A 55,896-nucleotide genomic window follows, 5' to 3' on the forward strand; every position below is an offset into this window, starting at 1 on the left:
CTGAGGTGGTGAACTCCTCTTCAGAAGTGCTGAGTGTACTAATCTTCCATGCACTTCTGTGGGATTGAGGGCACTCTTCACCTTGCAGGGTCAAGCCATTAATTGCTCATTTGCAAAATTCAATCAGTTTTTCATAATAGGTAACCCTGTCATTACTTAAAATTGTTGAGGTTACATAATGTTTATATGTGCATAAATATATTCACACACAAGTAGAATCTTGCTGATCTGCACTATTTTATACAGTTAAGCTGACACACTGTCTCCAAGATATCTGTTTTCTATTTCCAATACTAAGCAACTGGGATTTGGCAGGCAGTCTCTTTTTCCACACAAAGCTTTAACACAGTTTGAATATAATAAATAAACAAACCAGAATATATTATCTGAAACCTGTTATGGGCTGCTGCTGATTGTCTATAAAAAAGAAACATATATGTGAAACTAAACAGTGAGCCAAGAGGAACATAAAATGGAGATTGGGGTAGGCAAAAATGCTCAGCTAAGACTATTAAATTAAGAAGCATACAATGAATTAGGAAAATGCCAGCACCACCATCTGTTCATACATGTGTGACTGTTTCACACATGTGTATATGTGTAGATGCTGTAGGTCCTTTTTTCCTTTTTGGTTTGGGTGTGTGACAGCCTGGTGAAAGCTGGCAGCTCAACTGACCGTTAGAAATAGTTGAGTGTGCAGGCAGCCCTCCACCCTGATCTTGTCATGCAAAATGTATTCCTCCTTCATCCAAGGCAAGGGGGACACACATTTCACAGGAAGAATAAACTGCAAGGAGGAAATTAGAATCTGAAGGGGAAGAAGATTAAAGGCTGCTTTTCCTCATCCCCCTCTGTCCAGGAGTTCTTTGTCATATTTATAAAATTGATTCGATAAGTGTGGATTTGTGACTATGGATTGGAGAAAGGCTGCTGCTGTCATCAGTTTGGTGGATGGGCTATGAATGAAAGCTGAATATCAATGCATTGAGTAAAGGAAGGGTAGAGCCTTTACCATTTACGTACATGTTTATCAGGGTCAGGGATTAGTTCTATAGGGTGTTTCTCATTCTCTCCGAATGGTTGCAGCAAGCTGGAGGGTTCGGATGACACTGATGAAGGAACTGATCATTTACTGCCTATACTTTGGATTTTCTTTCCCCTCGGTGGTTCTGGTTATTATGTAAAATAATTTGGGAGAGGATTTCTCCCTATTGCAGAGAGACAGAGGCAGCAGGAAGGAGCTCAGTTTTGCAGTCTTAGGTGGTGTTCGCAGCAACAGCCTGATTTATTTTTCGGAAGGGTTGGGGAGCAGAGAGGGAGAAGATGAAGAACTCCGATGGGTTTTTTGGACGTGCGAGCAAGGCTCGGTGGATTTAAAGTGGCTCTCTCGCAGAAGAGCTTTCCTGGCAACGATCGATGGGCGGGAGGCTTTTTTTACTGTGCCTGCCCTTGCTTCCTCTCGATCGTGCCGTTTTGTGCAGAAAGGGGAGGAAACTGTGCCCATCATGTCTTAATGTTCCGCGGGGCGGGGCGCGCCTCTTCTCCCAGCCCTGTACTGTGGCAGGCGGCAGCAGCGGCAGCCTGCTTCCTTATTTTTAAAGTTGGTGTTTTCTGCCTCTCAGAGGTGGGGGGCACAGCTAGCCTGATACCTTCCCGCTGTGCCAGCAGCCGCGTTAAGTGCTGGGCAAGTCGGCCCCACCCGCGCGTTATTATCAAGGCAAGGGCGCGTTTTCCCCGGCGCCAGTACCGGCTTTTGCCCCAGCCCTTGGCGCGGCGCTGGCGCTGCAGCAGGGAGCGCGTTGCTGCTCTCGGGGCGGGCGCGTGTCCCCAGCGGCTCGCCGTGCAGCAGGGGGCGGGCCGGGGGCAGGCTGCCATGGGAGAGAGCATGTCCAAGCGACTCAAGCTGCAGCTGGGGGGCGAGGCGGAGATGGAGGAGCGGGCGTTCAGCAACCCCTACCCGGACTACCAGCTCCACGGAGCCGCCGCCGCCGCCGCCTCGAGCCCGAGCGAGGCCGCGGAGACCCAGCGGGGCCCCGCGCCCCCCCCAGTCGGGGAAGAGCCTGAGTCCCTCCCCTTCGGCCCGGACGGGAAGGTGAGCGAGGGAGCGCGCCCGCGCGCTGGGCCCCGGGAGGCGCCTGCTTCCCTCCCTCCCAGCATTCGAGAACGCCCCGGCTGCCTTCCAGTGTTCTAGAACCCCGCCGGGCTCTGGAACGTTCAGCTGCCGCCCGCGCCTGGTGGCCCGGCGGGGGGCGCTGCTCGTCGCCCCTGGTGGCCGGGCTGAGGGAGGGTGGGACGGGGCAGCGCCCGGAGGGGGCCGCGCTGGCCGGGAGGGAAGGCGCGTGGCCACGTGGGGAGGAGGGGGGGGGTTATTGACAAAGGTTCGTGTGGCTCCCCCCACGCCCACCAGCCACAGCGCTGGGCTTTCATCCCCCTGCCTTGCCAGGGCCTCCTCCCGCAGCGCTAGGGGCTCCCCTCCCTTTGGCTCCATTGCATGCCACTCCTGTGCCCCTCTGTACCCTGCACAACCCCACAGCCACCTGCCACCGTCCTCCAGCCCCGCGCTTACCTCCTCTACCCCATCATGCCTCCCTCCCGCCCTGCCACACTCACAGGGCACCGACTCCTCTCTCCGCCCCCACGCAGCACATTGCACCCGTCTGCTCCCTGCCCACTGGCATTGAGCTGTATTTCACAGCAGTGCCCGCAGCCCCCCATAGGCCCTCGCCCTTATACCCCCACCTTACCTGCATTAGCCATTTCCTACTAGGGTCGCCATTCACACATCCCCAGAATACCGGACGTTCCAATATTTCCAGAAATGGTGTGAGCCCATCCCGCTGGTGTGACCCCGCGCATATGTGCATGTGAGATCACACCGCACAGAGGATGCCATTTTTAAGAGAACGTTGCTCCGCTGCCCCCACCCCCACTGACAGACCTTGCGTGCGGCTCAGACTGGGGGTGGCGGGTGCATTTTTCAAAATGGTACCCTCTCCCTGTCCAGTGCTGGATAAAACCAATGAAAATGAAAAGACATTCGCTTTTGTCTCAGTACCAGCCGGCGCACAAACCACCCAAAAGGAAGACTTTCGGGTTTCAAACTGGATGAATGACCTGCTTGTTTCTGACCACATGCCTTACACAGCGCTTCGCCCGCCCTCCCAGCCCATTCAGGCTATGTCAGTGCTTATAGTGGCATGTAGTATGCATGCACTGCACCCCATCTAGCATAGCTATACATAGCAGTGTAGACAGTGAAGCACTGCTTAGGAGAGTAAAGATACATCAGAGCCTTAGGGTATATCCTACACTGCCCTCTACACAGCCAAGCAGTGTCTGCCCCATCTACACTGCTATTTTCAGCAGTGTAGTATCCTGCTGCCTCCCGCACTGCTGGATGCTTTCCGTGCCACAGGGAGCTGCCAGTTCTTTTCTCCACCGCACTGCCAGAGCCTTTCCCCATTTCCTCCACCATGCCGGAGCCTTTCCATGCCGTGTGTAGCTACACACCACAGTGTGGATGCAGTCTGCTTTTCACTGGCATTTCATGTACCCTATATCCCACCGCTAGTGTGGACAAAGCCTTGGATTCTAGTTTAAACCCACAAAAATAAGAATACTCAGTTCTTGTCTTCACTGAAGAAAAAAAGGTGTACTCTTAACTCAAGGTAGGAACATACTTTTATTTGCAGTGAAGGCAAGGCCTCAGAGTAAGACTGAAAACACTAGCCTTATCTGCAACGCTCAATGTATGTACAGTAGAAGCTGTTTTATCTAGCACTTCACCATCTGGAAAGCTTTATAAACCGGCATTTATGATCTTCATTGAAATTCCAGTTTATAGTCCAGTTGGTGTGGGGCCACTGGGGGGTTAGAGCGCAGGAGGGGGTGCGGAGCGCGGGCTCTGGGAACGAGTTTGGGTGCAGGAGGGGACTTGGGGTAGAGGTTGGGGTGTGGGAGGTGATGCAGGGTGCAAGATATGGCGAGCGCTCACCTCGGGCAGCTCCCCGCAAGCAGCGACCTGTCCTGGCTTCTCCGAGGTGGAGGTGCAGCAGGCAGCTCTGTGCGCTGTCCCCGCCCCGAGCGCTAGCTCCACAGCTCCCATTGGCTGGGAAACGCAGCCAATGGGAGCTGTGGGGGCAGCACGTGCGGGTGGAGGCTGCCGTGACTCTGTCTAGGAGTAACCAGGACAGGTCTCCGAGTGCGAGGAGCCGCCCGAGGTGAACACCCCGCAGATTGAGCACCCGGCATCCCCTCCCATGCCCCAATCCACTGCCCTGAGCCCCCTCCCTGAGCCCAAGCCCCGCACCCTTCCTGCACTCAAACTACTTCTCTTGGTTAACCAGCATTTTTCACTTACCAGCACCCCCATTTCCCCAACATGCTGGATAAAACAGCTTTTACTGTATATGTTACAGCTCAGAAATTATCAAAATTTCATTAATAAAGTTATGCAGAGAATGGAAGAGAGAGAGAGCCTCTGTTGGGTCACTTCCCTTTCAAATGCCCAGTTTTCCCCACAGTATATTCTCAGGGCTTGTTTACATAGTGACTTACTATGCGGCAAGCCACAGTATGACTCTACAGCTCGCTCGCTTGCCGTGCAGTAATGTCCTCTATGAGCATTGCTATGGTGCAGTGGGACTTTCACTGTGCTGTGGCAGTGTCCCTGGTTTGCCGCACATTGACAGTGTAGCCAAGCCTTTAGTCTATGCTATTTTTAGAAAAGATGGATTTCTCTGTCTTTGATGGAGTTCGCACTCTTTAGATATTGCTGAGCCATTCCTTCCCCCTTTTAATCTATGGCTATTTCCATGTACACATGAAGGACAATTTCTTTTTGTAATTTTTAATTGGTTCTATGAGTCTCTTGCCTTGTGATTACATCAAATGATGCACATTTGCCAAAATATTTAATCAGGAGAAGATCTCTAGATACTGATATGGCCACCGTCACATTAGTATCTGAGCACCTCACAGTCTACTATGTATAAATCCCTCCAGCACCCCAGTGAGATAGGGAAGTACTAGTCTCCTTTTTACAGAAGAAACAGAAAAGCTGAATGACTGTCCAGGATCACACAGGAAGTCTGTAGTGGGCAAAGAATTGAGCTTTTGAGGGAGTCCCAGGCACCCACTCTAATCACTGAATACTTTCTTCTCAATACCACTGGACGGTTCTACCTCTGCTCTTACTGCGAATTACTGAATTTTAAAACTGGTAACAGCTCATGTAGGATGTAAGAGTAACAGCTTGCCGTTTTGAGAATCATGCAAGACCTGCGTGGGTGAGTAAAGGATAACATGGTGACTTACTCTGAATTTCTGTGATATTCAATAATCATCTTGACACTTTAATGTAGCTTTATTTTAAATATAGGATAGTGGTAGTGCTCCTATGGCTAGGATTCCTTCTTTAACCAAAAAAGAAACCTTTGGCATCAGAACACCTGCCAAAACAATCAAATGCTAATTGGCATCTGTGTTGGGCATCTTGTCAGCAATGAGAATGGACTCACAGATTGGAGTACTCTCTTGTCTATAGTAATAGTGCCTTCAGGTCGGGATTAAGACACAATGAAGACCTACTGAGAGGAAGTTTGCACTGTGGCTGCACATGCAGAATTTGTAGATAAATAGAACTCTCGATTCTTTAGTGTGTCATCTTTTTTTCAGTCACTAGCACCAAAGTCAATTAGGTCCCGATTCTGCAAATTGCTCCTATATCACTGCATCCACAGTACCACTGTAGGGCTATGTGCATAGAGTGATTTGCAGGATCAGTGCCTTAACTTTAATGGCCAAATTCTGATCCTTCTCTGAGTCTCTACTGTGAGTGGAATTTGTGTGTGTATATTCAAAGGCATAATTTCTTCTTTGAAAAGAGAAGGAAAATGTGTCTTGGGGATGTAATGTTATTGAGATTAGAATTAAAACTGGATGTCCCCAGAGACTTTTGTAAGTATAAATCAAAAATCTTCATAAAACCAAGGTTATAAATTCTAATTTATGAATTTTGCAAGTAGGACCACATACTAAATGTGTTCAATATGGGGGAGGAGGAATTGGTTTATCTAAATATCTTTATTGCATTAGGGAAAACTTTCCAAGTGTTTCTGTGTTAAGTAGATCATCTGCAGGACAGGAGATCCATCTTTTCACACCAGCCCTACTTTATATTCTACACGTTCTGTCCAGGTTTTAGAGAAAATGTGCATTCATACCTGCTTATTCAGTTGAACAAGCTGAGAGCATCACAAAAGTGAGAACGTGACTTGGAAAATGTGATGAAGGAAGATTTTTGCTTCTGTTTTGTTTTAAAATAATTACATTTATAAAAAGAAAAGGAGTACTTCTGGCACCTTAGAGACTAACAAATTTATTTAAGCGTAAGCTACAGCTCACTTCATCAGATCACTAAATTTGTTAGTCTCTAAGGTGCCACAAGTACTCCTTTTCTTTTTGCGAATACAGACTAACATGGCTGCTACTCTGAAAGCTACATTTATAAAACGCATGTGGGAAGAAAATATTAACTGTATCATAGAACATTTTAAATTCTGATTCATTTGAGAATTTTATGAATCCTTAACTCAGTGAAATTCTCCCACTGCAGTTTCATGCTTCAGGAATTTCTAGCTCTAGATTTACACTAGGAATTTGTTTCATTTTGCCAGTCTCGCTATAATGGAGCATGCTAAATTGCAGTGCCTGTGTATTTTTATCTGTCACACATGGCATTCACTGTAAATTAGCGAGGCAGTTGGTAGCTAAGTGCGCAGCTTAATTTGTAAGTATTTTGAGTCACCTGTGTACCTTATTATTTACTACAAAGCAGGTGTTCCATTTTTAAAGAATTAAAAGTCGAAAACTGTCTTATTTTCCTCCTTTGGAAAAAGACGGAGTCAGATTTGTAGTCCCATTAAATGGATTTAAGCTGCTTTAAAGTCAATGGAGTTACTTTGCTCCCCCCCCAATCCCCCCGACTGTTTCTGTTTTTCATTCGTAAATTGGTCTTGTCAGAAGATTATGTGAGTATACTTTTCCTCATGAGATTTTGGGGAATTCTGTGTGTGTGTGTGTGTGTGTGTTTTAGATTTTGGGGATGGAGGAAATCAATCTCTGACTTTATTGGGCCCTCCTGGAATATCATTTGGCCTCAGCATTATATCTGGGATCTCATGTCATTATTTTTGAGCGTGGAGGTAGTGATATAGGAATCTAGCCTGTAACATAGACAGACCCCACTTTGAAGACTGTGGGTCTTTACAGAGGTTCAGGGGTGTGCTTATATAGAGTGACTTGCAGGATTATAGTAAATATCAAAAGCTTGTAAAAAAATAAAAAAAAACAAGGCTTGTAAAAATCAAAATATATGAAGAAAACCTCAGTGTTTTGCATGATCCCCATCTGTACAACACAAGTGGAATGGTGAGTAAGAACTATGTGACTCACATAATGACAGCTGCAAATATATGGGGTACTTCAGTTGCCATAGAAGGCACTGTATTATCAAGCAATCCATTTGACTTCATAAATTGTCAAGTTAGCCATATAAAACTCATCCACTTTAGAGAAGGGCCAGCTCTTCAAATGGTCATGTTAAATGTGAGACAGTTAGGGCTAACTTCTGCATAAAAACTTTGTTTTATAAATCTATACATTGGAATTCTGAATTTGGGATGTGAAAACAAAGCTATTTCAAATTATCTGGTTAACTTAATCACTTAAACAGCTAACCTTTTCAGATGTCATAGATTTATGCATCCGATGAAGTGAGCTGTAGCTCACGAAAGCTTATGCTCAAATAAATTTGTTAGTCTCTAAGGTGCCACAAGTACTCCTTTTCTTTTTATAGATTTATAGGTCAGTCATTTACATAGCTGAAGTGTTCTTTTTACATTGGAAGTGATTTGGATTTAAACTATATGTAAAAGTTTTAGAAAAGTGATGATAAACTTAATCTATGCTTGTATGGATTGTGGGGTGGGGAGTTAAGGTAGGGGTGTGTGTGTGAGATATATATAGTAGGGCTGTCGAGCGATTAATAAAATTAATTGCACTGTTAAACGAATAGAATACCATTTGATTAAAATGTTTTGGATATTGTGTACATTTTCAAGTATATTGATTTCAGTTACAACACAGAATACAAAGTGTACAGTGCTCACTTTATAGTTATTTTTATTACAAATATTTGCACTGTAAAAAACAAAAGAAATAGTATATTTCAATTCACCTAATACAAGTACTATAGTGCAATCTCTTTATAATGCAAGTTGAACTTATAAATGTAGATTTATGTACAAAAAATAACTGCATTCAAAAATAAAACAATGTAAAACTTTAGAACCTACAGGTCCACTCAGTCCTACTTCAGCCAATCGCTCAGACCAACAAGTTTGGTTTCAATTTGCAGGAGATAATGCTGCCTGTGTCTTGTTTACAGTGTCACCTGAAAGTGAGAACAGGCTTTTGCAGGGCACTGTTGTAGCCGGCATCGCAAGATATTTATATGCCAAATACGCTAAAGATTCATATGTCCCTTCATGCTTTAACCACCATTCCAGAAGACATGCGTCCATGCTGATGATGGGTTCTGCTCTATAACAGTCCAAAGCAGAGCGCATGTTCATTTTCATCATCTGAGTCAGATGCCACCAGCAGAAGGCTGATTTTCTTTTTTGGTGGTTCGGGTTCTGTAGTTTCTGCATCGGAGTGTTGCTCTTTTAAGACTTCTAAAAGCATTCTCCACACTTCGTCCCTCTCAGATTTTGGACGGCACTTCAGATTCTTAACCTTGGGTCGAGTGCTGTACCTATCCTTAGAAATCTCACATCGGTACCTACTTTGCATTTTGTCAAATCTGCTTTGAAAGTATTCTTAAAATATGCATGTGCTGGGTCATCATCCGAGACTGCCATAATATGAAATATATGGCAGAATGCAGGTAAAACAGAACAGGAGACATACAATTCTCCCCCAAGGAGTTCAGTCACAAATTTAATTAACACATTATTTTTTTTAACGAGAATCATCAGCATGGAAGCATGTCCTTTGGAATGTGGCTGAAGCATGAAGGGGCATATGAATGTTTAGCATATCTGGCATGTAAATACCTTGCAATGCTGGCTACAAAAGTGCCATGTGAACGCCTTTTCTCACTTTCAGGTGATGTTGTAAATAAGAAGCAGTCAGCAGTATCTCCCGTAAATGTAAACAAACTGAAAAGTGCCAGTCTAGACAGTGCTTTACGGCTCCCGGTGATAAAGCTACCACCCCTCATTCGGGGTGGTTATTTTTTATCACCGGGAGAGTTCTCCCCCAACAATGAAGCGTGACTAACTGCCCAGTCACAGCACTGCTTCGTTTGTTTAGTAAACCAGTTAGTTTTTAACTAACAGGTCGTCAAATCACTGCCATGTAATTATTGGAGACAAAATAATTATTGTTAATTAGAAACCTGTTAGTTTTAAATGCAAAACTTGTTTTGATAAATTGTTTTTCTTGTGTACCCAGCACATGTATTTTTGTAGTAGTTTTATTTAATTAATACAAAAAAAAATTAAATGCTGGGTTTTGTGCTTGTTTAATTGAATTTGAATTTCCATCCAAACAGAGCCTGGCCCAAACAAAAATAAAATTAATCTTCTAGTAAATAAGAAATACATTATTCACAATTTTCTAATAAAAATGTACTAAGAATTTTAAGGCAGATTAAGCCATGTAATTGCTTGAACAAATAGAGATAGATATAGTGTATATCCTCCTGGTTAGCAAATAAAAGTACCAAATTTAGTCTGTAATGACTATATTTGGTTGCAAACCAACATGCTTGAATGGCTACCAACAAATAAGAATCAACCTTTCTTTAACTAAAAGGTACATATGCAAAACTAGATTAAAACTGATTATTGTAAATCAAGATTTCCTATTTGCTGACTTAAATCCATCCACCCTGCATAGGACTGGCTTAACATTCAAAGGAATTTACAGCTATTATTTCAACTATCAAAAGATCCAAAAATATTGGAAGTGGAAACCTGTTGGAAGTTATAAGGGGCACAGGGGAAGTGAATCAAAGGGCTACAGAGTCCAAACAAAGGGTCTTCTCTAATTCATAGCAAAATGCATCTGCTACTCCTGCTGGAATTCTGTGCCACTGTGCAATGCACAATTTGCACAGAATCAATGTTCCCTGCAGAATTTTATTTTTTTCTTGCAGAATTTGTGACTTTCCCCCAGCACTCCTGCCTGCTGTCAGCCGTGGGCAGCTGGGTCTCACACTGACAGCAGGAGCCCTGGCCGCCAGGGCTATCAGGAGGAGTGTGACTATATTGTGGTGTTCTGACAAATAAAATATGCAGAATTTTGCAGAATTTTAAAATGTGCTCAGAATTCTTAATTTTTTGGTGCAGAATTCCCTCAGGAATAATCAGCCTGCAATATTTCAGAGACAAGGTGGGCAGGGTAATACATTTTATTGGACCAACTTCTTTTGGTGAGAGAGGAAAGCTTTCAGGCTTACACAGGGCTCTTCTTCAGTTCTGGGAAATGTCTAATAACCTGGGACCAACATGCAATATTCCATTCATTTAATTTTCATTCATTTCACTTAACTGTCTCTTTAGCAACAAAAGTGTTAGAAATTAAACTTGAAGGTTCCACATTTTTTTTTAGCTATACATGTATATATATATTTAGATTCACCTATTAACAGTTTTGTCTATATGTTAGTGATAGAAGAAGCACATTAAGACCTTGCCTCCATTTGCAGCAGTGTGTAGGGTAAACGTAGCTACATGCCACAGTGAAAGACTGGCAAAGAGAGGAAGTGGGGAAAGCATCTCCCCACTGCCTGAGTCTTTCCCCACTTCTGGAACCTTTCCCTGCTATCTCCCTTCTGACTGAGCCTTTCTCTGTGACAGGGAAAAGCTCTGGCAGCTCTCCCTCTCAAAGCCTTTCACTGCAGTGTGGAACAGCTGCCGCATTGGGGAGGTAGTGGGACGCTACACAGCAAAAAATAGCAGTGTAGACTTGGCAGGAAGGCACTGCATGGGTGTGTAGGGAGCCACGTAGGGCTCATACATTGAGATTCAGATGTGTAGGGCACTCTATTCTGCGTGTCTAAGATGTGCCTCACTCTCTCCACTGCTGTTTATACCCATACTAGCAGGGCATGCGCTGTCTGTACTCTGCATGCCACCAGACTTGTAGATCTACCCTATGGACAGGGTTCCAGTGCTCAGTGGTATCAATTCTTGTGCTCCGCTTCATCCTGCAATAAAATCTTTTTTTTAACTTCAGGTCATCACCATGTCTCTGTCCCCTCATGATTCCATGATGAAGTTTAAATAATATTGTGACAGTGCTGAACAAAAGTTATGACAAGTGACCAGTGAGCATATGCGGTAGCTGCTTTTTAAAATCCACTCAATAACTAAGAGTTGGTTTAGCTGATCTATGTCATTAGATTTAAAAATATCGTAATAAAATGTTGCATGTGTCCTCACAACCCATATACTAGACACTGTATTTAATTAGGATGATTTTTAAGTAGGACATTAATGATACTTAACTGCAAAGATTGCTGCTTAATGGGGATGCGACGTTTTAATGGGGACATCTTCATGTGATTTTTAGGGGCGTTTAGTTCCTTGGCTGTGTCTCTGTATAATGCTAGTTCTATTTGTTCCTTTAAATGGTTTTTCAATCCTTCCTTGACATGCAAAAAGTCTGTGAAGTGCATCACCATCATTGCCTGGCTGTTTACTCCTTCAGTGTCAGCTATGTTGGGCATCTCACAGCTGTGTCTTTTCGGGCAGCAGGCTCTGTCTTTTCCTAGGGCTCAATCCTACTCTCATTGAATTTAAATGGAATCTTACCACTGACTTCACTGGAGGCAGGCTCAGGCCTCTAGTGTACATGTGTGCGTCTTCCTAAATGTATGGGATGGTCCAGTGGTTTGATGGGATTGTAATAATATTGCTTAATCAGGACAAAAGGCCATTTCCTGGGCTGGCCTGGTTAAACATTTCTGTGATACTGCATTCAAGCCCAGTGCTGCTTAATATAGTCAAGCAGTGCAGAACATGTATTTGCTCCCTGTGGCTCTTCCAGATAATGTTAACTAAAAACAAAAAAATGTGACTAGAAAGCCCACTCAGGCTTAGAAAAACAACAGTTGTGTTCTTTTCTTCCTTGTCCATCATCACAAGTTAAGGCTTCCAACTCAGGAAAACATGTATGCATGTGTTTCCGTCTATCCTTATTCAGGAAAATACTTAAGCATATGGTTTGTCTCCTTTTTGGGACTTACACATGTGCTTAAAGACTGGCCCGTGTACCTGTCGTGGATGAAACCCTAAATTTTGATTTCAGAATGTTTACTGGTAGTAATGGTTAAAGACAGAGCATGGCTTGATTTCTACCTGCTCTTCATCAGATCCCAGTTTGAATTTAGAGCTGATAGAAAAATCTTGTTCTGACTGGTTGGTTAAACAAACTCAATTATGTGAATTATTGGTGGTGAAAATAAATGGACTTCCAAGATGCAAGATATTTTGGGCTGTAAGAGAACTTTTTGGCTGTATGCATACTGTATATATGTTTATGTTCACAGTGTTTGAGAAGAATTAGAGTGTAACCTCCAGTTATCTCCACCTCTGTTTTTAAAAACTTGGGGTTATGTCACCCAGAATCTAGTCATTACATTTATAATTCCCTCCATTATCTGTAAGCTTGAGTAATTGTATTTGGATAATCTCGGTTTTATTGTAATAATACATGCTAACGAAAATATACTATGAGGCAAGTGGCCGTTTTGGATACCCAAGTACCTTAGATTTATTCTTCATACTCCAGTACTTCCTTTAGAAGTTGTTGGTGTTTTATACAGTTCTGAAAATATTGGGAATTTAAGTGAATAGTGACTTCTTGGTGCCCAACTTAAGGTGCATTAGAGGCCTGATTTACAGAAATTGTTGAGCACCCACTCTCTGAAAATCAGGTCCTTTTAAGGCATCTTGAGTTAGACACCCAAAGTAACTAAAAAAACAACAAGGAGTCCGGTGGCAGCTTAAAGACTAACAGATTATTTGAGCAGCAGCTTTCTTGGGTAAAACCGCCACTTCTTCAGATGCATGGAGTGAAAATTACAGATGCAGACATAAATATACTGACACGTGAAGAGAAGGGAGTTACCTCACAAGTGGAGAACCAGTGTTGACGGGGCCCTTTTTTTCTCCCCAAAGATAAGATTTATGAATGTAAGAACTTGTTATAGCTTGTTATAGCTGTTGATGTTTACATAAGTTCTAACTATGCGGCTTGCATGAAAATGAATGTTAGATCAGTGAAAACAGGATAAGGTGTTCTGTAGTCAGTGTTTCAGAACGTTCAATAAGGACTGCTTTTGCAGAACTGGAGTTTGTTTCCATAGGGATTGGAGTGAACTGCAGCAGGGTTGTTAGATCTCCCTTAAACTTCATTTGCTGTATGATGACAATGCCAAATGTCAGTCTGTCCTTTTTTCTTCAGAAAAGCAGCTGTAGTCAAAGATGCAAAAATGAATAGTAAGTTAATAAAAAACAGAAAAAAAGGATTTTGCTAAATGATGAGTCACAGAGGTACCAGAACTCAGAAGAGATATATCACCTAGCTGGATTCTGCAGGTGCTGAGGCCTATTTGTGCTCTGAGGATGGCGCTCCCTGCCTTCCAAGGCAGCGATGTGGCATGTATAGCCCTGTCTAGAGGAGAAAAACGAGGTGTGTTTACCAAATGTGTTAGCTGGTGTAACCCTTCTTCTAGGTAGTGTTGGCAGCAACAAAGGCCAGGTTCAGTGTCTGGGGGGGTTACTTTTAGCATTACAAAACAAAATGGCTCCAGCCCCACCCAGAAACCTGGGAAAACTGAATACAGCATGGGGCACCTCCAGTAAGGCTGTATGCCCCCATTCGCAAGCACTGAGTTTGTGCATAACAAAAGGAGACTTTCGAGGGGAGAGGGAACTCCGCTTGATTTGGGGAAAAGGACAGCAACAGTGACTCAGAAGTATGGTAACAATAAGTAAAACACCCCACAATCTCTTGAGCAGTTTCTTTGCTGTAGTTTCCCAACGTGCAGTATGAAAATCCAAGGTCCATTTAACTCCCCCTGTCCCTCCACCACACCCCGCTTACAATTTCTTGTCTGAGGTCAGTCAATCCTGGGTGTCCAGAGGTTCGTTCATGTGGCTTACCTCCACTCACTGCGTGAGGGACAAATGATGCTGCCACCACCACCACCACTGCTCTGCTGTGTCCTTAGTCTGATCCTACAGCACCATGACCAAAGTAATCACAATTCTAGGATTTGCTAGGTAGGGGGGTGACTTCGCTGCTGTTGCATCTCTTATCACACAGCATTTAGCTGCAGTTCCATTTAGTGTTTTCAGCTCTTAGTGATTGCTGCAAAGAAACAAGGACTCTCAATTGAGTTTTAATTAGCTCTCTCTGTAAACACTGGAGAAGGAGGGTCAAATGGCAGTTAGGACCTTGAAACAAGGTCATCATCCCCAAATAGAAACACCTATCCTCCCACCCCACCCTCTGTCCATCACTTGAATTTTGCTTGCTGTCGCATGCTTAGGGAATGAGAGTTACATTCACATATAATATGCCCTGGATTAGGGCATATTAACTACAATTCTGCTGCCCTTTAATCATACAACAAGGATAACATTTCATTACGCCTGCATCCAAGGTTTAAGAGAATTTTAACCCAAAACTGGCAACGATTGCCTTGGCAAAGTAGGTCTGCTTCTGAGGCTTTTCCTCCAGTTAAAAACCTCTTGGCAACTATGATTGCGATCAACATTGCTAAGTGGTGTTATGCTAATTAGCACATGTTAGCAAACATCTCTCCCTTTCCTAGCCTAGACACTGCCTCATTCACAGCTCACCTCTTCTCCATGTCCAGAAGCAGAGTTCAAGGGCTTATCCAAACACAAAAATTTCAAGGTGCTCAAACTGTGCGTAGACAAGCGCTCACTCTGCTCCACAAGTGTAGTGTTAGACATGGAAAGATTAGATTTTTTTTTTTTGGGTAAGCATCAATTTCACTGTAGACATTCAAACCGATTTAAAAAAAATTTGCACCATTAATAATCAAAATTTACAGATTGACAAAGTAGGAAAAATGCTGTTTGAGAACTACAGTTTGCTAAGGATATTTACTTTATGTATTTTTAACATATGTAGTTGACAGTTTAACAGTAATAAAGCTTTAATTTTTTGAACCTCAATGTCTACTGTCATTAAATAAGCATTGCCCTAAATGCCAATAACTTCCTGCAACTGTGAACTTGTAAAGTGATTAAAAATTGGAGAAAATACTTAAAAATCAGCATCAATATTCTCGGTCAAAATTATATTTAAAAAATACAATGAATTTGAATGCTGCCACGCCTGTATATTGTCTTCATTTAGACTGCTCACAGGAATGGGGATCCGCCCAGACAGGGTAAACTAAGCAGACCTTTTATGGAGGAGTTTTTTCCAGTACACACTCTATCAGCAGCACAGTTTAGTGCACATACACACACACAAAGCCTGTGTCTCAGGGTCACTTCCGGTGCCTGTCTTAAAGGGACAGCATACCAGTTATCTAACTGTGCATGGATACAGTACAACAGGGATGCTGGGGGAGGCCGTGAGCGTAGGACTTCTGTGAATGAGTGACTTATAACATGACTGTTGCAGCATAGTCCATTGAGACTGAACTTGGCTGACATTTCAAAACTGAAACTAATCCACCCAGGTGAGACAAGGGCGCACTGGGGCAAAGATATCACCTTCCCTGCTGAGATTGCTGTGTTGGTATTGCGGGGAGCAGTGCTCCCCCTTAAGTCCTCCAGAACCCTTTGGGACCCTACTTCTGCTCCTGCAGGAGCTCCATGGAGGTGAGAAGAGGAGACTCCAAGAAGGCTGTATGGGGCTGAAAGAGGACCTGGGATCTCACTTGTTCAGATAACCATGGGGTCCTGAGCATAAAGTGTAAAATCCTGACCCCATAGAAGTTGGTGGCAAAACTCCCATTGACATCAGTGAGGCTAGAATTTCACCCAGAGTGTGTATGTTCTCTCTTCTTCCTTGCTAGCATTGCTCCCCTCCCATCCCCTCTCTTATTTTTCTACCCTTGCTTGCCTTTTGTCTCTAATCAGGTGCTTATTGGAAGTTCACTTTTCCAAAGTGGTCTGTTGCAGGATAGCCTGGCCCTAGCCATAGAAAGTATGTGTGTTTAAAAAGAAGTCATCAACTTAAAAATCATACTTCTGACTGAAATCTTTTGATGTAAAATGACTGAGTGAGATGAGAAGGAAGTACATGTTTCTGTTTGTTCACTTGACAGGACCTTGTGCATAGTCAGTTTCATTGTTTTCCCCTGTATCGTCAGTAAGTTTCTCCTTTTGTTTGTGAGGTTTTGCTTTTGTCACACATCATCAGGGGAGAGAAAAACGTAAAAGATGAAATGTGATTGTAAAACCACAAAACTTTGCAGAGAGCTTGAGGGGCTGATAATCCAAAGGAAAGGCGGTCCAGTGGTTAGAGAATTAGCTGGCAAATCTGGAGACCTGGGTTGAGTTCCCTGCTCTGCCTGTGTAACCTTGGGGAAGTCCATTTAGGGCCAAATATCTTTAGGTTAACAAAGATATTTAGGTGCCTAAACATGCAGATATACACCTAGTGGGGTTTTCAGAAGCACCTAGGCACTTGGTTTCTCAGTGGGAGTTAGGCGCCTAAAAATGCAGATAGATGCCTAATGGGTTTTTCAAAAGCACCTAAATACCTTGCCCCTAGTCTCTTTCTGCCTCCATTTGCCATCTGTAAAATATAAAAATAAATAAATAGTACTTCACTTCCACAGAGGGGCATTGTCAAGATAAATATACTAAAGATTGAGGTGTTCACATGCTGTGGTGATGGGGCCAAATGAGCACCTAAAATAGACAGTGTGGCACCTGAAGCTAACTTACTTGCTCCTTTAAATTTACTGGATTTTAAATTGACAGTATTCCTTCAAACCATCAGACTTTCCAGTGGCTGTATTTATGACCTATGACATTTCAAGGAAAGGAGAAGTTGACTATTGCGTGATCCAGTCGGGCGGCTGGCTTGACATAAAAATCACAAATGCAAAATCAGCTACGGTTGCAATATGAGGATAATTCAGCAAGTATTGATCTATGTTACTGTAACCTCAGATAGCATAGCTGGACATAGAATGCAGTGATGGATTAGCCCTCTTACTCTTATATTGTTATACTAGATAATTTGCAATGGTTTGGGGGTTTTTTAAAACATAAAAAAAGCTGAAATTAATATGCAGGATTTGGTCCTGTACCAAGGAGTAAACTAATGAGTTGCCAGTAATATTGTACATAAAGTACAGGATGGAGCCAGTCCTACCTGTCGTTCAAAGAGTTTCCTGCTGTTTAGTTTGAATTCCATGAAATAACATCAAGCTCTTTATTTCTTTTTCCTTTCTTTTATTTAAGCAAGAGGGAGACTTTCTTCCAAGCCATATGAAATTTTTAGACTCCAGCTCTACAAATATAAGAAAACTGAACAAATAATTGTATGACTGGTAACCTCCCATTCACTTTGTTTTTTAAACTGACCGTACCTTAGCTTTTTTTAATGAGATTTGTTGTTGAACTTGACCTTAGATTGACTTTGAAGTCTTTGGGCTAACAAAAGTAGGTGTGGAACATGTAGACATGAAAGGACATACAAGCTATGGTTCTCATATATGCCAAAATTCAGTTAAATTGTATGTTGTTTACTGTGTACGGACCTGAGACTCACATTGACTTCAGAGGGTTTGGGTTAGGTCCTGTGTGTATGCACACTATACATTATTTATAGATACATACACACGTGCGCACACAGGTCACCACCAGCAGTGGAAAACTGTTCAGGTTTATGAATCCATTATGCAGCATTTAATCTGCAGAATTATGTATTTATGTTTCCTGGCCTTCTATTGTTTCAGGTTGAAAAGAGCTTTTTCAGTTCCCACATAACTGACAGTAAAAATCACAGGTCATGGTGGATTTGAATTGTTTTTTCTATATATAAAGAACAGAGTAGCAGTTGGGAAGATAGCATGGGTTTATTTCACCAGCAGCAGAGGAGGTGTAAAACAGAAACTGTATTTCTGAAGAGAGCCGTTTCTGCTCTGATACTTTATCATCCCCTTATGCAGCACAGTTCGGGGGAAACCAGGAATAAAGTTAATACCTTGCTATTAGAAGTTAGATTTCCCACCCCCCACTTGTGCATTCTATTACCAGAAATAGGCATGGTAGGAAGCCAGCATGAAAGGATGAACACCAGCTGGAATAATAGTCATAAAAATGAATATGTTGTTTATGCTATGTACAAAATAGTACACGTTCTTCTCAGCTGTAAATCTACCATGAGAATCTTTGGGTTTTTTTCACATTTTCTAAATGAAATGTATATAAAATCCATATTTCCCCACACTTGCCCATCCCAGTATCTTTCATTAAGCGGATCAGTGCAAAAGTGAATGGGGTTAATGCGGCCACAGGGCTAGACCGCATGGCTCAGCTTGCAGGAGTGGAGCTTCTGAGTGTTTCTTCATGTTGGGTAGGTCTTTAAAGGCAGGCAAGTAAAACCGAGAATAGATTTTTTTTTTTTTTTTAAAGCAGGATTGTTTCTAAACAAATTTAAATTTGTCTGCAGAAAATCCACGCACTTTTAAGTTCAGTGACATGCACCAAAATAAATGATTGGGATTGAAGGAATGGAATTCTTAAACGAATGTGTTCCTAAAACTTGGGGTAAAATATTATCAAACAAATAATGTACCTGCTCAGTTGTTAAACCTTCAGAGCAACCAAAAAAAGAAAAATGTAGTAAGTATTTGGGCAGGGCTTTGAATAGTACTAGCAATTGGTACTCATTCTGTTCTCACTTAGGCTGGTGTAAATCTGGAGTAGCTCCACAGGGGTCAATGGTGTTACACTGGTGTAAACCCAGTTTAAGTGAAATCAGAGTAAAGCCCATAGTACCTTTCATCTTCGCTTCTCAAAGCATTTTATCAAGGTGTGTGGTAGGTATTATCCCCATTTTAAAGCCAGGGAAAATTTAAGCATAAAGAGGTTGAATTATTTACCCAGGTGAGAGGGTCCAGAATAGAACCCAGGTGTCCTTACTTCCTAGTCCCTCCCCTAAACAATTTGACCTCCATTGGAGGGACCTGCCATGCAAGACAGCATGATTTAGTAATATATGACTGGAATATTCTCATTTTTGTTGAAGTCATTGTGTTCCAGGGTATTAGAGAGACAAGGAGCTCTGTGTAGCTTGAAGGCTTGTCTCTTTCATCAACAGAAGTTGGACCAATAAATGATATTACCTCACCCACCTTGTCTTGGAATGTGCTCAGTAATTTAAAGACCATTTAAATTCTCTTATTTTTATTTATTGTCCATTTAGCATTCAGTATTTTAATAGCCTTTGAGACTGAAGTCCTCCATTTCACTCTGTTTATTCCACAGAAGAGGTATAGAGGATTGCATCAATACCACCTTTCCTCGCTCTTCCCCCAGTATGCCTTGGTCCTTGGAGTGGCCACCTCAAGGGGAGAGAGAACAGTTTAGTCTCCTTATATCGTGAAAATGTTGGTTTTAATCTTTGCCCACCCTTTGTGTTGGGGCTGCACTACTGTTGTCTAATGGGAAATGGCTGTGACCACCAAACCTAGGTCACTGAACAGCTGTCAGTTGCGAATAGCTTTGGGTGACTACCAGCTTGGGCTGGTGGATTTGAACCCTCACCCTGGAGGTGTACATCTGAATGTCTAATAAGAAATTATTGGGGTCATCATATTTATCATCAAAGGATTATCAGAAAAGAAAATGAAAGCCCCTTCTCACATTTTTTTGAGTGACATACTGTCTGAATCATTGCAGTGAAGTACTGATCTACCAGATTGTCTGGTAAGAACTCAATAAAGACTTGTCGGTGAAATAAATTGTCCATAATCAAAGATTGGAAGGATTATCAATTTCTTTCCCCCCCCCTCAAAAATGGACAATTGTACTTTATATTATTTAAAGATCCAAACCTATGTGGGACACATATTACAAACCTATTGTAACATTTGTGGGAGGGGGTTAATGTTTCGATGACGAAAAAAATGGCCAAAAGAATTTGTATTATAAAAGTACATTTTTATAGGATGCTTAGTGTTCACCTTTTGAATGTGGAAACTATGAATAACTTTACTTACAGAAGTAGTCCCCATGGAAGTCAATAGGGTAGTACTTTATAGATAATTGATTATTCCATTAACTGTGAACTATTGCAGTACTCCATAATGTATCTTCTTGTATGCCGTTAGTGACAGAGTAAATGGTGGTGATAATGCAGGATCCCAGATTATACTGAATCACATCTGCACGTAGCTTCCCTAATCAAAAATAAAACCAGTCATGCACTAAGTGCCTGTAATGTTATGATAAAGCAATTGTAATGAACATACTACACAGGGATTCGTACAGAAGACTATACCCCTTGCAGGAAAACTACCACTCTACATGCTTTGAGCACACAAGATTTGGTCGTGCAAACACATGAGCAGCTGTACTCACCCGAGAAGTTGTATTACATTTAATGATTTGCAATCTGCCTAAAAATAAACTTCAGAAACTGAAAATCCTATCTATTGACCTTTCACTTAGCCATGATAGTGTAAGATGAGTTGTAATGGCTGCTTTCACACAACTTCTTTGCTTTTTTTATTAATTTGTTTCAACCTTTTCATATTTTATTGAAGTTGCCTTTAACAACACCCCCATACATGATTGATATATATAAAATCAAATTTTGTTAAGGTAGGAGTGAAGAAAAATATGAATTGCATCTCCTACGGATTTATCTTTCATGGAATAATCAGGATTTTAGACCAGGAGAGGAGGTTTTTTTAATTGTTGTTGTGTGTGGGGTTTGTTATTAACAGGAATGGGAATGGGGACAATTTCTGAGCTATTTGAGCATCTCATTAAAATAGAACATTTAACTGAAGCCTTCACTCTCATCTCTTCCATTATGCACCTTTATTCTTCCCAGTCAACCATTTCTGGCACACTAGTTCAATCCATGAAGGCAGTATTACCTAATGATTAGAGCAGGGACCTGGTAATCAGGGGTTCTGTTCATATTTGAGTTCACTCTGCTACGCTAGCTGATGATGGGCACAGACCTGGAGCAAAGTACTGGCTTCTTGGGTGCTGGGAGCAAATTCTCTTAATCTCTGTTTGATTTTATTTACCCACTTTTAAACTGAATATACTTTTTACCTACCTCACAGGAGTAGCGTTAGATTTGTTTAGTGCTTTAAGATCCTCAGGGCAGGTCTACACTTAAAACATTGTAGCGGCACAGCCGCACCTCTTCAGTGAAGGTGCTACTATGCCAACAGCAGAGCTTCTCCTATTGGCATAGTTAATCCACCTCTGCGAGAGACCGTATCTATATCGATGAGAGAAACCCTCCTGTTGACATAGCGCTGTCTACACCAGGGGCTAGGTTGGTAGAACTGCATTGCTCAAGGGTGTGGCTTTTTCACACCCTGGAGCAATGTAGTTCTACCGATGTAAGTTTATAGTGTAGACCTGGCCTCAGATGAAAGGCAGCATATAAGTTCATAGGGTTATTATTAAAAACAAATGCTATTAATACCATGGCATCCATATAATTCTTTACATTTACATGAAGGGCATCTGAAAGGACTTTATTTTAATATTCGGATGCAAGCGTGACTAGATAAAAATGTTTTTCCTCTTAGGCTAAGGCCTATAAACTGCATGAGGACACTAAGGACCAGCTCCCACTGCTTATGTGTTATGTACAGTCTAACTGGCTAAAGCATAAGAAAAATTTCGCCAGCAGCAGGCTTGATTTTTCCAAGTCAGTTTGAATTCTTTTCACCCCCCTCTCCTTAAATTTCTCTGTCCTGGTTTCAGATCCGTTCTCAGTTCACAAGACGGATCCAGAGTAAAATCAAAGACCTGCTGCAGCAAATGGAAGAGGGGCTAAAGACAGCAGACCCACATGACTGCTCTGCATATACTGGCTGGACAGGTGAGAAGTCTGGGATCTGAATAGAACACTTCCAATTAATTGACTTATTGGGGCCCCTGATGGTTTCCATTCCGGTGTGAGGGTTTTGTGTTCTGGCAGAAATGGCAATTGCATCATAATCTTATGGTAGGTCTGTGCAAGGCATATTCTATGAGGGTCTGGGTCCCGTGTCTGTCAATGTTAGTGGAAGGGTGCCCGTTGAATTTAATGGCTGTTGGATCTGGCCCTAAGAGAAAAAATTGGTTTCTGTACTTGAAGAGTCTGACTGCAAACGCAGTGCATCTTCGAAGATGAGTTCACATTTTTTTGTTTTAAAAAATATTTTACTGACACAGAATATTTTCACCTTCGTCCACTAAGTTGAATTGTGTTTCATGACTCGGCTGATGGCAAAACAACTCTAAAACCAGGAGGGTGAGAGAGTGGCGTGTTTTTGCAACCCGGACTCTGGAATTCTTGCTCTGTCTTCCACACTTTTCTGTGTGGAGCTGGACAAATGGCTGAATGAGTGTCATGGGGATTGATAAATGAATGTTGTGAAGTGCTTTGAAAATGAAAAGTGCTATGCAAGTGCAAGGACCAAATGTGAATTAGCCAGCCTGATCCTCGTGGCAAAGAACGCAGTCATCAGGGTTGATTGTTCTAGTTAACCCAGATATAGCTCTTTTAGTTGCCAGAAGAGTTCTCCGTCTTGGCCTCTTTGGGTATGTCTGTATGGTGTTTTGGAGCGAGTGGGAGCAGGGCTCACGCTATTGCTCTAAAAATTGCCATGTAGACAGCTTTGAAGTCGCGGCTCAAGCTGGAGCTCAGGCTGTGCATTTACACCCTGCCCTAGGCTTCAGAGCCCCATCTCCAGCCTGAGCTGCAACTTCAAAGTGCTGTCTACACAGCTAGTTTTAGAGCACTAGCGCGAGCCCTGCTAGCCCTCCCGTCGATCCCAGTTGGGAGGCTCAAGCCAAAGTGCTGTGTAGACATATCCATAAGTGCAACCAGTTCTTTCTGCAGTGGGATCACTCTTCGTGCCCTGCCCAGATCAATCTGCAGACAGTAATGCTTTTAGTACAGCATGTTTGCAGTTTTTCCTGTGAGGATTCATTCTGTTACCTTCATGTCATGTGGGTACATGAAAGGTTGGATTGGGAAAACCTCTCCATGGTAAATTTGGGAGAGGATTTGCCCACATTCAGGACATGGAGGTGCAGCACTTTACTTCGCTTTCTTCCCAATGGTCCTGGGAGGGAAGCTGAATGTTTTGTACAGATGGTGCTGTGGGTGCCTGTGTGGAGAAGTTGTAGACAACTGGCAGCTTGTATGAGTTTATTTTAAAGTCTAAAAATGGGAGTAATTTTGTGTCGCTTGAGTGAAAGCAGACAATTTTCACACTGACATTTTAAAAGAAATCTAGCAGAACAGTGTTCTGACATTCAGTGATTGACGAGAGAGGTGTTATGACTAAACAACTCAAGTGTAATAAAATGAGTCCTAGAATAAAAGAAACAAACTCCTCATGAGCTGGAACGACAAGATAGTTGGGTATTGCGATGTAATGGAAGGTATTTTTTGCCATTCTGAAAGGGCCTGTCAACTGCGGTAACCCAAAATGTAGATTTAGTTATTTATTTATTTTAAGCTTTTACAAAATCTAATCTGAGAAGGAATGTTTCCCATTACTTTGTTTTTAAATACTACAGCAAAAACGATTTTTCCCAAATGTAACCATTTTCCTGCAGCATTGTGCCAGCGTATGAAAACCAAAAAGTGACACCAACACTGAAAATGACTATTCTGGTTTCTCTGCCCAAGCTGAGACAAGTGCCAAGAGTAAACAAATAGCATAAATGGTGAACAGTAAATGCACCTTGCAATATACTTCATAAAAGCTTGTTTAAAATCTTGTGATGAATAGGGTGTGATGTTGGTGCCTAATAACGAAGACATGCAAGTAACATGAAACTCATGTAAGAGTTGGCAACCTATTAGGGCCAGATCCTGCACACCCTTGTTCCTGTGAGTTGTACTTAATTATTCAGGTAATCTCAGTGAATCCATTGTAAGGGCTAATAAACAAGTAAGGGTTTGCAGACCTGGGCCCTGTGATTTAAAATCCACTCCCTCTTCATAAAGCCCAAGTATTTGGGCTCTATGTATGAAGAGAAGAGTGGTTGACTGTAGAAATCCAATCAGTCCCCACAACACTGGGCCACAGTGCAGGGATGCAGTGCAGTGCCCCCCTACTCCTGATGCTACTATTCTAGCCCATGGACTGGGATAGTAGCCACAGGCCCTCTGCTCCAATTGCTTGGCGGTACTGGGGCCACTGAATCAGTGTAAATGTGGCTCTGAAGCCCACCTTCATTGTGGTACTTCTGTGCCAGCTTATTCAGGGATGTTACGGAGAACCTTTCCATGGTGGATAGGGGATGTGCAGGCACCCCTGCACAGCCATTCCACCGGTATCCCCCCAGTACAGCCTCTGTATGGGGTTTAAGTGGGCCTTGCACTGAATTTCACCCATGGTCATATTTTTGCTCATATAAATGCTTTCTTTTCTAAGTTCAAACAGCAGTGCAGCCCAACGCCTTTATGTTGCTATTCCAGTACAAGTCTTCTTCGGAGCAGGATGAAAAAATCTGTAATTACCTTTAAAGCACCTTAATGATAGTTCTTTTAATTTGTCTGACTGTGGAATATATGTAAGTCTTATACAGCGTTGACAGCTGAACACTTGACATTTCATAACAGCCAAAGAGTGCATCAGAGGGCTCTCTTTAAAACAAATTACACATGCAGTGAAGGATTCATTTTATCATATAATGTGTGTACTGTATTTGTTTATACACAGGCATATTGAGCCTAAATTCCTCAAAAGTGCTGATCATTCACGCTCTGGAAATGGGGTGACTAGTTGAGTTCTAGTCTTTCAAACAATAAATAAATTTTAGGCCATTGTAGTTGTCCAAATTGAAACATCAGGATACCTTTTGCTCTCTCCCTGGGATCTGTAACAGATACTAGTGGTCAGAGCCTTGATTTTACATCTTGTTAACAGCACAGGTATCTGCTAGCATTTTGGGGAACTGATTCAGAGGGAAGGAGAAATAGGTAATTGAAAAATGCCATTTAAGTGGAAAGAAAAGGAAATATCTTCTTGTTCTGTTTTTGTTTGTCGATGGTTGTTCTAGGCATAGCCCTTTTATACCTACAACTATACCGCGTCACAAAAGACCAGAAGTTCTTGCAGCGATCCCTGGATTATGCGAAGAGAATACTTCGTAATCTGAATGGACGAAGGGTTACTTTTCTCTGTGGTGATGCTGGACCCTTGGCAGTCGGGGCAGTAGTGTACCACAAACTAAAGATTGACAGTGAGTCTAAGGAGTGTATCACAAAGTAAGTGTCTGGTGATAGTGGAAAAGGCTGTAAATTTACTAAGGATCCCTTTATATATGATCAAAGACCAGTATTTTAATAAGTGACTGCAAGAGGTTTCATATTTCAATAGCGCCTTAAAATTTAAAAGGCTGGCTTGGGAAATGTGCTCTTGCTTTTTATCAAACAGATGTCTTACTTTTATACCTGTGTCCTGGGAAATTTTGATCCAAAGCCTTTTTGGAGGCTTTCCAATCCTTGATGTCCCATTGGGGATTATAAGAACCGGTGTGTGGTGCAATTTCCATTCTGCACACAACTGCACCTGTTAGCATTCTGCCTGTATACCTTACTGTACTAGAGTTTGCAGATTAACTCTTGAGGACTGGCTCCACTTTGGTATTTCCAATACAGTTTTATATTTAGAAGTTTAATCCGTCTCTCTCTTATCCAGGATCCTAGCGAGATTAATCTCTGCTGCCACTTTGATATGAATATCCGTTTGCTTGTTTAAAACACAGCTCTTATGTTAGAGTAAATCTTATTGTCAGATACCCTTCTGGATGCAATTGTAGTAACACTGTTTTCACAAAGCATGAAAATAAAGTCTCTGTGAAATAAGATTAAGAGCAGTAGCTTTTCTAATTAGCCTTTGCTTCAAAATTATCTTCAGGAGGAAACATGAAAATGTAATTAGTTTTAGGTGTTCCCTTTTTTTTAAGGGTATGTGTTTATATACACTCAGATATCCAGGTGATTGGTATCGTATGAATAGTGCAACGATCTATGATTTTTGTTTTGCCTTTCGTCTTCAGTTTTTTCCTTGCAGCTGGTCACGCGGTGGTGTGATCTGAACACATTTTCATGCTCAAATTTAATATTTGCAATATTTCTTTTAAAAAGAAAACAGTTTAATATGAGTCTTAAGTCTGATATGTCAATGATATATCAAAGAGTGTTAATAATTAAAGCCCTTTTTTGCAAATGGATAGTTTGTAGTGTTCGTAGTGAGACCAAAGCAAGATCAAATCACTGGTTCACATCCAGCACAGGCTAATAGTTATCAAAGGTGGTTGTTGGCTATACGAATTGAGGTTTTGGTCTAAATCCGGGGACAGATGGTCCTATTCAAATTAAACACACACATGCACAGTTTCAACTGAGCAATTCTACAGAGAAGACTGGATTGAGCTGGCACAGAAACTGATTGTCCCTCTCCCATTTCAGGGTTGAGGCATGGTGTGCTGCTGCTGTCTCCCCATCTTGTACCTTTTTTTGTGTGTGGATTGAGGGTTTCGCTCCCCGGGGCTGTCAATCTGGCCCCATAAAAAAAATCCCTCAAGTCAAACAAAGCACTTCCATTAAATAGCAAGTCCTTGTCAAGCATTTGATGCTACGTTTTTTTAACCTACAAGTGATGAGCCAAATCCTGAGATTCTTATTCAGGCAAAATTCCCAGAGACATTTTTTATTAGAATTTCACAGTTTGGCCCTTCAGTTGGTGGCTATTTGAAATTTTAAGCAATCCTTTTGTAAATTATTTCAGTCATCAGGAACATTGAAGTTGGGATTTTAGAGTGTCAAAGGCCCAAGATGGTCTAGTTGTCTGGTAACTGCAAATTTTATTCCCAAGTCAGAGCCAGTAAAATCTCCTGGGTTGTATTCCGACCTCTGCCACTTATTTGCCATGTGACCTCCGGCAAGTTGCACTCAGAGCCGCAGTTTGCCATCTAGTACTTGCCTACCTCCCAAAGGTGCTGTAAGGTGAATTATTCTTTGTCAAGAGATTCGAGATCCATTGCTGAAAGGGTTGTCAAAATGCAATGTTTTTGTATTGTATGAAACTTTTTAAAGTGCAGCAGCTTGGTAAACTGCAGATGATTTTAGGGGCCACTGAGGGCTAGTGGATTGAGCACAAAGCTGAAAGTCTGGAGATTTTGCGTTCTGTTTCTGAACCTGCCACTGTCTTGTGTTGTGACCTTGGGCAAGTCGTTTAATGGTTCTGAGCCTCAGTTTCCCCATCTGAAATGGGGATATAATACTTCCCCCACCTTCAGTTTGGGACCTGCAGATGAAAAATGCTATAATTGCACAAAGCATTATTAAGTAATCAAAAACTACCACAGGAGAAAAGTTTAAAAAAACCTGATTACATTCCCTGAGCCAAAAACAAAATGTGTGAGGTATTTTTAGCAAGCTCTCATTACCTCTTGATTGGATTGGGTAGCATACTGTACACAGAAGGAGAACTCTAGTATGTCCTAAGGAGAAGGTACAGTTTTTCTTTTCTTTTTGTTTTTTGACCCAGGCTTTTGCAGCTCCAGAGAACGGTCACAAGCACAGACTCTGAACTTCCAGATGAGCTTCTTTATGGCAGAGCAGGTTACCTATATGCTTTGCTCTATTTGAATACAGAAATTGGTCCAGACACTGTACCTCAGTCTGTTATCAAAGAGGTAGGAAACTTCATATTGCCAGGTACTATGGTGTCTTTGAGGCAGAATCATATCTGTGTCTTCACTTCAAATATAGGAAAAAAATATGAAGTAAACTTCCACCTAACCTGCAAAATAGAGTTCACAAAGTAGTTTAGTGAGGAGAAACACTTGGGACCTGATTATAACTTCAGTAAAGTTACTCCTAACTTGTACCAACATGAGGTCAGAAACAGGTCCTATCTGTTTAGCTCTTACCCATGAAGGACTTCACTTGTCAGTCTAACTTGTTTCTTTAGTAATCCATGTAAACAGTAGTAAAACTAGATGCAATGAAAGGAAAGAGGATACAGAATATGTGAATTCTTCTACAGCAAAAACAATACTTAAATATACAACTCAACTTTTAAAATTTTATACTTTTAAATGAAACCTTAATTGTAAGGTTAATTCTTTGAAAAGCTCTAGTGCTTCCATGCTTTGGAGCAGGGACTTGAAATTTGGCAGGTGGAGTGGCCTTTGTTTCAGGGGTGTGCCTTTTGTAGTCCCTGTGAAAATTTGGAGCCCAGTATATGTTGGGGAGAGACTGAGATTGGGGAGGAGCTGGGACTGAGAACCAGTGGGAAAGAAAGGGTGGGTGGAGGGAAGACGTGCTGAGGAACTGGGGTGTGGGGGGAGAACTAGGACTAGCTGGCGATGACCTGGGTGGAGATGCTGAGACACTGAGATTGGGTGAAGAGCCCAGTGGGAGCGGGCGGGAGGACTAGAGGCCACAGTGAGGGGGAGAGACTGATCAGGCAAGGAAACAGAAGGGGGGAACTGGGACTCACTGGCGAGAAATCTGGGACTGAATAAGGAGCCAGGGTGGGACTGGTTGGAGGGGACTGAGCAGAAGGGGACATGCTGGGGTCAGGGTGGGGAATTACCAGAAAAGTTTGTGCCTACTACAGAACATACCCCTCCAAAGTCTGGAATTGAACTGAGTATTCTTGAGTCTCCCCATTCCTTTGTTGTCAGGAAATGTGTCTGAAACCCACTGGCAAAAGAGTCTTATCCCTCACATCTACTGCTACTATCAGTTACTCCCTTCGCTCAAGTGGCGGAGGTCTATGTGTTGGCTCTAAAGATTCCAACCCTGTTGATGAACCACGTGGGTATCAGTATGATGCCACATGATGGAATCCCCTCCCTACCCCCAGTTTTATTTAAAAAACAAAAAAAGCCTAGGAAATTACACACACAAAAGCTATGTTAAAAGAACATCATCGCGGTTTCAAATTCAGGCACTCAAAAGTTAGGAAATGCCAGAATTAAGGTTGTCTGTCTTAGTTAAGGGTTAGAAGACAATCCTTCAGGACTGCATTCAACTGTCTTAATCTTGAGCCCATCCTTTCTGATCCTGCATCCCCTGCCTCATTCACTACACACCTTCCAACTTCGGCAACCAATGAGGCAGGTGACCTACACACAACAGCCTCCTTCATTACACAATCCTGTTGATCTCAGCGCAGGTTTGTCCTGTGCACCAAATGAGGCAGGGATCCTTTGGCAAAAATAGTATGTGACTGTGTAATTAAAGACTGTATTATAATACACATGCACAAGGGAGGGAGCGCAAATTAAGGTTAGAGCTTTTTATTGTACAGAAAAATTGCAGTTTTCCTGACACTTAAGTCTTGATGGGATAAGGAAATAGGATATTTTGTAGTGCAGAGGTAGACCTGTATAATGCCTCATATTCTTGAATACATTTCTCTAGTGTTGTCTTACAATTCTTTGTAAAATACTCCTCTCTGAATAAATGAAAGCAATATTAATGGCAAGTGTGTGTTCTATTTCAACATTAGGTGGTAGATGCCATTATTGAGTCAGGTAAAAACTTTTCAAAGGAGGAACGTAAGACCGAACGCTGCCCTCTGTTGTACCAATGGCACAGGAAGCAGTACATTGGAGCAGCTCATGGCGTGGCTGGGATCTATTACATGCTAATGCAGGTAGGTAAACTAGTGTTCCAAGGTAAGGTTCTGTTGTATGAAAAAAGTGGTTAGTTTCATTCACTTAGCATAATGGCCCCTAAAACTTAGTAAAGTCTGAACCTTATTGAGGGTTTCATTGTGCATGTTAAAGGACCCCCTTGACCATCGCTCTTCCAACTTGTCTCTTGGCTCTTAATCATAGAATCATAGAATATCAGGGTTGGAAGGGACCCCAGAAGGTCATCTAGTCCAACCCCCTGCTCGAAGCAGGACCAATTCCCAGTTAAATCATCCCAGCCAGGGCTTTGTCAAGCCTGACCTTAAAAACCTCTAAGGAAGGAGATTCTACCACCTCCCTAGGTAACGCATTCCAGTGTTTCACCACCCTCTTAGTGAAAAAGTTTTTCCTAATATCCAATCTAAACCTCCCCCACTGCAACTTGAGACCATTACTCCTCGTTCTGTCATCTGCTACCATTGAGAACAGTCTAGAGCCATCCTCTTTGGAACCCCCTTTCAGGTAGTTGAAAGCAGCTATCAAATCCCCCCTCATTCTTCTCTTCTGCAGGCTAAACAATCCCAGCTCCCTCAGCCTCTCCTCATAACTCATGTGTTCCAGACCCCTAATCTTCAGTTATCATTTCTCTCACCTGTTTTCCTGTTCACAGCATTGATCTTGCCATCAGAAATGGCTCTGTTCCCCTTTCCCTGATCTCGCCTACACCAGCCTCCACTTTGAGTGTATTTTTCACCATCTCCCAGCTCCAGAAAACTACATTGTCTCAAGCACCTTCATCCTATTGATGTCTAGCCTGGTTTATTCTGATGTTCCCCACTCCCTTGGGTTGTTGCCCACAACTCTGCCCTGCCTGTTGTTCTTAACCAACTTGCAGTCCTCTGTACTTTCACTGCTTTCCTGCACCTCAAATGCCATCCCTCCCAGGTCCCACAGTGACTCTCAAAGGCGAAGCTGACATTTGAAGATAGGCAGCATATGCCTCATCTTCATATTAGTGATGAGATCTGGAAATAATTTCAGCAAATGTCATTGTACAACATTGTGGCTGTTGGGCTGCAAAGTCTAATGTATCCCCCACGTTCCACTTTCCAAAGGTGCTGGCAGTCTTTGTTCTGCCTCAGGTAATATCAAGTTTCTTATCTGCTCATGAAGAGCACCCTTTTCCCCGCCAGGTGCAAGGAATTTGCTGCCTTTCAGTCTGAGTGCCATAATTTACTGTGCCCTCTCCTTGACCTCCCACTTTACCTCCTTGAGAATCCTCATCTTTTCTTGCTCCCCTTTTCTTCCCTTGTCCCCCATTGACCCTCCTGATAACATCCCCTCCCTTAGGAAAATCACTACCTCTTTCCAACCCTTTCCTCTTTCTTTGCTGTTTCAGGTGGCTAATTAACAGAAATAATTCTGTCAAATAATGCTGGTTATAAGTGGCAACCACTCTGATCATAAATCTAGGCAGAATTATAATTTCTTTCTCTGAAAGATTGCTGCTTTTGACAGTGACCACAAAACTTACTTATACATTATTAGGTTTATGGCTTTTCATTGTCCACTAAACGTCGTGACTGGCTCAGAGTTGAGTCATTTCCTGCAGCGGGAACAAGATATGTGGGCTTTTGAGAAGAGAAGGAGAACTTTTTGGCAAAGAACTTTTTGGCAAAGAACTTAGGAGTTTTTTATTTCTTTAATTATAATCCTACTTTGTACATACTGCCTGTGATCTGAAGATCTCTAGCCCTTACAAACTGTTCCTTGCAACACCACTGTGAGGTTAGTAAGTATTATACCTCCTTATAGCTGGATGAACCAAGGCACAGCAGTGTTAAGTAACAGTGAGCCAGGGCAGATCTGAGCCAGGAATCTCAAGGCCAAGTCTCCTCCTCTAATCATTTAAATAAACCTCTTTCCCTCCATCTAACAGTTCTTAGCTAATTTGTAAGTTTGTGTCTTTAATAACTACTCTATTTGTTATTTTTATTGACCCATTTTGCTTGGTCCTGTCCAAATACAGAACAAAAAGACAATCCCTCTCCCAAAGAGCTTATGATCTCAGGCTGGGTCTAAACTACAAAGTTCTGTCAGCATAGCTGTGTCGTTTAGAGGCCTGGAAAGACAATGCCCTGTAGCCAACATTGCTGTGCCAGTGAAGCCCCCCGTACAGACACAACTGTGCCAACAGAAGAGTGCTTCAGTTGGAATAGCAAATGTTGTTTGGTGAGGTGGTGTTACTATGCCAACAGGGAAACTCCAGTCAGCATATGTTGTGTCTACCATAGAGGGCTCTGCTGGTACATTTTTTAGTTCCTGCTGTATCTGTACTAAAGGACAGTAGTTCTTTCCAGTTATTAGCTTGCTGCCGTTATTGTGGTCTGAGTGAAACAACATTCAATAGAAACACATGTCCCTATCACTAGCTCTTAACTTTAAAACAAAGGTCAACTTAAATTAAAGGACTTGATTTTGCACAGACCTAAATGGGAGCACAAGCAAGGAAAGAAAGGTGCAAAAAGTCTCACTCCGCAGGTCTATCCCTGCATGAGTACTGAATACAATTGCACTCAGGTGGCACAAGGACTACACACTGCTGGCACAATCAAAAGGTGGTCCAGTGGCTACACTCCTGTGCACAGCTTGAGACTGTGTGTCTAAGGCCATGTCTGTACTAGCAACTTAAAGCCGCCGCAGTAAGCACATCGCTTGTGCATGGTTGGCTCCTTATGTCAGCGTGCTGTGTACTCAACAAGAGAGCTTGTATCTATGCAGAGTGCAGTGCACCATGAGTATCCCAGTGTGTAACTCTTCACCATACAGTGCACTGTCTTTTGGGAAGCTTTCGCAATGCATGATGGGGCTGAAACAAGTTGTGCCAGGGTGACTGGGAGCATGGGGTCAACTTCCCAGTTTGCAGCTGTCTCCATCCCATAACGTCATCTGTATCGCCATATTTTTCGCACTTTTTTTGTTTGTTTGTTTGTTTGTTTTTTCAAAATCCCACAAATCGGCATGGTTGTCCTCGACGTCCATCATCTCTGACAAAAACATGGAGCCTGCTCAGCTCTGCAGTATTTTCATGAGCATTGAAAGCACAGGGCGCACGATCCCGCAGTATTTGCAGAGCCGTGGGGAACATGACGATTCTTGGAGGACATATTGCTATGGGAAATGGCAAGAACCAACTCCAGGTTGTTAGTGGGATTCACGGTGGAACACCGCTTCTGGGCCTGAGAAACAAGCACTGGCTAGTGGAATCGCATCATAATACAGGTTTGGGATGATGAGCAGAGGCACAGAACTTTTGGATAAGCAAGGCCATATTCCTGGATGTGTGTACAGAGTTTGCATCCCCCCAGCCCCTGCCCTCCAGCTCAGCAACACCAAAATGAGAGCTGCACTGAGCGTGGAGAAACGGGTGATGATTGCACAGTGGGAACTTAAAACGCCAGATTGCTATTGGTCAGTTGGGAATCAATTTGGAGTTGGGAAATCCATCATGGAGGCCGTGGTCCTGCAGGTGTGCAGGGCTCTTAATTTTCTGCTGCTACGCAGGACTGTGACTCTTGGCAATGTGCAGGACACAGTGGATGGATTTGCAGCGGTGGGGTTCTCGAACTGCGATAGAGCGATAAACAGAATACATATCACTATTTTGACACCAGACCACCTTGCCACAGAGTACATCAACAGAAAGGGCTACTTTTCTATTGTTATGCAATTGCTGGTGGGTCACCAGGGATGCTTCTCTGACTCTGGCTGGTCAGGGAAGGTGCACAATGCTCGCATTGTTAGGAATACAGGACTGTTCAGAAAGCTATCGCACCCCCCCACCTCCGACTGGTGGATTACCACTGGCAATGTTGAAATGCCTATAGTGATCCTGGGTAACCCAGCCTACCCCTTGCTGCCCTGGCTCATCAAGCTGTACATCGGCCACCTCGACACCACCAAGAAAAGCTTCCGCTATTGGCTCAGCAGGTGCAGAATGACAGCTGAATGTGCCTTTGGTTGTTTGAAGGGACACTGGCATTATTTACTCACAAGATGGAACCTCCAATAAGAAAAATATCCCAATGGTTACAGCTGCCTGCTGTGTCCTGCATCAGATCTGTGAAGGAAAGGGGGAAAGTTTCCACAGGGGTGGAGGGCAGAGGTGGAGCAGCTCCCTGCTGAATTTGAACAGCCAGATACAAGGGCTATTAGAAGAGCTCAATGTTGAGCTTATACGGCTCAGGGAGGCTTTGAAAGACCATTTTAATAGTGAGCCAGAGTGGTGGGTGTGGTGGTAGTGTGCTGTACCTGGCCCTGCTCTTTTTTGGCACGGTATGTGTTGGGTGGTGATAGCTGTACATGTAGAGATATAACATTATCCGTGCACCTACTAGTTTTTGTGTGTGAATGATCTTATGCGGTAAGTGACACTGTGCAGCAACAGGTAACTGGTCGCTTTCCGAACTGACGAGCACCGTCCAGCATATGTTGTGACCTAATAAAGATGAATTATGTTCTAAATAATAGAATTATTCTGTAACAAAATCAGTGCAAAAACATCCCAGGCAATTTAAAAACAAATATGTTAAAAACATAGTAAAACTTAATAAATTTAGAGAACAGAACTTATGAAGGGGAAATAACATTCCCATCCATTCCAGCTACACATATACCAACCATGGCTTTCTCAGGTCAGCGTATGTGAAGCCGTGATTCTTCTAATGTCCTCCAGGGTGGAGTGGTAAGGGTAGTGCTGAGACCTGTAAGGCCACGCAGAATGTTGGGGGTTTTTAGGGAGGTCCCGATACTGAGTTCTCAATGGGCTGCAGAGGAGGCGAGCACGGGATTGTGGAACATGCAGGTCCACCAGAGTTTACAGCAGTGGTCTCCAACCTTTTTACGCCCAAGGCCACTTTTTGAATTTAAGGGCAACCCAGGATCTACCCTGCCCCTTCCCCAAGGCCCCACCCCCCTCACTCCATCCCCCCCATCTCCATTGCTCACCCTCACTCACTTTCACCGGGCTGGGGCAGGGGGTTGGGGTTCGGGACGGGGAGTGGGCTCTGGGCTGAGGCCTGAGGGGTTCATAGTGTGGGAGGGGGCTCTGGGCTGAGCCTGGGGCAGGGGGTGCAAGCTCTGGGAGGGAGTTTGGGTGCAGGAGGGGGCTCCAGGCTGGGGCAGAGTGTTGGGGTGCAGGAGGGGGTATGGGGTGCTGGCTCTGGGAGGGGACTCAGGGCTGGGGCAGGGGCTTGGGTGTAGGAGGTGGTATGGGGGTGCTGGCTCCAAGAGGCTGCAGGTTGGGTGATCGAAGAGAAATGCTGGGCCAGAATAACTGGGCCTGCTGTACTCATGCTATACCTGGTCTTAATGTTGCAGAGCCATTCAGAACCTGCCCACTGAAGGGGGTGGTACTTACCTCGGGTGGCCCCGGCCCCATGCCACTCCTGGAAGGGACCAATGTGGCTCTGCGCGCTACACCTCTCTGCAGGCACCGCCCCGCAGCTCCCATTGGCCACAGTTCCCTATTCCCGCCCAATAGGAGCTGTGGGGGCAGTGTTTGCAGGCAGGAACAGTGCACGGAGACCCCTTCCTCCCCCTCCGGGGGCCGCACTGGCCGCTTCTGGGAGCAGCTTGGCGCCGGGGTAGGCAGAGAGTCTGCCTTAGCAGCAGCTCCGCTGCACCACTGGAGATCATGATCAACTGGGAGAGTCTCCAGGATCGACCAGTCAATCGCGATCGATGGGTCGGTGACTACTGGTCTACAGCATCTGTATTTTGCTGCTTGAGATATCCCATTATTTCCTGGTGCATCTCCCTCTCCTTTTCCTGTGCCTTTCTCCTCTCTACCCTGTCCTCCTCAAGGCTGTCCGCAGTGTTCATCCTCCAGGCCCTGTGCTTGCTGTCTGATGTAGCACTGGCCTGTGGGATCTCATTGAACATGTCACCTTGAGTCCTCTCCTTTCTCCACCTTATCTGGCCCAGGCATTCTGTGGAGGGGGAAACTGTGAAGGCTGCAATGGCAGTAGCTGCAGACAAAACACACAGAGGTATTTATTGTCAGTGTATTTGCTATGAAAATGAAACTTAAGAGGCTGAAATCACCCTCCCCCCCTTCCGCTCCCCTTTAGTTTTAAGCACTAGATTTTCACTTCTGCTGATAGGCACCGACTTGTACTGGCGCCGGTGGGTGCTCAACCTCCTGCTGCCCCCAGCCCTGCCCCTTTCTCCAAAGTCCCCAACCCAACTCCGCCCCCTTCCTGCCCCTATTCCTATTCCTTCCCGAAATGCCTGGCCCCGCCCCCTCCCCGGGCGTGCCATGTTCCCACTCCTCCCCCCTCCCTCCCGGAGCTTGCTACAGCTGTGTGGCATCGGCAAGCGCTGGGAGGTTGGTGGAGGAGCAGAGATGCGGCGCGCTCGGGAGGAGGCGGCAACAGAGGTGGAGGTGAGGTGGGGCGGGGAGGGGAGGGGAGCTTGGCTGCCGGTGGATGCAGAGCACCCACTAATTTTTCCTTCTCGGTGCTCCAGCACTGGAGCACCCACAGAGTCAGCGCCTGTGGTTCTGCTTGGGATTGCTTATGCGTGGCACCAGTCACAGCCCTAGCCATGGTGAGTGTGGCCCACTGAGGGCTGGGGAAATGAGGGAATTGCTCAGTTGAATGATTCTAGTAGCATAGGGCAGGGGCACTGGATACTGGCACCGTTTTGCACAGGGTCGTGATGATTTTAGCTATGCCTCACTCCTGAGGGTAGCAAAGATAGAGAGAGCACAACTGCGGCTGGCATCCTGAAGCTGCTTGGGCCTGTGTATGCTGCTAGCCCGTGTACTGCAGTGGTGCTTGCTGAAGTTTTCACTGAGTAGCATAGGAATGCAGCCTTCCCTAGAAACTTTTGGCAGAGGATTGCAGAATACCCCCATGAAAGTTTCATTGAGATCTCTCTGGGGGATTCATGGGACATCCCTGTGCACGTAAACAATCTGCTCTGCCTGCCCCCTGCCTAACTAGAAGGAATGAAAAGCAGATAGCAACTCCACCTCTCTTGGTTATACCACTGTCTCTTCCAGCATGAGTAAATTAATGAAAGGTCCAAAGATGTGTCCTGCTACTTTGGGGGTGCCCTCCCTGTAACTGAATATCTACACGCTTCCCAGGGTTCCTTCCTCTGCTTCGGGTTCATCCACGCTCGACTGGCTGGGCTGAGGTGGAGTCAAAAACAGGTCCCGGCTTGCTGCACAGCTGGATCCCCCCAGGTTGCCTGTCCCACATACTCTCTCCTCCTCTTCTTCATCCGCCACCATCTCCTCCTCCTCGCTGTTCACAGCAGGGGCTTGTGACTCTGGCTCATTGGCGGTATCCACAGTGCTGTTGTGGGTGGTGGGGTCTCTGCTGAGTATGACCATGCAGCTCTTTGTAAATGCAGCAGATCTGTGACTTGGCCTCCCTGGCCTTCTGGTATGCCTGCCACAGTTCCTTGGCTTTCATGCGGCACTGCTGCTGTTAGACGCCTTCTCCTGCATTCCCCCATGCAACCTGCTTGTAGACGCTGACATTTCTGCACCTGGTTTGGAACTGCCTGCACAGCCCCCTCACCCCACAGGCCCAGGAGATCCAGTATCTCCTGTCTACTCCAGCCAGGTGTGTGTCTGGTGTGTGTAGCCAGCATGGTCAGCTGGGCAGTTGCATATAACAACGGAGAGCTGCTAGGTGTGCTTGCCAAGCTGGGCAATCACAAAAAAGGAATTTCAAAAATTCATAGGGCTTTAAAGGGGAAGGAATGCATTTCCGTTCTCAGTGACCCCAACAGCAGAGTTCACAATGGTGACCAGAGAGGGCAGTGTGGGGCATTGTGGGAAAGCTGCTGGAGGATAGTTAGGGTTGCCTTAAGTAACTTGGTGTCTACACTCAGACTGTATTGACCTAAGTACATTGACTGTGGCTCTATTCTACTCAGGGAGGTGGTGGTCTTAAGTTGGCGTGCAAGGGCACTTACATCTGTGGGAACCTAATTTAAGTGTAGACACAGGCACAGCTAGGTTGATGTAACCTGCCTTGCATGGATCTAACTGTGTAGTGTAGACTGGGCCGAAGGCACACTAGCTACCAGAACTCCTGCCTTCTATCACAGGCACTGATTAGCCCTAAGATTCTTGACTGGAGAGTCATTTCTGTGACACTGCAGCACCATCTAGATCTAGGTGTGAATCACCACTCACTCAGAAGTTTCTTTTCTCTCCAGGAATTCATCATGGAATCCTGGTCATTTGAAGAGTTTAAAGAACAGGTTAGAGAGACACCTGTCAGGCATGATCTAGAGCATTGGTTCTTAACTGGTTTACCATTGTGGGCTGCATATGCAGGTCTCTGTGTTATGTGGGTTGCATCAACACAATATATATATATATATATATATATATATATATATATATACTATCTCTACAGCTACAAAAAATTAGGTTTAGTATTTGTTATCTGACAGCACTATGATTCAAATTGATACGGTGCCTTTCATTTCAACACTGGCAAATGTCTACTAAGAGCATTTTAAATTAGCAAAAGAAGTCAAAACATTAACTGTTAAAAATCAATTAATGTATTGTAAGGTTGGCATGGCTGGGTGTATTGCCCCCCTCACTTCTGCGCTGCTGCTGAGCTGAGCACCCGGAGAGCACAGCTGTGGAACCTGCCTGTAAAGATGGGGAGCCTTGCGTGGTGTGGAGTGCCTCCCCAGTATCTAGACCCCCCCCAACAGCGTGCTGGCACACATGCCTGCTCTGCAGAGACCGGGTGCCCTATTGGGGCAGAACAGCTTGTCTAGGGACTGTCTTCTCCAGCACCCAGCCCCGCACCCAGGGACTGCCTCCCATGCACCTAGCTCCCCACCTAGGGACTATGCCTTACTATCTAGCCCCCCATCCAGGGACTTCCCCCAGCCACCAGTCCCCTATGCATCAGCTGCAGCCCCCTCCTGCGGTCCTAGCCCCTGACCTCCCCCCACATGCCCACTACCTTACCTCCACTGCAGGAAGCTCAGCTGTGCTGCCCGCCCTGCTCACCTGCTGTTGTGGTCCAAGTGTGGGGCCCGTGTTTGCACCCACTCGACGGCTTAGTGCCTGGGCAGGTGCCCCTCACATCCGACCATAGTTACAGCCCTGAGGATATTGCATGGGCCACAGCTGTGTGCTGATTAGGCCACAAGTTGAGATCCACTGGTCTAGAGATATTTAATCCTGCCTCAGTGCAGGGGGCTGGTCTAGATGACCTCTCGAGGTCCCTTCCAGCCCTACATTTCTGTGCTTGTATGGAGAGCTGATGGATTTATGTAAGTACCTGTGATTACCGGTGAAACAATAATGCCCCGCACTGATAGCATAGTAGCTGACTTTGGTATTTATAACTAACTAGGCCAGCAAAGTAAACATTCCTTGTCTGACATGAGAAAAAAACAAAGTAAATAGATATTGCAGTTTCAAGGTGAACATATTTGAAAGCTGTAGATGTTTAAAGTCTTCTCCTTTGGCTCTAGGAATGTGAATTGCAGCAGGGTCCTATTAAATGCAGATCTGCAGAAGCACTGTAATAAAATTGAGCACAGTGGGCAATAATTTAAAAAGAATGATGAGGTCCCTGTCACTGACTCAATTACTGGGTCCCTGCTACTCCCAAGGCTTTCAGGAATTTCAGAGATCATGTGGGCTTGGAAAAGAGTGGAGCCTTATTGTGAAAAATCCCATAAAGCAGGTGGGAGGGGAGGGGAACGTTAATTAGGAACACCTGCAAACCCCACAATGTACTGTACTTACTAATTAAGTATAAAGGTACTGGTATCAGCACTTCACCTTGAAGTGGGCATTCAACTCAGTGGGTATGTTCTCCTCTATGGCAAGAATGTAAATCCTATTAACATTAATGCAAAGTCATGGGGAGTATCTAGGGGAAGAATAGCATACTTCGGGCCAGATTTATCAAAGATATTTAGGTGCCTAAAGATTTGCAAATGCACCTACTAGGATTTTCAAAAGCACTTACCTGCAACGCTGGGCACCTAAATAAATATTGTAAATCTGGTCCTTGATGTCTGTTTTGTTTTCCATCCCACCACCAACCTCAGCCTGGTCCAGTCCACACAAGAGATCCACTTCCTGGACACTACAGTGCTAATAAACAATGGTCACATAAACACCACCCTATACCGGAAACCTACTGACCGCTATTCCTACCTGCATGCCTCCAGCTTTCACCCTGACCACACCACACGATCCATCGTCTACAGCCAAGCTCTGCGATACAACTGCATTTGCTCCAACCCCTCAGACAGAGACAAACACCTACAAGATCTCTGTCAAGCTTTCTTACAACTACAATACCCACCTGCAGAAGTAAAGAAACAGATTGATAGAGCCAGAAGAGTTCCCAGAAGTTACCTACTACAGGACAGGCCTAACAAAGAAAATAACAGAACGCCACTAGCCGTCACCTTCAGCCCCCAACTAAAACCCCTCCAACGCATTATTAAGGATCTACAACCTATCCTAAAGGATGACCCAACACTCTCACAAATCTTGGGAGACAGGCCAGTCCTTGCCTACAGACAGCCCCGCAACCTGAAGCAAATACTCACCAACAACCACATACCACACAACAGAACCACTAACCCAGGAACTTACCCTTGCAACAAAGCCCGTTGCCAATTGTGCCCACATATCTATTCAGGGGACACCATCACAGGGCCTAATAACATCAGCCACACTATCAGAGGCTCGTTCACCTGCACATCCACCAATGTGATCTATGCCATCATGTGCCAGCAATGCCCCTCTGCCATGTACATTGGTCAAACTGGACAGTCTCTACGTAAAAGAATAAATGGACACAAATCAGATGTCAAGAATTATAACATTCATAAACCAGTCGGAGAACACTTCAATCTCTCTGGTCACGCAATCACAGACATGAAGGTCGCTATCTTAAAACAAAAAAACTTCAAATCCAGACTCCAGCGAGAAACTGCTGAATTGGAATTCATTTGCAAATTGGATACTATTAATTTAGGCTTAAATAGAGACTTGGAGTGGCTAAGTCATTATGCAAGGTAGCCTGTTTCCTCTTGTTTTTTCCTACCCCCCCCCCCCAGATGTTCTGGTTTAACTTGGATTTAAACTTGAAGAGTGGTCAGTTTGGATGAGCTATTACCAGCAGGAGAGTGAGTTTGTGTGTGTATGGGGGTGGGGGGGATGTGAGAAAACCTGGATTTGTGCAGGAAATAGCCCAACTTGATTGTCATGCACATTGTGTAAAGAGTTGTCACTTTGGATGGGCTATCACCAGCAGGAGAGTGAATTTGTGTGTGGGGGTGGAGGGTGAGAAAACCTGGATTTGTGCTGGAAATGACCCACCTGATGATCACTTTAGATAAGCTATTACCAGCAGGACAGTGGGGTGGGAGGAGGTATTGTTTCATATTCTCTGTGTATATATAAAGTCTGCTGCAGTTTCCACGATATGCATCTGATGAAGTGAGCTGTAGCTCACGAAAGCTTATGCTCTAATAAATTGGTTAGTCTCTAAGGTGCCACAAGTACTCCTTTTCTTTTTGCGAATACAGACTAACACAGCTGTTACTCTGAAACCTGTTTTGTGGATGTGATTCTTCCCAACCGACTGTTGGGCTGACTGTGTTACATCCTGCCACTCAGTTTGTTTACTTTCTTCAGCTGTCCATAGGTTTAGGAAGCTTTATTTATGATGAAAATACTTCACCTTCATAAACATTTAGAAAGATGGGTCATTGACCACAACAGTACTCTGACAGCTGCCTTATGAGGGACACCTCACCTCGGGGAAGCATGTATTGCACGTAGTTAGGCTATTGTTTTAAAATCACACTGGGCTTATATATCTTTTGTCTTAAAGTGTGTGTGTTATAAATAACCAAACCGCCTTCCTCCTTAAGTGCTCTCTTTTTATGTTAAGGCATTGATAGAGGTCTAGGAGTCTTGAAACTTGTGTTCTATTCCAGTTCTGCCACAGTCATTCTGGGTCCCCTTGATGTAAGTCACCCAACGTGCCTCAATTCATCCATCTGTAGAAAGGGGATAATACTGCTTTTTGTAAGGGTATTGTGAGGATAAATTAATGAAATGCTTATAAAAAGCTTTGAGATTTGTACATGGAAGTTTCTACGTATGAGTGTTTGTGTATGCAAAATCGAATGGACAGAGTAAAGAACTGCATTTTAATGTGTGATTTTTTTGTTCTTAGCCAGTTTCAAATGTGGATCAGGAGACTTTGACGGAGCTGGTGAAACCGAGCATTGACTATGTACGTCATAAAAAATTCAGATCTGGGAACTATCCATCATCATTAAGCAATGAAACTGATAGACTAGTCCACTGGTGCCATGGTGCCCCGGGAGTCATCCATATGCTAATGCAAGCTTATAAGGTAAATCTTTCTCTTATACATGTGTGCACACATCCTCACGCATCTGTATGTCTACAGAGGTGATTCTTGATCTTTAGGCTCCTAGTTTTGAAATCTTGGTCTGTAATCTTTGAGTCTTTATTCGGAATGTTAAAGGTGCCTTTGATTTTAAAAATCAATATCTCTAAACCACCTTTTACTTTAGGATTGTAGTATTATTAAGATGTAGCACTTATTGCTGATGTCAGATTACAAAGACCGCAGATGCCTAACAAATATAACATGTATCCTATCACATTAATTTAGCACTAGCGTAGTCTTTGTTCCTATGTATCCTCACTGGTTCTGCTGTTGTTTTCAGGTTCCGGAGCTCTGAGTCACAGAACATTAGTAAGCAAACAGGTTAATTAAATTTATGCAAATTGATTCCTGTTTTTGACAAGCCGCCTTGGCAGGTTCTCTGCTTGGTCTCTGAGAGGGCTGATGAAAAGCGTTCATGGTTATCTGTATAATTACATGCACTGCTACCTGAAATTTGAACTGTAAACCTCTTAAAGTGCTGCTGAATGCAACAGAAGCCACAGGAGCACGTGCTCTGGAGTGTGAGAGGAACAGTGACTGGACACTGCAGAAATCCATTTTTCCCTTCCCGATGTGATGCTTTCTCAGCCCAAAATGCTGTATATCTTGAGGAGTTGAGAGGATCAGGAATGTTTTCAGTTGGCAGACACTTCTTTGGCCCTACCTTGTCTTGTTCAGGTCACATAATCAGCTTCTTTTTACTTCTCAGTCTCCTTTCTTAAAGAGCAATATAAAAAGTAATTGAAGAGAGAGTCAACAGATCGTACTCCATACTGTAAAGTAAGAGGGATTTAGGTAATGGACAGTAGCTCCTTGGAAATTAGAACCAGCACCCAACCTTCAAGTTAAGTCATGTATCTGGACTGTCCTTGTGTGGTATAGAAAAGCTGTTCAGATAGTGAGATGTTTTCTCTGCCTTGCTGGTCGTATTTTACAAAGCTCCTGAAACTATTTAAAAAAACAACAACAAAAAACCAAACACCTCATATTGATGGTACTGTGCACTTGCTTTATGACAGCCACTGACAGATCAAGGCTTTTTAAAACTAAGTGTGTCAACCATCCCTTTTTTGTGTTGCTGCTGATCTGAGTGAGATCAGATAGAGAAGGAGCAGAAACTGGCTGCTTAAGACTACAGGTCTCTGGTGTCTCAGTGAAAACCATCTGTTTCAATCCCTGCTTTCCTGATGGACTACATAACCTAACAGCAGGTGGAGTTTTGGGTGTGAGTAAAGTCTGCAAGGGAGGGTTCTTGGTGTCTGAAACACAACTGAAGGTCAGGCTGGGAGGACTGCTTGTATGGTCCCGAGCACAATGGGGCTAGTGCCTCGCAGAGCTACTACAATGCAAACAGTAATCTCCAGTCAAGGCAATTTATTGCTCTTTGGTGTGCTTCTGGTAAAGAGGCAAATGCCATACTGGGTAATATGAAATGTAAAGCACCTGCCCTTGGCCAGCAGTTCCCATGACACCAACCAGAAGGGTTGGGGCTGAAACCCCTTGTGCCCCCATCTGTTACACGAATCTAATTAGAATAACCCTTTTGTATTTCAAGTTTAAATCAAATGCAGTCACAACTTGAAGGGGGGGGGGGGAGTAGTAAAAAAGAGAGAGTGAGAACTCTTGAGATGGTCCACATTCATCATCTATAGAGAGAATCTAGAATTGAAGATCCCAATCTTGTATTTTCAGGTGGTCATGCTTTCAGATTCATAAAGTCCTCTTCATTTTCTTTTATCCTGCACAGGAGGGGAAGCAGTCTGGTAAGAGAGAGGAAAATTATTGCCGTGATGGGTGGATTATAAATAGCTAGAGAATGGATGAAACGTGCCCCATTCTCCACTCCCTTTCTCTGTTGGTGGGTAGGTTGGTTGAAATTGAGTGTTTTTCTTATTCCATAGACCTTTAAAGAGGATAAATATTTGAAGGATGCCATGGACTGCAGTGATGTCATCTGGCAGAGAGGTTTGCTGAGGAAAGGGTATGGAATCTGCCATGGGACCGCTGGCAATGGCTACTCCTTCTTATCTCTCTATCACCTAACTGAAGACAAAAAGTATCTCTACCGGGCTTGCAAGGTGGGATTTACTGCATCGCTGCTTCTCTGCTGGCTACAGTCATGTATGAATTTCTGTGTGATTAATTGCAAACGTCACATACCCTAATAGAATAAAAAGGAATAATATTTCTATGCTACCTGTAACTTTTGTTTAATTCTCAAAATGTATGGAGTGTTTAGAATCAGAAACAGGAGTGGCCTGAAAAGATGATACCTGCTCTAAACAAAGCTAACCAGTGTTCTATTGTGGTATTAAAAATATTCTATAGGTATTCCCTTGTGATATCCGCTACAGGAGACATCTGATCTAGCAGTGACTGTTCAGTGGTCTGTAATGAATATACTTTGGTTCATTGACTTTCACACTAATTGTTACCTTGGGGTTCTAGAACTCTGAATTGCGTGGATTAGATTTCAATGTATATAAAATGAATTGATTATTTTTTTGCTGGGTTTGAGAGCCCCATGGTGTAAATACTGCTCTGAGAGCTGCTGAGTTCTAATCCCTGCTCTGACATATTGTTTCCCTTTGTGATCTTGGGAAAGTCATCTGTGCTCTGTGCCTCTGTTTTCTTATCTCACAAGGGTGTTATGAGCCTTAACTCACTGAAGTTGATTAGACAGTCTGAATCTGTTTAAAATACTTCAGGAGGAAACTTGAAAAATAGTCTCCCAACTGTCTTCAAATCAGCAGTGGCCATCTGTACAGAGGCTGTGTGTAGATTCCAATTAATTTCATTGTGGAACAGTTGGAAGTTTTAAAACTATTGGTGCTCTGTTTGCTTGTATCCTCTGATATTTACTGTAACGCCAGCAAACCAGAGGCCTGGCTGGTATCAGACCTCAGGATTTCCTGTCTTCCGGCTCTGGATTCGTCCCAGGAGGCAGCATGGTTTGAAGGGCAGTGGCATTAGAGATGTAGATCTAAACTATTTTATAAATCACTAGCAGTCACGTAGAATGTGTAATGTCTGTAGGTCAATCTGTCTTGACCAGGTCTAACGCGATGTATTTTAAGTACTTTTATATGGCCTCCATCACTATAATGTCTGAGTGCCTCACAATCCTTCAATGTTTTTAAGAACATAAGAATGACCATATTGGGTCAGATCAATGGTCCATCTAGCCCAGTATCCTGATTTCCACCCGTGGCCAGAGCCTGATGCTTCCGAGGGAGTGAACAAAACAGGGCAATTATTGAGTGATCCATTCCCCTGTCATCCAGACCCAATTTCTGGCAGTCACTGGCTTAGGGACACTCAGAGCGTGGCGTTGCATCCCTGACCATCTAGGCTAATAGCCATTGGTGGACCCTATCCTCCATGAACTTACCTAATTCTTTTTTGAGCCCAGTTATAGTTTTAGCCTTCACAACATCCCCTGGCAATGAATTCCACAGGTTGATTGTGCATTGTGTAAAGAACTTCCTTATGTTTATTTTAAACCTGCTGCCTGTTGATTTCACTGGGTGACCTCTGGTTCTTGTGTTACATAAAGGGGTAAATAACGCTTCCTTATTCACTTTCTCTACACCAGTGGCCTTCAACCTTTCCAGACTACTACTACTGTACCCCTTTCAGTAGTCTGATTCGTCTTACGTACCCCCAAGCTTCACCTCACTTAAAATCTACTTTCTTACAAAATCAGACATAAAAACACAAGTGTCACAGCACGCTATTACTGAACAATTGCTTACTTTCTCGTTTTTACGATATAATTATAAAATAAATCAGTTGACTATATTGTACTTGCATTTCAGTGTATAGTATATAGAGCAGTATAAACAAGTCATTGTCTGTATGAAATGTTAGTAACTGACTTCTTTAGTGCTTTTTATGTTGCCTGTTGTAAAGCTAGGCAAACATCTAGATGAATTGATGTACCCCCAGGAAGACCACTGCATGCCCCCAGGGGTACATGTACCCCTGATTGAGAACCAGTGCTCTTCCTCATTCACAATTTTATAGATTTAAGATGAATAGTCCCAGTCTTTTTAATCTCTCCTCATATGCAAATTGTTCCATACCCTTAATCATTTTTGTTGCCCTTTTCTGTACTGTTTTGAATTCTAATTTATCTTTATCCTCACAACACACCTGTGAGTTAGGAAGTGCTATTAATCCCATGTTACAGATGGGGAACTGAGGCACAGGGAGACTGACTTGCCAAAGGCCATACAAGATGTCAAACCCAAGTTCTTCCACTCCCAGGCTAGTGCCCTTACCCCTGGACCATCCTCCTCCTCTTCTAATCAGCGTTTTGTCGTATGCCCTTTGTGGGAGGACAGAAGGATTGTAATGTCTGGTAATATATTACAGCCACTTTGCATCCTGGAGTCTCCAAGGATCTGAAGCAGTCTTAAACATTTAAGGGATAGGCTTTCAAAAGTGCTAAGGCAGTTTGTAAAATCTCTCCTGTATGCAGCAGTGTGCAACAAGATGTCCAGTCACACTGGTTACCTACAGCCATCTATTTAAATAATTGTATGGCTTCTGTCACCACAGTATCTGATCACACTGAAAGCATGAGGCTGAAGATAGAGAATCCACCCAAGAATCTGATAACTGCACAGTTGCTTGTTGGCTATTTCGTGCATCAATAAGAGGGACTTGGAAGACAGCAGGGGGTTACTGAGTCAGAGAGAGATCACTTGCCTGAATGCTTCAATCTTTCAATAACACAGTTAGTTATTTAATGTGTTTTTTGTTGGGCTTGCAACAGATTGTCCCATTAGTTGAATAAACTTGTCTGCTAGTGGCTGTAGGTACCTCTGATCTTCTGGGCCTTGTATATCTGAGATTGTTGAAATTTTTTTTCTGGTTAATAACATTGTAACGATATAAAATGGAAAGGCTAAGTAGTGATCAGAGGTAGATCCTCCACCCCTTCAGTCACCTAATTAGCAGCGTGAAACAGAATCTCAGTGAAGGTAAAAGCATTTTTAACACAAACAGGACTTTTGAAGTCAGAAAGGAATTTCTTTAGAACAGTCCATCTGGGTAGATGGCAGCCTAAGATGCTTTCTTGATTAACATGCCTGCCTGGCTTTCTCTCTCCACGCCCTCTTCCTTCTCTCCCCCCACCCCTGACTTGGAGCTAGGAACTTTTGAATTATAATCCAGCTCTGATACCAATTCCCCTCAGAGGCTTTCAGAAAGTCACTTATCCTCTACTTCCATTCCCGGAATAATAATGATACTTTACCTTTCATGGATGCCATGAGAAGTCATTAAGGGTAGAAACACTTTGCAGACAAAAGTCCAGTTCTGCTCTCCATTACAGGGGGAGTAATTTGTAGATTTCAGTGGGAGTCACACCTGCATAACTGAGGGCAGAAATGGGTCTAAAAATTATTTGAGATGAGTACTAATACTTAGTCTTTCCTAAAAGCATCACCCGCCTCTCATTAAATGAAGAAGTTATTTTTCAGGAATATGTGGGAGGAATAGGGGTGAGACTTTCCTTTTGCTTCTGATTAATTGATTCTTGGTCTGGTCTCGTGACTGTTGTCGTTGAGTGCAGTAGAATCAAATGACAAAAAAAGTATCCTATAGCTAGACTCTCGTACAAGTGGAGCAATGGCGACCTCTGCTGTGAAGGAAAAGCTATTCTTTGCAAGCCTGTTCAAATTACAGGGGAAATTTTTTAAAAAGATAGGTGCACTGCAAGACTGGTCCAGTAATAGAGGACTCGGAGCTGAAACATTTTAGAAAAGCAAAGTGCATGGAGACATCAGGGGAATAGGCGGGATCCACATATTGCTTCTGAGAGGCCCATAAAAGCTTTTAAACTGATGTTGCTGTTAAAATTGTTCCAAATGCAATTTGCGAGTAATTAATGTTAGCCCAGTACTTGTAGCATTCTCTATACGAAGTATACCAACTACTGTTAAGCATATGGGAAAATGATACAATTTTCATTGGCACCCTCTGCCCAGTTGTGGCAGAAAATGGAAAGTTCTTGAAAACAAAAGATTGACAACCTTAATGATCCAACTGTATTTATAACGATTTACCATAATGCTCAGGGTGGACAAAATAAGGTTCGTAATGTAATAGCAGTTGAATATTAAATATTCTAAATTGAAGTGTGAGCAGTGTAAGGACACAGAAATGTGATTAATTGACATTACTCATGACCACAAAGATACATTAGCAGGGAGAGGCAGAAATTGGTGCCATTATGGTGCATCCTCTGCTTGCCCTTGAAATTGACATACAAATATATTCTTGCAGCATTTTTCTTTCCTCCTTCCGCCCCCAAGTTGTTCAGTGAAAAGGGTAAGTAAAATCTGCCCCACTAATTAAACTGTATCACTATGTAGTGGATTTCAGTTAATCTGCATTTTCAGTTTCCTGAAAACTAACTGAAGTCCTATCCTGGATGAGGCAGGACAATTTAATCTTGGATAATGATTCCAGTTTGTTTCTCTACTTGAGCCTCATTGCGTTTTCTATATATTAAAAGTTGTCTTTATGTGCTGCTGTCCAAGCTTGCAGCTGTACACATATACACTTAAGCCACTCTGTTTTCCTTTTTTCTTTTTCCCTCTCTCCCAGTTTGCGGAGTGGTGTTTAGAGTACGGTGCACATGGATGTCGGATTCCTGACCGACCCTACTCTCTGTTTGAAGGTAAAGTATTGTTGTTGCAGGCTGGGTTGTATTAGGAAGAAGGACAATCTTGTGGTAAGGCATGTGACTGGGAGTCAGAAAAGCTGAGACGTTTTCCTTTATTGGGGAGAAACCTTTTAAAAGCTACATTCTACAAATTTTTAGTATAAAACTGGCGCCACTGGGTATTTGATGGGGCACTAGTTTATTCATTAACCTCTCCTGTGTTTGGAACCCTCTTGGGTCATAAGCAAGCATGAGTCTGGGCAGTTGGGTAGTTGTTGTGCATCACAGAACTACCCTATAAATCTTAATTATTGAGCGAGCAGCAGACCACAGTAACAGTGTTGCAGATTAGTAGTTTGTTTCTTTGACAGAGGCATGTAAGAAAACTTGTCTGTTAGGCTTGCCGAGGGCCAGACTTAGTTCTGTTAGTCCTTTCTTGAGCACCAATATTAACCAAATTCATCCACACGGCTAAAGAAAAGAAATGCCGTGTTTTGATGAAAGGTCTTCTTGGTGTCACTTAAATATATCTAGAACGAACAAGCAAAAAAGTAGAGATTATATTTTTCTGACACTCTCGTGTAAATCCCTTATCTTCTGTAAACTCAGAACAATAATCTTCGCCCTTAAAAATCTTTGCCTTTGAAAGTGAACCTAATGCACCACCTATCACAAGTATGGGGAATTACAGAGGATTTAATGGGATGTATTTTAGAATAGTAATGCAAGCTAAGGGCTTTTGTGTGAGCAGCAGTTGCATGCACCTCTTCCAAATGCAGTTGGGGTAAAGAATATGATTATAGTGTTTGTATTTCTGATATGGTGCCCTGAATTAACTGCTGCTTTCTGCAGTAATCGTGACTGTGTCTATATGTGGTGGAAGCAAAGTCACCCTTGGAGTTATTTGTAGAATAGAAGCTTAGAAACTCACTGAAAACGTGATGCAGAAAGAAAGCCACTCAGGGCTGTCTAGAGGTTAATGTGACCCACAGCTACAAAAAAATTGTTACAATTTGAAGGAATTTTGCAATTTTTCTTTTTTGTTTTTCTCTCTAACCCAATTTTTTCAAGTCTGAGTCAAATTGCCCCTCCTGTGCGCACATGCGTGCTCTCTCTCTCTCACACATGAGCAATTTCTGCTAAAGTCACTAGGAGTTTGCATGTGCACATTGTAGGGTGATAATTGGGCCTAGTAGGAAGAGAAGAGTTTTTAATATATTATTTTTGTATTGACCATCCGAGACTCTGAATCAGGAGAACTTTCCTATTCAGGGGAACATTTAAGCATGTCTTTAAGCATATGCTAAAGTTCTGCTGGGGCCTGGAACTGGGTGGTTAGTGTTAGATGTTGGAACCGTGTGTGGAGATGCTGACTGATTCTTTCTTGTGGGGAACGGGGAGAAAAGCTATAGAATTTTTGGGGGTGGTTTTTTAAAAATTGTCTAATACCTACATGCCCATTATGTTTCATGTTGGGCATTCAGATTGAATCATAGATTATGTTCCACATTAGGAGATACTTCAATAAAGAACTACCGTACAGTAACTGAAGATTATATAGGCTGATGCTATGACAATAAATAAGCATATACTCCATATGTATAAACTCCTCTGACAGCCATAGGCTTTCTGATCCATTGTAGCACACTTTGAGCGACTTACCTCTTACATCCTTTGAGCTCCTTCCTTGTTAGAACTCTGCAGCAGCCTCTAACGTATCATTCTTTTCTGGAAAAGGTAAAGAAAGAGTTTCAAGTTTAAAAAAATCGAAATGCAACAGGTTTGAATTCAGAATTTTTTTTGTTTTGTTTTTACGGTGGTCATTTAAAAATTGTTTTAAGAAGTGGTTAAGCTGTAACATTACCAAGATTACATACCATACATCAATAATGGCAGAACTCCACTTAGAAAACATTGCACATGTCTTTGTAGAATAGTGGTAGTCACTCTAAAATGCTGAGATTCTTTTATCATTCATGGAATCCGAATTTTACTTATATTAATATCCTGTATATGTGTGGCACCTTGCACAATTGGGCTGTGAGGTTGATTAGGGCCTCTGGGCACTACCTTCCTGATAACCATAAATATATTAATACTTTGCTTATCCAGTGGCACGGAATTGGTGACATTACGATAAACAAGGCTTCAGAAAAGAAGAGTGACTTTTTAATTTTTTTAATTTTAATCAAGAATTTCCCCTTTGGAGACACTGTGACAGGTTCCCCTGGGGGTGCCACCTGGAACTGGGGTACCGCTGAGCCCTCTGACCTACCAGCCTATCACATTGTGCTGCTGTGACAAGCTGCACACACGCTCCCGGTCTTACACTTTCACCAGCATACACATAGGTAGGGACACACCCAGCTGCAGTTGCATGCAGGCTTTCTGACTAGCCACTGCATGTACCAGCAGTAGAAAGGCTAAAGCCAGCGTAACTCTCAACTCCCCAGGCACACACCCCCTCTGGGGCATAAACCCAAAATTATACCATCTCGCGCTGCACATGGAACTGTACAGCGCAAGCTCATAGTGTTCCCCCTACCCTACACACACACAATGTGGAGAGGAATATGCAAGAGCCCCTCTGTGCTAAGGTATCCACACACTTCACTCCAAACTCACTGTTTAGATTAAAACATAAAATAAAATTATTAACTACAAAAGGATAGATTTTAAGTGATTGTAAGTGATAGCAAATAGATCAAAGCAGATTACCTAGCAAATAAAAATGCAACTTAAGCTGAATATACTAGACAGATTGGATATGGATAGCAGATTCTCACCTTAACTGATGGTACAGGAAGACTTGTAGATTCTTAAGGCATAAGCTGCATTAGCTTCACAGCTTGGAATTCTCAGGTCTTCATACACAGGCTAGAAATCCCTTTCGCCTGGGTCCAGCACTTCCCCGAGTTCAGTCTTTTTCTTCGGGTGTTTCCAGGAAACTTCTTGTGTGGGGAGGGAAGAAACACAGATGAGATCACTCCCTGCCTTATATAGCTTTTGCATATGGCAGGAACCCTTTGTTTTAAAACTTGGTTCCCGGACCGGTTTGTGGAGAAATACTGACATCCCAAGATAGAGTCCAGAATCATGTGGCCTGGTCACATGTTCTTGCAGAGTCATAGCAGCCATTACTTACAGGCTGTGTTCTCAGGAAGGCTTACCAGGTGAGAGAGAAGCTTTTCCTAGGGCCTGTTGTTTTCCCTAATGGCTCATTGCCCTGAATATGCCTCCCAACCAGCTATCTAGACTGGAAGCATCTTGTCTAGTGGGCATTACCCAGATGTAACTATATTTGAAGCACAGATACATAGTCAATATTTATAACTTCAGATACAAAAATGATACATGCATACAAATAGGATAATCATACTCAGCAAATCATAACTTTTCCAATGACACCTTACAAGTCCCATCTTGCATAAAATACATCATTATGATACAATCGTATAATAGCACATGAAGAATATGAGGTGCAGTATCACAGACACAATCTAAATTAGGAGAATAGGCTCTTTGATTATTGTTATAGGTTGAGGTGGTGTCCAAAATGTGCCAGACTCTGCAGATTCAGAGTGCCCTGTAGTGTGCATAATTTAAGGCCTCAGTCCTGCAATTGGATCCATAAAGGTGAAAACTTGCACCCTTGCAAAATCCCAGTGGCTTTGGGTCTCCATGTGGACATAAGGATTCCCCCCGCTCAGAGCAGACTGATGGATGGAGGTTTTAAAATGGGTTCTGATATATCTGATTTGAACTCTGGCTGACTGACTTTTTAAATTCTTAAGCTATTGTAATAAGAAATCAGTTTGTATGTTTCAGGCATGGCGGGAGCTATTCATTTCCTGTCGGACATATTGGTACCAGAGACTTCCCAGTTTCCAGCATTTGAACTTGGACCTCAGAGGAGAGAAAACAAAGTGGAACAGGACAGCTAAGAGGTCTGTTGCAATGGAAACTCGATGTCAAGACTGACAAGACTGTCTAGTGCCTCTGATACCGAACCAACTTTAAAGCCTAAACAAGGGACAAGGAAATCCCTCTTCACACCTCTTTCTCCAAAGGACCACAAGTCATTAAAGCATGAATCAGAAGCCATGCCCAGGTTTTATTTAAGTGATGCCTTCGGTGGTGGGAAAAGAGAGATTAAGTTTTGAACTCTTCTTTTGCAGTTGTTCTCTTCAGGTCTTTCATCAAGTGTTTGCATGTTTCTTGGTGTTGTCCATAGATGTGAGTATTTTGTTGTAAGCCAAAAGCTGTTTTCTTGTGTGAGTCCCAGTCTTGTAGCTTTTGTGCATGAGAAACAGCAAGAGCATCGCTATTTCTGCAGTGTGACTATGGATAAGGTTCCACTTGACCTGACAAATGAGAGAGTCCGGTGTAGTATAGTGACCAGGTTAATACATAGTTGTATCTTAAATGAGCTGATAATTTTCAAACAAAACATAAAGCTTTTCTGTGCTGTACTTCTCTGTTTCTTCATAAGAAACATTTTTCTCCCCATCCTCTAGAACAGTGGTGGGCAACCTGTGGCCCATTAGCGCATTAGGGTAATCTGATTGCAGGCCATGAAACATTTTGCTGATGGTGACCATTTGCAGGCACAGGCCCCCGGAGCTCCCAGTGGCTGCAGTTCACTGTTCCCGGCCAATGGGAGCTGCAGGAAGCACCCGTCACTATATCCCTGCAGCCCGCTGCTTCCCTCAGCTCGCATCGACCGAGAATGGTGAACCACGGCCACTGGGAGCTGTGGGGGTCCATGCCTGCGGACGGTCAAAGTTGGCAAAATGTGTTACGGCCCCCAGTCAGATTACCCTGATGGGCCGCAGGTTGCCCACCACTGATCTAGAAGTTATGTTTAAAGAAACTGGCCTAAATTTTCAGAAGTGATGTGTGGTGGCTCAGTTTTCAGTTTGAGAAGGCTTAAAGGGACCTGATTTGTCAGACACAGGGACTCAGCACTTTCAGAAAGAGAAGCCCCTTTAAGATGTTTTCAGTTGGGCCCTGAAAATTGAGGCATTCAAAATAATTAATAATTTTTGAGACTATAGGTCTTCCTGCCCTACAGAGCTGCTTGGAGTCCCCTTCCTACAGCAGTAACAAAAGCAAAGTATTTCTTAGTTCCTTAAACACATACCAGTAGACACCATGAGTGTGTTACTCATACCAGCATTTCTCAACGTTTCATGCGATAGCAAAGTGTGAAACTGTGACAGCAGTTACACTTTTCCTGCTAGTGCTCTTTGGTTATAACAAGCCCATCCTTTGAAGGAATCTGAAGAGCATACAGTTTACAACATATAAGTAAACGTGGGGAGAGCAGGGCTGGAAGAATAGAAGTGTCTGGTTATTGGTAATTAGGAAGGCGCACCACTTCTGAAATGAGAGGAGAGCAACTCATTTCCTCTCATTTTTCTGAATTTCAACAAGCCTGATAGCCCATCCCGTATAATAGGAGCTGTAAATGTTAGCCAGTTGGGGAGGTACAAAAGCATTAATAAACAAAAGTTAAACTATCACAGTGACCTGTGGTTGAAACTTGTTATGCAAAAAATAAAATAAAATGCAGATTTGTGTTGAGCAACCTCCCTCTCCAGTAGTTTCAATAAAAGGACAAACAGTCTTATGGGACCAGCTCTTCAGCAGATATGAATCAGCATAGGCCCACTGAAAACAGTGCCGCTGCATGTACCGTTGAGAATCTGTTACCTAATAATATTTTTCTGTTTCATTCAGGGGGAAGTGGTGTTGCATCGGGATTCCCGAGGAATAGAACTAAACTGGATGTTCTACACTCTAGTGTTTTACAATGTTTATTACATAAGTGTCTTCATCTGCAAAAAGGGGCTTATTGGAAGTGAAGGTTCCTTTATGTTTTATTAAGATTTCTGCAGTTAAAGTATATCAGCCAAATCCCAACTTGCATAACCCCAGATTGCCTGCTTTAAGCAGTACCTCCCCACACTCCCGCAGTTTCATTTGGATACAAGGTTTATTTCTCTACTTCTTTCCCAAAGCTATCCTGCAGTGTTGCTATGCAATGTGCACAGCCCTCCCTAGGGCTAACATGGAGCCCAGTTCTGGCCTTGTGAGCCCAGGGGTAATTCAGTACTGAGGACAAACTTGCAGCCCCTAGTTTAAAGAGAGCATTGAAATCCTTCAAAAGAGAAGGTGCTGCAGATTTGTCATCATCTTTTCTCTCTCTCCTCCAGCCTCTCTCCACCCTCCACTTTTCTTGCTAACAGTAATTTAGTTCACATTTAATATCAGCATGGTGTAACTGTGATCTTGTCAAGACTCGACTGGCCTTCCGGGCATATGTTGATATAAATACGAATGATCAGTGCACCCCACAATAAGATCCTAGGACTATCTTCACAACTGAAAAACACTGGCTTTCCATCCTGTGCAAATGTCAGAACAGTGACCAGCATGGCCCATTACGCCATCTGTTGCCGAATCATTGGGGGGATTATGCCCCCGATTCAGTTTTTTTTGTAAGTGTCAGGAGGCTCATGCGGCTGGCTGGCTGGCTGTATGGGTAGAGAGGAAGAACGTGAGGAAGGATTTTGGGCACAACAGGGATCCAGGCAGGCGGCAGAGTGAGTAAAGAATGGAAGGGAAGAGGCAGAACTGTGAGCGTAGAGGAGAGAAGGGGAAGAGGGGGCAGTGAGGAGATCGGAGAGCAGAGGAAGGGATAGTGTCTGCAAAGTGTACCACTGGAGGCCATGTCCAATGTGGAAATGGAAGCCCATCAGAATAATCACAGCAAACAGGT

The 55,896-nt window shown here is 43.3% G+C and overlaps 1 protein-coding gene across 1 annotated transcript; it reads left to right on the plus strand.

Moving 5' to 3' along the window:
- Positions 1–1,075: 1,075 nt before the first annotated feature.
- On the plus strand, positions 1,076–54,702 carry LANCL2 (LanC like glutathione S-transferase 2). The gene is made up of 9 exons (XM_073332810.2): positions 1,076–2,092; positions 22,038–22,155; positions 25,338–25,545; positions 27,833–27,980; positions 29,807–29,953; positions 42,194–42,376; positions 44,338–44,514; positions 49,055–49,127; positions 52,941–54,702. The coding sequence occupies exons 1-9, from the start codon at positions 1,337–1,339 to the stop codon at positions 53,054–53,056; spliced, it is 1,926 nt and encodes a 641-aa protein (XP_073188911.1). The 5' UTR covers positions 1,076–1,336; the 3' UTR covers positions 53,057–54,702.
- Positions 54,703–55,896: the final 1,194 nt, after the last annotated feature.

This window comes from Lepidochelys kempii, chromosome 2 (assembly GCF_965140285.1).
Source record: "Lepidochelys kempii isolate rLepKem1 chromosome 2, rLepKem1.hap1, whole genome shotgun sequence".
NCBI lineage: Eukaryota > Metazoa > Chordata > Testudines > Cheloniidae > Lepidochelys > Lepidochelys kempii.

What these genes read in the sequence shown, in the direction of transcription:
- LANCL2 (XM_073332810.2), top strand. Translation starts at nt 1,337, where the DNA reads ATGGGTTTTTTGGACGTGCGAGCAAGGCTCGGTGGATTTAAAGTGGCT. An exon ending in TCTAAGGAGTGTATCACAAA is followed by an intron (nt 25,546 to 27,832) that starts GTAAGTGTCTGG and finishes TTTTTGACCCAG; the next exon opens with GCTTTTGCAGCTCCAGAGAA. An exon ending in CTCAGTCTGTTATCAAAGAG is followed by an intron (nt 27,981 to 29,806) that starts GTAGGAAACTTC and finishes TTTCAACATTAG; the next exon opens with GTGGTAGATGCCATTATTGA.